Here is a 72,089-nt window from a genome sequence, read left to right on the forward strand (position 1 = left end):
ATTTAGAACTCTTAAAGGTCTGCTGTACACTTGCATGCAGTATACGAAAAATAAACAGTGCAGCTTTCCAGTACAGTGATTTTTATTGTTTTAAATGTTTCACATTTCAGTTTAGGAAAAGATGAGAAATGCAGAGGACAGAATCTGATCAAAATGATTTTACTTCGAGGAAGAGCAGCATTTTAAGCAGGCATTTCAAGGTTGAAGTGATTCTGGTATCAGTTGCTTGGGATTAACACCAGAAGCAAACACTTGTTAAACCCATTGGAGCAGAAAGGCAGAGAGAAATCCACTGACCTAGGGTTCAGTTCATGCCAGAGTGCATTCACTGTGCGTAAGGAAGGTACAGAGCGCAGGGTCTGGGCGTATATTATGCCTCTTTATTATTAACTTAGCAGTGTACTGGTCCCCAGCGCCTGTCTGCAGTGGGTGGCATTCACTGCCCGCTTTCATCTGCTGTTTTGCAACTGAGATGCTTTCAGGACTTGGTCATTTTTAGTACGCCTGTAACTGAGTCTGTATTGAGTAAACTTGTTGAGAGACTTTTAACCTTACTTTATATTGTCTTACTGGAAATTCAGAAGCTTACTTTAAACTGTGTTAATATAGTTGCTATTGTTTGTGTTTTTTTCTTGGAGGTCAGCAGTATCTATTCTGTTCCTGTGAAAGGAAATTAAAATATTCCCTGGGCTACCACAGGCTAACTAGATAGCGAGTTTATTAAAAAAAAAAACAGCTAGGTGACATCTTTTTTTTTTTTTTTTTTTTTTTTAGCAGGAGGGCAAGTGGTGGCTACAGCTTTGATCCCATACAACCCTGCTTCCCTACCAAGCTTCAGCTAATACACCTCAGCAGGAGATAATATTACACTCCTGCTACTGGGGCTGGAGTAATGAGGAAGGAAAGGGTAATGGCTGAGTCATGGTGCCTCACAGGGGATTCACAGGGAGTTGCTCAGAGATGGAGCTAACAACACAGTTTAAGTTATTGTGCCTTTCCTGTACACAACAAGGGAGGTAAAGCTAATTCAAGCAAGGTGAAGATATGCTGTAACCCAACCAAGAGTGTACATGTACATGTCCATACAAAAATTCTTAGAAATAGATTCTCCTTTGTGTGTGCTCTGTCTTACTGAACAATGAGTGGGGAAACAAAGTTTTCACATGCACTTTCATTTGGGGAAATCTTCCCACAACTACAAAAGTTGTTACACTGCATCTGCAGTAGCTACAGTCATTGGAAGCAAAGTGGCTATCAGCGATGCTGGAGTGTCGTCTACAGCAGAGCTTTTGCAAATTAAGAGTCTGATGCTGCATACTGATTGAATGCTGCAAACTACTTCCCCCTTCACTGTCCTTTATTTCTTCTTCTCTCAAGTTGCTGTCAGTAGTAATCCCTCTTCTCATATACTGAGATGGGGAAAATCTCTCTTCAGGGTTTTTCTGGTTGTTTGTTTGCTTTTCAATTAATCTCAGCTAGGGCTGTGTTCAGCTGGCGACATTGGCTCACTATTCACACGTGCAAAATTGCAGACTTGACACGTGCTATGTGCAAAATGTGCTAAGGGGAAGATGCAGACCAAAGGAAAAGAATTTTCTGGAGCAGTGGTCATTTAGGCTTGACATCAGCTCCAAAAAGCTACATGTAGTTGTGTTATTGGATAGTCTTTTTAAAAAGCTGTTCACCTGAATGTGAAAAAATACTGTTCTGTGGACAACTTTAGAAGTTTAAAAAAGTAATTACTAGATGATTTTGTCTAATGATGATGGCACGACTGAGACCTGCAGCAACCAAACAGAACACCTCTTAGTGCCCTGGCATGTACAGGGCTACATATACATATACATGTGAGGAAGAATTAGTGTATGAATTTAACTTAATAAGCTGGATATACAGCATAAATGTATTTGGGGGTACTTTTTATTATTTTGATCTGTTCACATGTGGTCTAGTTTCCCACCTGGGAGCTAAGCTGAATGAGCAAAGCCAGTCTGAATGCTTCAAACATCTGGGAAATGTCCTCTCTTTAAAAACGGTAGCAACTTCACATCTTCGTGTCATTGAAAATGTGACCAGAAATACGCCAATTTAATTCATTGTACTGGAAATACAGCTATTGTTTCAGGATTTAGTTAAATACTAGAGTCCTGCAAAAATTCTTTGGAACCAAAATAAATGGAAGAAAATTTAACTTGGTTTATAATAATCCTAATACTAAATTGTAATACATTCTTCAGAAATTCTATTTAATTTGTCTCATCTGTTAGTTTTATTAACTGCCTCTTAAACGTTTCATTTGGGGGGTGCAAGTAAGAACAGAGCATACAATGAAGTCATCAGCATGAAAGGATTCGCTGATTTTGTATGCGCGTCAGTGCTGTAGGAAGAAAAGTACAGCACGCTGGACTGCAGTAACACTGTGTAATTACTTATTAAGCTAGAAACTTTAATCACATGCTGAACTGCTTTTAATGTTAACAAGCATTAACCATATGAATTGATGCAAACTCAGCTCCAAAGCTGGATCCTCCAGGATGACAGAAAATATGCATGAAAACCTACAGTTATCAGTCACGTGGTTTCGGGTCTGTGTGACTGACAGGCCAGATTGTCTTCTGCATCCCTGGCCACTGCTGCTGATGCTGCTGGAGACCTGAATCTAGATCTAGGCTGTTCTGGGCAAAGAGGAAGCCGTAATCATGCGGGGACTTTTTAGATCTGATGAACACTGAGTGTTCAAAGCTTCAAAAGCTTTGACCGTTCTGCGTTTTGCCCCCTCTTTCTTTCCTGGGTTTTGTTGTTGTTGATTTTTTTAATATATTAAGACCTTTTGCATGAATGGAGATTTCCCCTCGTACTTTAGGATATCAGGAATCAAAAATATCACCTAAAACTGTTCCCAGTACGTGGGGGTTTTTCCCTTTGCAAGCCATTTCAGTTGTTGCCACAGATACATTATAGAACTAGAAATTACCATTTTTACTCACTGGTGAGAGAGAGGGAAGATCATGAAGCAGACTCTGGTTTAGCTGTAGTAGGATGCAGTTAGGGTTGGAATCACATTGCTTAAAAGTATCTTCACCTCTCATTCCTACTTGTGCTTGCCAATAGTTGGTTCTTATCTAAAGACCAAAGAAGCTGATGGAAATATTCTCCCTGTGGTATTTGGCCCCAGATAAGTTTGTGGGCCTGGGCTTTCAGGGTACAAAAACTAGACAAGGAAAAAGTATCTGGTTTTGATTTTCTTCAGGTTTCAGAATTTAGATGCCTTTTTGGAAGTGTTTGGAGGTAAGAAGGCACATAAGCAACTGTGCTGTAAGACTATGGGGTTCCTTGCTCATGGGAAACAAAAAGCTTTACTAAGTCCAGGGAGAATGTGACTGATGAAAAACTGCTCTGAGAAGGTGATAGGGTTATGGCTGTACAAAGCTTCAAAGCAAAAATCACAATTTTATTCAAGAAGATGGTGTCTACAGTCATGGTATGAGCACCTGTAACTGAAAGAGGAAACAGTCCAGTTTGCCTTTCTGTACCTTTTCCCCTCCGTCCCCAGCCCCTTCATTTGTTACATTAGTGGTGGTTACTGATTATTTGATTATCCTCTGTGTGTTTTTCAGGAAAGACAAAACTCACCGATAGCAATTGAAAGCCTCCTGAGACCAAAATCCCAAAGAAAACACTGGATATCATAGAGTTTAATTATAGTAGGATGATCTCAGGTACTGAATCTCATGAAGTTTATGAAATTACTGTGCAGAACTTCATAAAGAATCATGAAAGGTGAAGAAAGACCCCTAAGTAAGAACCAAAACTATTTCAATACAAAATGAAGCCTTTACCATTTTGAACCATTTAATTCCTAGTTGTGTTACACCACTGTTGCTTTCTCCTAACGGCTGAAAGTGGACTCCAGGTCCCAAGCATCTTTACGCCAGGACAGGCTCATGGTCCTAAGCCAGCCAGAATGGTGGGGTTTATGATGTTTGTACATAAACTAGATTTTAAACTGGATTTTAAGTGAGCAGTCTCAAAGGAAGGACTCTAACAACAGACAGATTGAAGGGAAACACTGCCTAAATTTTATCTCAATTTTTAATTAATAAAAGAAAGCCCAAAGGCAAGATAAAATCATTTGGGACACTCAACCAGCTTGATGCATTCTCTTAAATGTCTATGCACCTATTCATAGAACGGAATAATTTGGCTGAGATTATTAAGTGACTACTTTGTGCTTTGAGTGGTGGTGAAACTCACTTATTTCCCGAGTTAGCACTGGAATATGCCTCCGTTGGGTTTGTCACTAGCTTTTTTCCTCATTCCAAAAAGATGGGTAATGCAGTTATCCTGACACATTGGGATACTGACAAGCAACGTCAAATCTCATGATAGCATATAATGACTCTCATTTTCAAACAAGAAAGAGAAATGGTTGTTGTTGCAAAATGTTGTTAGATTTTGTATTAAATCTTGCATAGTAACAGTATAATTATAATGTGTCATCTTTGGCTCAGTAATTTGACAATTCAGTTCTTTTCTTGGGGGGCAGATGGCCTATAACATACCATATTTTTATAATTAGTTTATTCTCTGCAAACTCAGTATGTAATTACTCCCTCATTCATTACTAGTTTCTTTGAAATCTTCCTTTTCAAGAACTAATAAATCCTCCAACACAAGTGAAGCTTAAACCTCTCTTTGTACTGTTCTCCATCCTAAGGAACTTATAATTTTAATACTAAACACCCTGGTTATTTCACGTGCCAGATTACTTTTAAATAAGATTTCAGCATCGCCCTCTGTATGACCCTGGGCCACCTTTCTTTTTCACCCCTCTTTCAGAGAGTAGTGAACTTATTCCTCAAAGAATAGTGAACCTATTCCTACCTGAGAAACATGCCATTTTAAGATGAGGTTTTGTTTGCCAGGATGTTTAGCTACATAAATAAGCAGGGTCTAAAACGCAAAGAGCTATAGGTAGATACATATTATATGTATGAGCTATTCCAGTCTATGATGCGTGAGCGCTGCAGCTCACGGTGCCTGTACAGCAGGAGTCTGTATAAATAAATAAATAAAACCTCATGTGAATTTTTCTGTTAGCATTTGAATTCCTGCTGCAGTGTTTAGTTTGTTTAAATTGTCCTAGGCAGTGACATAATTTTCTGATGATAAAGTTTCTTTCCAAATCCAGAGCCTCCTACGTAGCTGCAGGTGCTTCAAACTCTCTCAGCCGCTCATTTGAGCCCAGCTTAAAGCTCTGCTGCACCCTTTGCTCCCCAGGAACCCCCTCTTTGTTGTGGGGCTTATCTGGGTACTGCCTGTGGCCTGATGCTGATACTCCAGAGTGATTCCCACGCTGAAAGCACAGGCTCAGATTTTTATTTTCCCCTCTATATAAATTGGCTGTCTTAAAAAAAAAAAAGCACAAACCACCAAACTGCAGGGGAATTCTGGCTTTTTCTACCCCTTCTTTCATTTAAGCAAGGTTGTGTTCTGTCTATTTTCAGAATAACAGTGTTATCTTAGGATGTAAACTGTGGCACGGAGGCTGAGATTTTCAAAGCAGCTTAAAGGATTTAGAGACATTTTCCATTCAAATTAAGGATCTTTCTTTCAAAATCCTTTTGAGCAGTCTGACTTGGTGTTTTTTACAGTTGTTCTTTAAACAGCATTTCAATTCAGTTGCTCAGACATTCTTTGTGCTGCCACTTAATGTTTCCCAAAAGGGGGAAGAGGAAAAGGAGTGGGAAAAGCTACGCATTGCCTTTGCTGTTTGTAGCGTCTCACTGCCTGAGCAGTGCTGCTCAAAAGTGCTTTAAAATCCTCCCTGCCCCATGCAAAGCTGATTTCAGGTGTTCTGCATCTAAGCTAGTGGGAGATAGGAAAAAGTTCTCAAGATTTAGGGTGGCAGCCTCATCTCCTGCTGACTAATTTAGTTACTGTCATTATCAGCTGTTGTTCTGCCTATTTCTTAATCCCTTTCCTGCCTGAAATGGGATACTAATTCATGCCACACTGTGCTACATGGGGCTCCTTTTTGCATCGCACCTGTTGATGTTTACATGCCAAAGCACATTACACCAACTGCAATGGCAAGGAAGGTGTAACTGCAAGCAAGTCTGCAAACAGGAGAGGTTCATCGCCGATCCCACAGGAAGCTGCAGTCGGAGCTCGCTGCCTTGCTTGGTACCACAGAGCGATGCTCGCGGACACGGGGACAGAACCCACTCCAGCATGCCCAGGGCAGGGCAGGGTTCGTACGAGTGGCTTGTGTTCCTTAGGAGCCACAGGCGTGTCACTTCTTTCAGCCCTTTTAGAACAACGTGTTTTTTACGCTTTCTCATAGTCCAAGGCAAGAAATGAGGCATTTGTTTTTCATATGAGCCTTGCTTTCTGCTCTGCCTGTACAGTACAAGATCCAGAAAACAGGTATGTTATGGGGAACTGTCCTCTGCACCATAACAGAGGGGCGTATGTGGAATTTCTTGCAAGTGTTCAGTTTCTAAAGGATGACTGGTGGTGAGGTGTATGCCATTAGAAATTCAGATTTTTTAGGTCAGAGTAGCTGTACTATATTGTGTTAGTGGCCTGTTTGGTTCAGAAATTAAATTACTGACACTGACCCATACTAAGAGTTGAAAGAGACTCTATAGAAACCACTTTGGAAAAACCTGCACACAAAAGAAAACATTTTATATTTGCAAAAAACTGTTTGCGCTATGGAACTTGAGCCTTGAAGCATCCTAACTTAGTTGAGATTTTTAAATTTTTTTTCCAATTTTGGCTGTTGGTGTAAGCATTAGCATTACAATTCTATATAACTTTTAATGTTAATTATTTAAGTGTCCAACTTTTTAAAAAATGCATTCTGTATATATTAAAAACAATCACTTTTCTTATTAATGAATGTTGCTGCATTGGGTATTTCAGACTAGCTGAAAACTCAGTCTGAATGATTTTGTCTTCCTTTAGGTCCAAAGGGTGCCTTTATTTCCACTGGGTGCATCCCAGAAGTGACACACCTACCAACGATGCTGTGCCAGCACAGCTTACCTTTGGCAAATGGACAGGGAAACACCGCTACGAAAATAACGTGAGTGTAATTGTGTGTATGGATCCAGTACGCAAATACACAAATCAGATGGAAGGAGTCTGTCCAAAATTGTTCATGCTAAATGGAAAGATGGCCATGAGCCAGATTGAACAGCTACCAGGGAATTATAAAATTAAAAAAGAAGGAAAAAAGGAAGAAGAAAAAAAGGAAGAAAAAAAAAAAGGAATAGTGATGGGCCATGTAGTGTGAAGTCAGCAGGATTGAGTGCTTCTTCCAGAGCATTACCACCCAAAAACATCTAGCAATGTATTTTGCTTTTTCATATATAAAGACTCCCCACTGCAACCTGTAATCTGGTGGTTTGTCTGGCCAGGTAGTGTTCTGCAGAAGTGACAGCTCCTCATAGAGACAACCTTTTAGATGCTGCTGAGTCACAAATAACTTCTCAGGAGCTACTTTCTTACTCACTGCTTCTTGTACAGCAGCTAGGGAATGCACCACTGATCAGGCAGCATCTTTGACATCAACAAAACATTTAAAATTTGTCTAAATGAGGTAAAAACATTGATAATTAAGTTATTCCCACTTGCCTTTTGATGGACTCGGAGTCCCCTGCCTGTGACATCCCAGACACTGGTCTGAGCTTTTCTGAAGCATCTGTGCTGCACCTTCGCTGCCAGCCCAGGCAGTCCCCTCCAAACAGGATTTTTCCCCAAAGGTAAACTTGACCACCCTTGCTGCAATTTCAAACGATGTACCTTTTGTTTGGTTGCCTTGTGTACCATAATTAGTGAATACCTCCTGCACTTCATGCACGATGGCTGTTAATTGTATCCAGGACCTTTAAGAAGTTGTATTTTTATTATGAACCCATTATAAACCCTGCATTAAACCATCATTTTTTTTTGCTTTGACATTTCAGTTTCAGACCATTTCCTCCCAAATTGTAAACATGCAGCTCCATGAGCAGTGCAACTACTGAAGCCTCCTTTTCAATAGATTTATATCTTGTTGGTCAGATTCCCTGGTGTCTGTGATGAGGTAACCTCCTTCTCAGGCTTCTGTTCCACTTAGGGTTGGTCTCTCTCCTTTCTGCCCAGCCTCTACCCCTTCCCCTTGCATGAACTCTTTGTGTCTAAATAGTGTGTCAGGCTGTAGTTTTCCCCTCAGCAAGATCTCTTTCCTCATTGAAGTTTCCTGTACTTGGAGATCGAGTAGACTTGATTTGGCAGCCATGTGCCTCTCGAATATGGATCAGATCAGTCAATAGCTTCTGAAGGTATTAGGAATGGATTAACACATACAGTGTAATGATAAGAAGTCAGAATAGCAATACAACTTCTTTATTTTCTCTCTATATATATTCTTTTTTTTTTTTTTTTTTTTGGGGGGGGGGGGAGGGGGTGGTTCCAAATTTGTTCCATACCCTAAATCTTTGCTTCTCTGATCAAGGTTTGGTAATGCAGTCGTGCACAGTAGCAGTCAAAAGTGCACAGAACAAGTGCACAGAACAAGACACCATCGTAACTGCAGGGGGAAATGTACCAGCCTTGGCCCTTCTTGAAAACTGAATTCAATTATTTATTGATAAAATCCCCTTGACAGTTAATTTGCTTCAGTATTTGGCTTCTTTAGTGCAGTGTAATGTAGTGTCGGATATTGGAAGGAGAAAGAGATATAATGGAATACACTTTCTCTTACTAAACTGCACATCGGGAGAGAGTTCTTTTAATTTATTTTTTTCTTCCATTATGCTGAAGCTTTCTAAAAAGCTGCCAAGTTCATTGTCAGTATCCATTTTAAAAGCCTTATGAAACACAGACAGCTCCTTAAGTTCCTTTCAAATTAATTGTATTATTGAAAAGTTAGCTTTTCAAGTCTTTTCCAGTACTTTCAGGAAGGAAAAGCTGAAAATCAAACAGAAATTTGTGTGCTCACTCGTTCTCTGTGCTTTTAATGGTCAGTACCAACTGTGATCATCAGTGAGACAGTGAATTCAGTGAAATTTATTTCAGCAAATATCTTACAGAATGCCGTATATTATTAAATGGAATTTGTTTCTTTCTCTTCAAAGTTCAGCACATGGAGATTTGTCTCTCATCAGGCCCTTCACTAAAAAGGACAAAGTGATTTGAGGTGTAGCAACCTCTACTAGCAGGAAATTATGGCTAGCTTATCTATAAAGAAAGCTTCATCTTAATTGATACCCATTAGCACCCAATCCAAAGCACACAGAAGTCAATAGAAACTCTTGCATTACTTTATGTGGGCTTTGTGCCCACAGTCCACTCACAGGCTTTTTCTAAGCAGCCTTATTTATTATTGTAGATGTTTGGCTCCGCAAAAATGTTCAATCCTTTTCTGAAACCAGCTAAGCTAAATTATATCTACCTGTTCCTTACACAGTGCTTAAAAACCAGAGTTACAGGATGTTTCTGTATTGTCTTTGATCTCTAAAATTGAACTGACAACCTCTTGGCAATAATCACACTCGTAAGATTTCTGATGCTTCTAGACTTTTACCTGGACGGGAGAAACTGCAGTTTGCTTTCTTGGCCACCTCTGTAAGGATTTAGCTGTATATTTTTTAGACCAAATCTTGGAGAACATTCTGTTGGAATTCAGCACAGGTGCATAAAAGGAGTTTTAACTTGTATGTGTCAGTTTGTTCAACTCATTCAGACATCCCTAACTGCTATAAAATAAATATTGCTTTGTGATCTTCTCAAGAAACCTTGACATTATATTTAGCTTTTGTAGATGATAAGACAAGACAAAACATGAGGCAGTTGGTATATCTGCAAATGCTACACAATTTGCAGTCTTTGCTGAGCAAAACATCCATGTAACCTTTACTAGGTGCTATATTATTATTGGTGTGACCACTCCAAAGGCAAGGTCTGCTGTCATCTCTGATTCCTGTAAAAACAAAGTGTATGAGCTTTACAACATCATTTACTCCGTCCATATTGATTAAGAAATTGTCTAAGAAAAAGAATAACATTCTTACAGTAACAGCGCATTGACAAAGAATTGGACTTTTTCAATTCCTTGCAGCACATAACCTGAAATGTGTGACATTAGATCCAAAGATGGTCTTTACAGCATTTTCTGGAGTAAAGAATAGTACAATACCCTATATTGGATCTCAGAGAAGTTTTGCTGCCATTCCTTTGCTAACAGACTATTGCATGGGCTTATAGGACCTGAAAGTTTTTCTGATGCCTTGTGCTAACAGGGTAGTGGGGAAAGCATACAGGAAAGTGTGGCTGGTCTGTTTCTAAAGAAATATGGATGAGAGGAGGCTATATGCTGCAAGAATCCCTGGTTTGAGTAAACCAAAAAGCATTCCAAAACTACATTCCTTAAAATACATTTAGGGAGAGGAATTTGAAAAGTAGCGTGGTATAAAACAGGAGTAAGGACAAGACAGATTTACAGTTAGGGTAAACTGGCTGAGGGAAATAAAAGTGACTACCCTAATGAGCCATGGATTTCAGCCCGTTGTTTCTATTAGTCATCTTCCGAGACTGGTTTTAAATGAGGGGAAAAATCTTCTGTAGCACCTGCCTGCCCCTCTGCATCGCTTACCATGTGCCTAGGTGAGAAGTCACGTCCCATTCATTCCTAGCTTTTTTGATATGGGCTTTTCTGTTTTCTTCAAGTTTAGACTACTGTCTGTTCCCCTGGCCCCACAGCATCATCGGCTTCCTCGCAGCCAGAGCCAGGCAGAAGCTGCCACAGAGCAGAGCAGACAGCATATTGAGGAAGGGAGCTCCTCGCTTCTGAAGAGCCAGACCTCATACATAATTCATAGTTGCCTTTTCCTCCATGCCTTCGTCTGCCAGTCCAAACAAGACGGCACAACTACCCTGCATCTCCAGTAGTGAATAGCAGTTGGTGACATTGGCCAATTATTTGCACTGCCCCAAAGGGAACTGGGGAAATCATCTTTGGAAGCACACAGATTTTGCTTCCTGTCACCAGGAAGGTTACTTTCTTTAGTCTCTGAAGGCTTTGGTGGATCAATTCTTTTGCATGGGAAAATAGATCAGAAACAATGCCGTCAGGTACACTGTGCACAAGACAGACAGATGGAGACAGTAGTATCTATCTGCTACAGGGAATTGTCAGAGGGGCACAACTCATCACACTGGTTCTTGGAGGGCTTAATTTGCTGCTGGTAAATAATCTATTTTTTATTACCTCACATCCCCAGATTGTCAACATTCTCAGCTTTTTGCCACAGCTAATTAGACAGGCAAAAGCCTTATAGCCTAAAGAACAAGTCTGAGCTAAGCACCTGCCAAAATATCTGACTTTTTTTAAGAACTGGAATGTCAAAGAGTGAAGGGGCTGCAGATCACATTTAAATGCTTTGAGCATCAATAAGATGATTAGACCCATGAGGCAAACGTTCAGAATTTCTCTTAGACTCACCACTGAGAGAAGGCAAGATAAAACTCTGATAGATAAAAACTACTGTGCAATGGTACCAAAGCTAATTATTCTGCTGAACTCTTGGAGAAATCTTGCAGGGATGTGTTGACAGCATGCTCTGTGTGGCCACTTCTGTTCAGGAAAGCAGTATTTAATTGCATATTTGAATGAAGTCTCTTTGTGTAAAGTATAGCTTTCGGAAAATAATTTATCTGAACCAAAACAAAGAATGACCTCGTTGTTAGCCAGGCATGGCAGATTTGGCAGGCAGCAGTGACTTTTTATTCTTTTTTATTGTGTTTTTTGTTTGTTTTTCCCATCTGTTATTTAAAAATCCTGTTTTCAAACAATGAACATAAAAGTTTTTCCGAAGAGCTCTGCACCAAAGACAAAAGTCACTGAATGATGCCCCTGTGTCAGGCTTGTCATGATTAATGCATGCATGCAAATAGCAGCAAAGGTGTCCTTGCAGTCTCTGTGTATCCTCAAGGGACAGACTAGCAGAATGAACATCTCTGTGTCTCTGTGTCCCACTTTCTGGGTGTGCCTGCCCAAGGCTGGCTTTCACGCAGCGTGGTGACTGCCGCCCATGCTGCCGGGAGAACATTGTGGGTTTCCCCACTGCAGGACCAACTTGTTCTTCTAGAGTGGGAGAAGCTGTAGTGACAGTGTATCCATGTATCTATCAAACTGAGGAGCTATACAGCATTCATGCATTTGGAGGAAGAGATAGATGATGATGATGGAGATACTAGAGACTGAAAATGGCTGCCGGCTTCTCCAGACCTAAGTCACTATTTAAATAGGGTGGTGCAACCAAGCTATTGACTGTCTTTGACTTTCCATGGTTACGAGCCCCAGCACCTATTTGTGCCTTTGAAAGTCATCCCAGAATTTGCTGACTTGTGATTTCTCATCAGGGACCCTGGTCTCTCAGTTAAAGTGAATAACCTGGTTTTTCCTCATCTTAACTTTTAATGCAATAACTTTTTGGACTTTCATGTCTCTGATATTGCAGAGGTGGAGACGGAATGGAGTTCAAGCCAGGAAAGTCAAGATATATCATCTGCCTACACTGAACTATAAGCATTCACCAGCTAATGCCGTATATTGTTCAGTGACGTTGATGTTGCTGGAAAAAATCTCTTGGCCTGAAAATAGTAAGGATAAAAAATTGGCAGACTGTGTGGTTTCTTTTCCTGATTGAATACAAGGTGATAAATTCCTTCTGGTTCCATTTATAGGCATAGTCTTGTTTTATATTGATTTACTGTTCTTAAAAAAAATATAAATTCAACTCCAAATAATTTAGGGATACAAGAGAACCCACTCCACTCTTTCAATGGTTTTCGGAGTAGCAAAATTTAAGGTAGCTCTTTCTTACTGTCTTCAACACTGAAGATGTTCTCTCTGCTATGTAACTTCAGTAATTCCCATCTACAGTGATTTGATATATTCTGAAACCAAAAACACCTTGAGACATGGATTAAACCTTCTCTCTTGTATAAAATAACTGTGCTTCAAGCTCAGTCTCCAGTGCAAGACCACCATATTGTTCACAGAGGAATCACTTATGCAGACCTTAGGGTTATAACACCTAGACTGTGCACAGGGAAGCATTTCTGTATCTATATGTACAGTTGATATTTTATGGTAACCCTATTCTGCCACTGCAGAAGTGTCTTTCCCACAGTACATAATTCGGGTACTACTAGGCATTACAGGCTATCTTATCAGTTCGTTTTGTAGGCGACTACGAACTCTCCTGTTGAGGAGGGGAGAGTAGGAGAGCAGCTAGGTGGGAGCCTGGCAACTGGCCAAGGCCAACCCAGCACCCATGGATAACTCTGTCTGCATGGTCACAATTGAGAAGAAAAGTCAAAGTGCTGAAATTTTTCTTTAATTTTCCTAAGTTTAGGGCAGTATCATATGTAGTGCTTTTAGTTACTGTTGTTTGCCTTTCAAAATTCAAGTTGTCTGTTTCCCCCCCCCCTTTCTGTTGCAAGAAAATGAGTGAATTCGCATCGTTATTCTTTTCTATTTGAGTTATTTTGTCGTATTTTCTCTCCTAGGCAGAAATGTCAGTTACAAAATGGCAGAGCTCTACAGCCATGGTCTGGTTTTGCTGTTTGAAGTTTACAGTTCTGCAGAGAAAGCCACGAAGATTCCCAAAACAACGATGCAAAAATGAAGGCAAGCAGTGGACAGACTAAACTGAAATTGGACATTGTATTGTATGTCCATAGCAGGAAAAGGCAGTTAAAATTACAAAAACAAAAGACATTGTAGTCACTCTCAGCCTGCATTTTTCTTAGCTCTGGTTTTAAAAGTCTGGCTAATATCGTTCTTCATTCAAGACAAGGTCTGCTTGAGATTAAGACAATATTGAGTCAGGCATAGTATGTCATGTACAAGTGTCAGCCTTTCCTTTGAGAAGTACATCATGCACATGGACAGTTACGGCAAAGGGTGGGAAAGAATTAGTAGAAACTGCAGCAAGGAGCTGAACTGCTCTTGCTCTTAATGTCTCTCACACATGCACATATACATGTACACAAACACATACATATGCACAACCCCACCCCACCGCACCCCCCCGTTTATATAGATGGTCTTTCATCATAGACTGCTCTGTCAACCTTTTTTTTTTTCTTTTTTAATTAATTAAACATTTCACATATCCAGTGAGAGTTTCTAAGGCAGACCATGGCTTGTTGTGTGATTGACGCTGCTGCACAGCTTCCCCGCGGGTGCTGATGTTTCAGCAGAGGTGTTGCAGTGCTGCCAGGGTGCTTGGATAAAGAGCTCAGCTGTGGGGCTGTGTTCAGATTACATGCAGGGAGCCAAAGCAACAATTTATACACTAGTCTCCTACGCACTTCCACCTTTCCTTGCAGTCAGGTTTAAGCCATCTCAGAAATCCCAGCCTTGGCAGAGAAATCACTCAGTTGTCTGATTCCCCTAGCCTGGAAATGCATTCCCTCTCCACCAAGACTTGAGAGAAATGCATTTGTAATCCACTGCTCCTGTTTATAAGAGCAAAGCTTGCTTTACTTTGCTTGAATTTAAATAACGGTATTTGCACATCCCTGATGAATTTTTTCCACCTGTATTTTTATCCATAATAGACTGTCTCTATACTAGCAGTGGCTGATCAATTGTTTGGGGGTTGTTTGTTTTCAAGGCAATGCATGGGTGATTCTCGATTCTCTCCTGTGGCAGAGCATGCTGTTATCAATATGTTACTTTCTTTTCACAGGGAACGTAGCTTTCAGAAAGCATTTAAAATAAATGGGGTCTGTTTTAATTCAAGAGACAGTTCAGAAACGTGTCTGGTAAACCAACTTCCAAAGCCTCTTCCCCTCTGGAACCGGACAGTGCAAGACCTGCACTTGCAAGGTCTGAGTTTGTTTATCTTTTTATAATTAACAGGAGTTAGTCTTTTAAAGTATCTGCAGCCAGTGAAAGCCAAGAGGCTGGAATGAGTGCTCTCTGTGGTCTCAAAAGAAATGTGTTTGCTTTTCAAGGGGAATAGTGAGATTAGAAAGAGGCATGACTTGGGCTGTCAGGTCTCTAAAGCAAGATCCATGCTGCAGTGGCTGCGCGCTGATGGGGCCAGGAAAGCAGTGCTCACAGAAATGTGAGAGAGCAGTGTGTTTCCTCTCCTTTGAGTTTAGCAGATGCAATGCTGGTGAGAGGTACCTGAACAACAAAGCAGACAGAGGCAAGGGCTCAGCCCAGCAGAAACATTAGCGTCAGAGGTGCCAGTACCACCCCAGAGCAGCAGGGAGAGAGGGCACATGAAGGGCTGGAAAAGCAGCTCACAGTCCAGCATCCCTTCAGTCCTGGGCAGCGCGCATCAAAAAGTTGTGTCCTGCCATGGACCAGAGATGTGACCTCTGGCCACATTCTCTGTATCTCCTTTTCCCCTTCCACATGTAGTTTATTTGCTTTATCTAGACATACAAAGGCTAGCCCTCCATCACTTTGTGCCCTTCCTATTGCAGAGGGGTTTCTGTCTCATTTAGTGACTTCAGGCAGTGCTGAAGTTCAATGAGGAGGAGCAGGGACTCGGCTGGAAATGCCAGCGTGCCTGCCAAACTGTCACCCGAGGTGTTTTCAGATGAGGATGTCTGCAGAAATTGCACTGAGGCTTGGCATCGCCAGGAAAGCTACTCTCTTACATCTATTGCTGACTAATACAGACAGCATAGTCTGTCGCCCCATTAAGAGGCAGCAGCTGTACTGAAAAAAGAGTGGAATTCTTTAGGAGCAACTTTTATTACCAGAAAAGAAACATCTCTTATATAAAGCGTCAGTCTGTCGCTGCAAACTTAACTAATTTTCCTCATACCTCCCCATCCACTTCACTCTGCAGTGGTGCTTCTCCTGCCAGAGGGTGCTGGTGGCAGGGGCTGCTGCCACTGCCATAGAGGTACCTGCCCCGTGCCATAGGTGAGCATCAACGCAGCCCCTCCAGTGGGTCTGCCTGCATCGCTGGTGCCCCCAGGACCACCCGCCACATGGGATAGCTGGGGGGCAGGCACCCGATGCTGTGCCACTGCCTCTCGGCATGTGGAAGGACCCTGCCGTGCACCAAGCAGCAGTGGCAGGTGGCACTGGGTGCCCTCCAAGGCCATCAGCCCAAGTCTGGAGGCCAGTCACTCCAGCTGTGCAAGCAGTTGAAGTTATTCATGGGCACTGCTGAGCTCACGCTGTTGCTGGACTGCTGAAACTCAGTTCACCTTGGAAAAGGGATTTTGTGTCTTGCAGAAGTCTTTAGGGGAGAGTTTTCTGTTGTTTTATGTGGAAGAAGAGGGGATTCCTCCCACCCATCCACAAACACAGCTTGGGATCTCAATGTCAAGCTGTGCTCTTCCTGACTCACACTTCATTACCAATAATAGTTTTCTGAACGAGAGAAATCTTGGAGTTATAGCATTTTCACCATGCAAATGCAATGATCATCATCTCAGTTGTTCTTGCAGATCTAAATCATCCTTGCCTGTCTGGCAACCTACCTCAGTGGCACTAACAGAGCTGAGAAAAAGCAAGCATGAGCCCTTCCTACAGTTATAATTTCAAGAGGGTTGTCTCCTCCAGTCCCAGCTCTATGTGTCTCTAACACAGATTTTTCACACCAAAAAACTCTCCTTTTCACACACCTCTTCACAGATCATCCTACAGACTTCTAGCTTCTTCCTATGCAACTTTTTCCTGATAGTGAATCTGCATTTTACTGGTGGTGTTGGATTCTCAGATTTCCTCCAAGGAACCATCTGGGGCAAAAATACATCTGTTGTTCCTCATTGGCCTTACAGCTGGGAAACCTTCCATGGACAGAGCTGCTGTGCTGCTCTGGAGGTTTCCAGGGGATCGCTGCAGGGCTGGCTGCTCCCGTTTGCCGAGGCTGTCATAGGGAACGGCTGATCCTCAACCTCCGCCCTCCCGCTATGCATTGCAGTGTTACCGTCAGATTTAAAAAAGCAGGGCAAGGTTGCTGGTTCGGGTGGGAGGGAGCGCTGCTTGCTTGTTTGTTTGTTTGGAGGGTGTTTGAAGTTTGTTTGAGCACAGTGATTGGTAAAAACAGGATTACTGTAGATCAAATAAAACCTTGAGGGGGTTGGAGATTTTTTTTTCCTTTTGGAGGGTTTTTTTTCTTCATTCCTAAGAATATATTAGCCTTTAGTTCACAAATAAATCACAGATTCCAGAAAATCTGAATCTCTTGCTTGAGCTTCTAACAGGATATAAATAAATGTATACTTTGCTGCAGCAGTTTGAGGAGTTAAAAAGACATTTCCATGTTGCTAACCCTGATGTCTGTGTTAGATTCTGTATTTACATTAGCACATCCTGAAGTGTGTTTCATTATTTGGGGGAATGCCAACGCTTTTGAAAAAATTAAATATCTCACTCGTATCACCTATTTTAATTTCAGTAATATTCCACCCAAGGGATGTTAAGTTATGTCCCAGCTTTGTGCCCAGTAACAGCATTTTGGCTATTTGCTTGCTTCAAGGCAATACAGGGAATTTCTTGCAGTATCTGACTGGCTTGTAGAGTCCAGTATTGCTGACTTTCCATGTAGGCAGGACAGAACAGAGGTATCCCCCTCTGTTAATACAGATATTTATATTTAGACCTGCGTTTCCTAGTCTTGCTTTGCTTGCGTATTGCCACCAGCACTGCTGGCAGCAGTGGTATAAATGCATTAACTAAAGGGAATACTTAACTCTCCAGATATCATCCATATTCTCAGTGACTAGTGATTTTGGTGATAGGTCTAAAGAAGCCTAACTATTGCAAAGTAAAGTACTGGGAAATGAGTCTTTGGAAATCTTTCAAGTAATTTTTAGGTGGATACTAAAAAATATCTTACCACTCCTGACAAATGCTAGAAATTTTACAGTCTGGTTTTCTGTAGAAATGCTTACTTAATTTCTACAGATGACGTTGTGTGTTCTCCTTTCACTAGAAATGTCTGAGCCTATTGACAGACTTCAACTCAGTCTACCACAGTTAGAAGTCCTAAAAGAAAAAGATAATTAAATTCCGTATATTTCCTTTAAAATAGTCAGTCAGGTGCGGGAGACTAGTGTTTGAGCATTCCCAGTAACAGTCCTAATAACTTCTGAACTCTGCTTTGGCATGAACTTAATGATCCCCTCATATCCTCCCCAGTCTAATGAATTTTATGACAGCTAAAATCCTTAGCATAATTTAGTTGTGGGGTTTATAAAAAAAAAAAGTCATCCAAGAGACACCAGCAAATAACAACCAGGACTTCTCCATTTCTTTTGCTGATCGAACAGATCATCTTTCTTCTCGAGCGCCTGGGGAATTCGGATCCACATTGAGCTGATGAAAAGCAGTCTTTAGCACAGCTCAGAGACGTTCGTCATACTCTTTCAAACAGATCTCTGATTCCACCTCTTAAGTCACTTTGGTTAAATTTGTCTCTGAGAATAAATTTTAAACCCAAATAGTAATTCTTCTAGTTGCTGATACAGTCTGTCTATTTCTTTTCTTCAAAAAATATGCATCCCCAAAGCTTAGATGGAAAGAGAGAAATGCTTAAATAAGTCAAAGATGCCATTTTGGGACTAAACTGTTCTCAACATTTAAGAGGCGAAAATAACTTATTTAACAGATCTATCATCTGTGTTAGAAAAAAAAAAATCACTCTAAGGCATTTACAGGATTATAGTTTTAACCTGTACATTCCTTGTGGCTTTTTTTTTTTTTATCTTTAAATCCTCAGCAACAGTGAAATGGCCTGGAAAAACAGGAGGTAGGAGAGCTTGCCTGGTAATTCTAGGTGCTCGGTTTGTAGGTGGTAAGTTAGCAAATGTGAACCCCATCCAAAATGACTGACACTCGTAGCCTGCACTGCACAAGTATTGACTTTTCTGCAAGACAGGCAAGGGTATATGTACAACATTTGTCATTGTTAGGATAAAAATATGTTAATCTTTAAGCACAGGGTTCCTTTAACCAAAGTTGTCTGTAATACTTAATCAAATGTCACACAAGATAGCTGGAAATACTACTGGTTTTGTCATTCCTAATGAATCTTCCTGCAGTGTCTCTCTTGTTGTTTATGACTGTTTAAGATCAGCTATTGTCTTCATATATTCTGAGACTCTTGACTTCAAGCATATGAAGAAAATATTCTCCAAATCTTGAAACCGAAATCATATTTAACACGAATGCTATTTGCAGCCCAGCTAGCAAAGCTGGGAAATACTCCTGCTGCCCACCCTGAGTGAAGCTCAAACAGCCACCAGATACCGGCTGTGCTGAGAAAGAAATTAGATTCTTTAGAATTCAGACTGGAAATCATCTGAGGACAAGAACGTGTGAATTTTCTTCACTTTATGCATGTTACCTGCAGTCAGCTGGTCTCTGAGGAGCTATAACTCATAGCTAAGTGTTTGCAATATTGTAATACAAATACCAGGCGCAGCTGTGGCGGCACGATGGCCTTTCCCGCACAGCATGGCCCGTTGCAGCAGGGCCGGTGTGGGTGCTGTGCTGGTGGGCACAGAGCTGGGAGGGCTCGGGCTGGGCTGGCAGCCATCCTGCTGAGCTGGGGCTGCTACCACGGTCCCGAAGGAAGGCAAGGAGCGTCCTCACCAGTGAGGCAGTCCAGCAGCCCAAACGCCCCGTGGCCATGAGGCTGTGAGGAGAAGGTGCGGAGGAGGAGGCAGATGGGCAGCACCAGTGTGCCCTACCTTCTCGGCCATGCACAGCTGTGAAAGGAGTTTTGAGGTTCAGCTATTTCCAGTTTTGCTTAATGGATAGTTACCAGTTACTTTTTGCCAGGTTTCTAGTTGAAGGCTTGAGGTATTTGAGCTTCAGGGAATCTAGTGATTTCTCAACCCTACCAAACCCTCTTCCCTATGACCAAGACCTAGAAGAAGTGATAATTCCATGGGCTAGCAAATGGCAAACATGAAAGCTGCTAGGAAAATCCTCCCTGCCAAAAAAAGCTCATGAAGTTTGGGTTTGGGGGGTTTTTTCTCCCCTGTAAGGAACAATCTAGACAATGTGGGATTGCTCCCAAATCTGAAATCAATTTTGCGTATCTTTACTCCTCAACATTTTTTTTTTTCCCCTCCTCTTCTGGGCATCTTCAGAAGGACAATGAACATAGAGAACTGGAAGGAGTGGGTAATTTGTTATAGGTGACTGAAATATGTGAGGAACATTAGATGTACTTAGTAGACAAAGGTCAGAATTAACATTTAGGTATCTGAACACATACATTTAGAGGAAATGGTGTGTTAAACCTGAACCTCTATTAGCAATGATCACAAAATTCAAATAAAACATTTTCATATTAGGAAACGGGATTTTCTTACCAATTTGTTAGATGTTGGCAGTTCTGGTGTCCCCATCTCTTAGAGATAACCTTCAGAGAGAACCCCATTTCTGAAAATGCCAGTCCCAGGTAAGCTTCCAAACTCAAGTGCTTTATTGAGCTGATTTTCAGACACTAGGTCTGAAGCTTTTTATTTTTACTCTGTGAGCAGACCCTGGATCCCTGAAAGGTTTGTGATTCACTTAGAATTAAAATCTTGTCTCTCTCCACACTTTTATTTTCTCAATAACTTTATTTCCTTTTTTCTTTCTTTTTTTTTTTTTTTTTTGTCCCCTCAAAATTAACATAAACAGTACTGTATAAAAGGTAGTCACCCTGGCTGGCAGAAAGCACTCAGAGCTTCATTTTGGTGTCAGGCTATCACTGACCAGGGCAGCCTTTCAGTGTGCTGACCCTAATCCTATAGTCCCCTCAAAAATACATCTACACCTGGCTGTCTGATTTCCATCAAAGATTGGGTTTCTCGGATCTGATTTCTTGGGTTTATTTATTTTGTTCCAGTTCAGCTTTTCAGCACATCACAAACACATTTACAAATACCTTGAATTATGCATTTCCCATGGGATGAAGAATCTTTAGTCTAAACCTTTTACATATTTTTTTTTTTCTTGTATCTTATTCTGGTACTATTTCTCCCCAAATGGAAGGTAGCTGTAAAAGCTAATTTAACACAGCACCATGATACAATCAGTGGTTGCTGGGAAAAGGAAGGCAGGGGTTGCAATGCTGGGGGTTTTGGTGGTTGAGGGGTTGCGATACAATGAGACTTCTATTTTCCTCTGCAATAAACCATAAAGCCCACAATGTATAACCCGCCAGGAATGAATTACCTAATAATTATGTAGGAGCGATCTGTGATTTGTAGGCGCCACCATCTGGGCATAGCGTCTGTTTGCAACCGGAATAAATGGAATAGCGTAAGAGATTACAGACTTTGTCAAGCCTAGCCAAACCTGAAAATTGTTCCTACTAATAAAATAGCAGTTTTCTCTAAAGAAATGTATGTGTGCACAGCCCCCCAACATGCACACTCAGTCTATAAGTGCTTAGAGATGACAAATGCTAGGTAGTAAGGATGGATTAATCTTTTTTCAAAGATTTAATTAAATCCTAGACTGTGGGGACTAAATCCACTAAATCAAGATGGAATTTCTAATCTATTGGCATATCTATTCCAAGCATGCTGGTCTGCACCACAGCTGGTATATCAGCGAGATATGACCTGCTGGCTCCAGGCAGTGTGGAAGCGAAGGCCCATGCAAGGTCATGGGACTGTTGATTCGTCTTCTAGCCTTCTCGGTATTGTGCTCACTGCGGGGGGGTCACCATTATCTGTCCAAGAACAAAACAAGGTTTAGTGGAAACCCTGACCATTCTTGCAAGCTCAGGAGTTTCAGTCATTTTTCTGACGATGAGGAAGGGAAAACCATCCTTTTGTGGTCAAAAGCTGGCTCTTCGTGCACCCAGGGCACAAGTCTTTGCCCCAGTGCCACTGCTCCACAGGAGCAGAGCTTGAACTTCCACGGCTTCAGGTGCAGCAGCCAGGCCAGGTTTCAGCAATTTCCTTCTGAGATACAAGTCTCTTCCACAACGAACTGAAAAGACTAGGTTTGGTTTGCCTTTCTTTTTTTAAACTTTTCAGTGCTTCTTGTGGGGATTCCCTCTGGCAGAAGAGCTCCAGGGCACTGGTGTTTCGCAGTTGTTTCCACAGTTGTGACAAGAACAAAGTAATGGACAGTTTGACCCCAAAGGTAAATCGTGGCAGTTCTGAAGTTGATAAGACCTCCTAATACCTCCACCCTAGATATGTTGCCCCTGCAGACTAATCCAAATTAATAAAATATCTAATGAAATATAAGAAAAACATTAGCTCTTTAAATGAGAATCACTCTGAAAACAGCAGAATCAGTGTGCTGGGACAAAGCAGATCATACACACATGTTGTTGCTGTTCCTTCCCTCCTGCTTTCTTTTCTAAAATTCCTATCGGTCCCATGAGGAGCAGGAGAATAAACCTGTTGTCAGTTTTATTGCAGAGCTGGCTGCCTAAACTGATGTCTCACTGCAACATGGTTATAAAAAGGAAAAAAAGAAAAACTGCCAAAAAGCCTTGCTGATGTAAATGATATTCCTGTTGGAAGACTCTCCAGGAAAGGGCCTCTAAAACAGGAGAAGCCTAATACATACAGCAGTATTTTCAAAACACCGACTTAAAAATTTAAAGCCCTATGGCTTTGTTTTTTCACTGCTGTAAGCTGTAAGAAAAGCTGCAAGAAGAGCTGCCAGGGCTCTGCTCTGAAAGGGATGGAGAGAATGGACCAACACACAGCACAACAGAGTGGTCTGGTGGTGATATTAATTTAAAATCAACCTGCAAGACCATATTTTGGAATATAGCTTGACCTAAAATTATCATTTACGTGTTCGCTTGTACCTTCAGGAAATTGCCATCACTGATGCCCCTGATTGTTAACATCCGATGTACAAGGCTCTTCTCTTTTTTCTCTTGCTAGGGGAGTCGTTTTGATTATATAATTTCTTGTGTCATTCTGATGAGGCAGATTGTTGATACAAGTTGTCCCAAGGTCTGGCAGGATTGCTCAGTTGTAGGCTTTGTGCCCTCTTCCCAGTTAAGTACCACATTCCTTCCCAAATTCAGGTTTGTCGTGTTGTATTTGAGAATGTCAGTACACTTGGAAATTTCATTAAAAATCTTAATGTTATCTTGGGTTTGCATAATTAGGATGGAAATCACATGAGAATATTTTTCCCTGTGACACTGCTTATATTTCTTACTTATAGCCAGGCAGAGAGCAATACTGCTCACTGCAGTCGTGTATGGTGAGCAAAGCTCAGGGAAGTCATGTACATTAAAATGAAAAACCACCAGAGAAAGGTACTGATTTCTGTTTCCAGGGTTCAGTTCGGTTTATTTTGGGACCAACGTACCAAACTGTTCATCTGTTACACTCCTTCCAACTGGCCTTTCACTGATGAGATACCAGGCTTCCCAGAAGGCAGTACGAGGGGTAAGTCATGCTCCCTCATAGCCCGTAATGCCACCCGTGAGCCAGAACACCTGCTTCGGTGCAGTACCAGCTCTTGCCCATTCTTCACTGCCAGTTCTTCCTTCAAAGGGGATCTAATTACTGACTTTCACTGGTCTCGGCTTGAAATTTTAGAAAAAAAAATGTGTAAGGATCCATTTGAGTCCCCTTCTAAAAAAGTTGTGATGTTAAATGAATATTTGTTGGACTATTGATCTGTGCTTGTTCTTAAATACATTGCAGCCTTAATAAATGCCTTTGGTCCATCCCTCAGCTTGTGTAAATTGCCACAGTTCAATGAAGCTAAGCAGATTTACATCATCTGAAGACACAGTCCTTGGCGGGCTGTAGCAGCCTGCTTTTTAAGAATGTGGCACACAGTGTGCCATTTATAGCATTTACAGCTCATCTTATACTGCACATGCAAACCACAGCTGGGCTGTTCTGATCACCAGGTAATTCTTGGTGAAGAAGGGCAGGCACCCTTGCTTTTTGTCATGGTTTTTTGTACTGGTTTGTGTGTTGCTTTGCTCAGCTAATGTGAAATAGCAGAGCAAGGGTGAATTCTGGGGACCCTGCACACCCAACAGCCCTCGTGCCACCGGTGAGGAAGGCTGCCTGTGCTGCCCTTGTGCCTGCTGCTTCTCACCCATGAGCCAACCCCATTTCCAAAGTTATTCAATGTGCAAGTGCTCTCACTTTTATAGGCATTTTATGACTCTTATGTTTGGAACATATAATTTTAATGGGTGGAAACCAAATTAACTCTAAACCCCACTTGACCAGCGCTTCTTGTAAAGACAGTGGAAATTGTTTGCTGCATTCCTGGCTCTCCAAACCATGCTAACCTCTTGGCCTCCAATAGTTGCTATGTGTGATGGGAGTGCAAAAATTAGAGCCATTTAATTCTGCTTTGCTACAACATGCTATTTCATAACAGTTTGGATTTTCATAAAGTGAGGAACTTAGCTAAAAAACTTGGAATACTCTCCCCACAACACCAGTATACATGCACACTGATGGACTGAGGGCTTATCTCCACTTGCAAGCTACTAATTGTGACATCTTGCAATGTAACAGGGATTGTGCTGGGTTATAGAAATTCAAGTAAGACACAAATGCAGACAGACTTTAGATTTTAGGAGACCTTTGTCCATTATTTGGATGTATTCCTCTGCCATTCGAGATAGTCAAAGGGAGCTGGTAATAAATGATCCAATATAAATGTCATAGTCCAGATACCTGCCTTATCCCTGCATGTCTGATCTCTTCTTCCAGCCCTGCTGAATACCGTTACATTCTATGTATTTCTGGATATGCTTTTACCTCTTCCAAAAGTTTTCTGTTAATTAGTTGTAATACAAAAGAAAATGCATTTAAATGTTATATTGGTTTGCTCATGAGGTTCTGCAGCTGTGAGATAACTATATGTTGGTAAACATTATTTGGCATCTCTAAAGTGAAAAAACAGATTAAGATTAGAAAAGACTGTAAAAACATCCTAAAGACTCTTCCTGCATTGTTGGAAAGGCTTGCAATGCACAGTTACTGCAAAAAGATGTGTGGGGAAGGAGGGGGGGTCACGCTTCAGGTCTCCACTAACACTTTCATTGCCATCATAGGATGCATCCCTCTATAGCTTTTCCTCTCTCAGACAGTTTTTCTCTGCTGCCTAGCTTTGAATAGTCCTGATTTCTTTCTAGGCGCACTAATCTTACCCATAATTCAGTTTGGTTACAAGCCAAAATAGCACATTTTGTAGGTGGCTGGGACTCGTGATTTCATAATGCGAATGATGCATCGCTGCTAACTGGCTCTTAAATGATTCTCTCTGTGCAGATGTGAACACATGTGAAGATGCATTACTGTGTGGACTTGCAACATCTGTACCTTGACAACTATTCCTCACTAAATGCCAAGTTGTGGTATTACTTGCGGGCCTGTGGCCCTGCAGTATCAGCGACGTGGTCTTGCTGTCGTTTGGGAGGATACTGGGGTGATACAGGGCAGCTTGGGTTCTTTAGCCCCCATCATAGCATGTAATTCTTTCTAGCTCTGATGTGACATTCAGCTGTGAAGTAGTGGCTACAACACACAAATACCACATACAGGAAAGTGAGTGAAAATTGTACGTGTAGCATTTGGTGAGATGAATGCACAGGAATATCCCTGATCCAAGGATTTGCAGCAGGAATGACAGGGTGCTGTTACACTTTCATTGTTGGTGGCAATTTGCAGGTTTAGGGTTGTTTGTTTTTAAAACAACTTTAATTTTTCATATAGATACTACTACCCTCCCCTGAGCAAGCAAGTAGCAAAATTTCCAGGTCTGCTTATCAGTTCAGTTTAAATGAGCTGAGCCAAACACTCAGACCTTGGTGCAAACATTGCATCTCATTGAGTCAGACAGCTGTAAAGGCAAGTCTGGGTTTAAGGTCTCTCCAGAACTGAAGACTCCTTGTAGCTAATCCTTTGGTCCTTGTCCCCTCTTCACTCTTCTTAGGAGCATTCCCCACTTGAAAGTTTCAGTGCCTTTCACATGAATCAAGCTTTGGGTCTCTGGTGTTGCATACAGACATCTCCCAGGCAACTGGGTAATCCCCATTGGCACCAGTAAAAGACACTTAGTAGAGGAAGGTTTCAGGGGGGTTAAGTGCTTGATTTGGAAACCATTCAGAGAGAATGAAAGTGGAATTTCATGGCATTGTTTTACAGAATTGGTTTTTTTGCTAACACTGTGCTTTAGTTAACACAGATAGCAATACATGCTGACACTGCAGACCTGAAGTTTGAATCTTTTCCAAACTTCTTTACTGACCAAGAGCCTTAAAGGTTTTTGAGAACTACAAAGGAACATCTGGGTAACAGAATTCATTGAACAGAAATCTGTTAGGGCCTCTCCAGGGCTACCTGCACCATGCTTGGTTTCCTGTAATAGATTATCTTAGAGTGGGTTTTGGCTTGCATCTGATACTCTTAGATCTTCCAGCAAAGAGCATCTCTTCTGATCTCAGTTATTGTATTTGTTATAGCTATTTTTCTGTACACTTCCATCACTCACAGGTTACAATTCTAACTGTATTAGAGTACAGACTTTGTGGTGTTTATTACCCAAAATATTCTTTTATATTATATACCTTTGATTCTGGTAGCAGTCCAATGAAGAGTTACCCTTATCTTAATCTCCCCTATTCTACTATGCAGCAACAGGAACCAGAACAACCTGAACTTTCTCATGTGTAAACTTGCATTGGAGTGCGCTTGTTATCCTTTCCAATTTTCAATATTTACTCTGCCAGCTGTTTATTAGAAATATCTTTCATCTTTTTAGAAATTGCTTGCATTGGTATCTTGAAAGGTACAGTATCTATTATTAAATTTCTATCATGATTCTTATGGGAAAAGTCTACTGCTGATCTCTTGCCAGTTGTCTCTGTAGAATTTTCAAGCTATTGATCAACAAGGTTGGGAGTGTCTCAGTTCAAGCTGGTATTGTATTTTCTGGCATCCTCTTTAATCTTTCCAAAATCTCGTCTTATCTCAAATTAGTGTATCTCTTCATGGTGTGTCTTTATTAAAGACATTTGAGTATTTTATTCCAAAGAGCTTTTACTTCAAATGCTTCACCTTTGTACCACCTGTTTCCTACCACCTGGACTAAGTCCTTGACTGACACATCTAGCAACCTGACTCTGGCTTTGGAAACATTGGTACAGACCGACATGTGCTGCTAAACTCAACTGCACGTTGCTACTGTGCTGTTGCTGCTGTGACAGCAGCTAAGGTACTGCAAGATGAAAACCGGGCTTTTTGCTTCAAGCTGTTGTGCTAAGGAAGAACTTCAGTACCACTTCAGTGTCATAAACTGCAAAGAAAAGACAATTTGCAATGCAGCATAAAAGCAAGTAGATGCTTTAATCGTCTCAAGTCTTAGGTTTAAAATACAGACATAAGAGCCCTAAAATGGATGAGTCTATCATTCACCCTTTTGTTCTTAATAAACAGAATTCCTTGCAGCTGTAGGTCTTTCATACCAGACTGGAAAACAAAGCCCTGACCTTTCTGCATATGGAGTTAAAGTTCTCTTCCTGCGTAAAAGCAGTCTTGTGTTAAACCTGGTACATTTGGTCAAAATGCCATGTTGCTCAGTTGTGCGGGACACTACACAACCCCTTTTATTAGTGTGCTGTCTTCCACATGGCGTTCTGAGTTGGCTTCTGTATGTCTTAACTACTGCAACAATGGCAAAAGCATTCATATAGGAAATCCATAATCTTTTCCTTGGGAAATGGCTAGAGTCTATGATGCCTAAACCCACACTTGCATAAGGCATCATCCTTCATATTTTTACTCAGCAGTGTGCTTGCATGTGATAACTCTAAGGCCACCGCTAACTCTAAGCCATTCCACATGGCGGGTGGGTGGGTGGTGGTGGTGGTGCTTTTGGGATGATTTTAAGAGCATCCTCAAAACTAAACAAGTTCAAATAGTCTCCTACATATTGTCCATTATTGAGAGATCCAGACCGATAACCCAAAAAGAGCAACTAGAATTCTTCTGGTGTATTGTGGTTTTAGTGATTAGCCTGGTAGAAAATTCCCCTAACACCATTTGTGTTTCCACAAATGTAGACAACCATCACCTTCTCCAGTTGCTCATGGCCAACATACCTTTGTATATTCTCAACTTAAGATGTCCTTAATGTCCTTATCCTTAAAAGGGTAAACTATCAACTTAAGGGCTTGTTAGCCTCAATTCCACTTCTGTTTGGTTTGATTACACCAATGAAACTGGCATCTTCATGTTCTAAGAGACATATGTATCATCATGAAGTTTGTTGCAAACTTCTGCTTCATATTTTTTCTGGAAAAAAAAATTCATCTATGCAAGGTCCCACTTCCTTGGTACATATTAGGCCTTCTCTGACTCCTTTGCTGCCAGCTTGAGAGGAAAGCACTGTATTACTGCAGCTGAGCTTCCCCTAAATATCTTGGAATATGGATAGTCCAGGAAAGAAAGAAAGAACCCAAGACCTTGCAGTCTTGGCATGTTGTGCTGCTGGGCCTGCATTGGAAACTTTTGCAAGGCTGCGAGTATCAAGTTTAATACCAGCACTGGCAAGCAACTTAGCATAATGCTGTCCCTGGCAGCTCCAACTGAACTGGCAAGTTGGTGTCCAATGACTATGAACAAGGTACAAGACTTTCCCAGGGAATCAATATCTGCGGTGGGGCAGCAGCTACAGAGAGCAACAGGACGGTCTCCCTGGGACCCAAGAGCACCCAGAACTGATGGAGATCACGTTAGAGGGAAACTTCGCTCCTTTTCTTGTACACATAAGCTACTCTTTAGCATTTGGACTGTATGTGTCTTCAGGACAACCCTCTACGCGTGTGTGTGCATGTGTGTGTGTGCTAGTGTCCCACTGGTGTGAAACTGGTACCATACTAGCTGTATGGAGTAAAGAAAACTTACCACCTCACCTCTTAAAGGAAATTTAGTTACTGATTTATTTCACAGGGAATGAGGAAAGCAAGACCACAACCTACCAAAAGGGAAAGATATATGTAAGCTACTAGGTCAATATATGAAGCCTGTAAAGACTTTTTTTGATTTTTTCATAAAACTGAAATTAGCTGAAAGCATTTGAAGGTAATACATAAAACAAGGTGGCACAGCTGCCAAGACCAAATTCTCTGCTGATTTACAGGATTATGCTTCATAGTTATGGGAATAAGCTTTGGGACGGATGTAGGAAGAATGAAGAGGGGAGAACCCACCATTTCTCTGAAGTATGTCTTTCCCACATGGTTTCTTGCTCAAAGCTTGTGCTATGACCTGTATTTATGTGAAAGTCTGGTGAGTAGCTAGCTCCACTGGCACATTCTACAAATTAAATGTTGGGGCTATGACAAATCCAAGCACAAATGGAAATGTGAAAGACAGAGCTTTAGCTATCTGTAGGGTAATGCTACCATCTAAATAATCTCAGGAATTGTATGTGAACTTGGATGTGAAAAACAGAAATGCTGACAGATGCTTAAGCAGGAAAGAAATGCTAAAATACATTTTGTATGGGTATAATGTGGGGAAAAGGCAATGAGAGGTTACTTTGTTATCTGAGACACTATGAACTGTTAGCAGATTTCTTCCACCTCATGACTAACACTGGATTAAAGTAAATTTTCATTTAGTAAATGAAAGGAGTGCATGCTGCTCGATGCTCCTTGAGCAGGTATCTGCAAAGAATGGGGAGAAAAACTCCTCAAGCTGGGCTACATGTTCACTTTCTAAAGTTCAGGACTGGGAGGGGGGCAGAGGGTGGGGAGCACTGTTGGGAGAAAGCTTTCTGCTGGAGAGAGAAATATTGAACTTCTTCAAGAGGGACAAGAGGAGTTACTTAATGATGTAGCTGCTGCCTAGGTATTCATAATCTGAACCTTTCCTCTGTGCACACAGAATAAGGCACCTCTTAGGCATGAGCATGCTGACTCTTTATTGACCCTGCTTTGAGTGGAAGGTTGGATTAGATGACCTCTTATGGTCCCTTCCAACCTGAATTATTCTGTGACTCTATCTATCTGCTTTTTTTTCCAAAGCTTGCAGCAGTTGTCAGCATTCCTGACAAACCACACTAATGTAATAAAAACTGAACACTTTCCTAGATGGTTTATTGAATGCCCAGGAAGGCACAATTATTTAAACATGTACAAAATTATGCTGGACAGAAAAACATTCTAGTTAGAAGTTAATGCGAAAGCAGAGATATAAAAATTAAAAAATAAATAAATAAAAAAGAACAGCTCCCCCCCCGGCCCCGAAAAAACCAACACATAAAAGTACAACATAGAGATAGGGAGAGAAGGGAAGTAACAATTTGGTGGCCACAAAGATCAGACGCCGACTGTGTCTGGATAGTCACGTTATGGTTAGTGAATAATGTTTGATGGCACTTGAAAGTGGAAGAGGTTTTGAACGGGTCCAAGGAACTCCCAGAGCCTTTTGAAGCCAGAGACAGACATAATGAGTTTCTGCATGTGTTCACTATTAAGCTGGTTTTGTTGCGAGATAAATCAAAGTTAGAGGAAAAAAAACCTTTAAGCCCCTAGAGTTACAATGTTGCAGCTGCAATAATGTCTTCATTCATTCAGATATAGGGTGCCCACTGCATCTTCAAGGGAGGTGGTGGAAGACCACTAAAATGGTAGCAGAGAACATCAGTCAAGGTATTTGTATAGCTGTGTGGTAGCTGGTAAAGCCAATCTCATACACTAGAAGTTTTTGGATGTTGGTTTGTGGTTTTTTTTAACAGTGTCTTTTAGGAATCAAGACATGGCCTGCAGGATCACTGTCCTCCAGTGCACCAGGCTGCTTTTTCCAGAAGTCCCTGGAGTATTTCTGATTGCTTTCCTGTGGATCCTGAAACAGAGTTTACCAAAGGTTTCCGTGTCCTCACTCACTGGAATGCAAAAGAGGGTAGGTCTCAGCTGATGGAGTCGGGGGATGAGGCGGGAGGCAGTCACTGAGGAGCTTTGTCCTGACACAGCCGATCCCTCACTTTGCCTGCTTATTAAATCAGACTTGGCCACACTATGCTACGTGGTGGTGCTTTCCCCTGTGGTGATGCAGCGTCCAGCTGCCTGCAGCATCACAGCGTGGTGCAAGGGAGCAGGGCCCATCTGCTTTGTGCATGCAGATCAGGGGCTGCTTTTTGCAGTTCTTTGAACAGTCTGCATTCAGTCTGTCAGCTAGTTTAGTACCTGGCTCCTTCCCCAGCGTCTCCACAAGCCCATGCTATTAGCTAACTAGTCCTTAAAGCAGAGAGGAATTCATTTTCTGGAACCAAGCAGCACCTTGCCTTCACATAAGTCTGTGAAGGCATTTGAGGAGGGCCAGCTGCATGATGGCACTGAGTGACCCTTTGTGCTGGACATGGGCTTGGAGGGTTAAGTCTGTGTTGCGGATGGCTCGGTCTCTGTCCCAGGATGTGGAATTCTTTGCACGTGTACAAATGATGGAATGGGAATGTTTCTGTTCATCTACAAATCCAAATTTCTCGTTAAAATTGGTCATTAGTGAAATTAGTGAAAGTATCTATTAATACGTGCATTATCATTTGCAAATCTGCTGCAGGCCTACCAGTTCCAGAATCAATTTAGATGGCCATTTCTGTGGCTTTGGCTATGTAATACACATGGCTGAGTTAATTCACATTAAGCATTAAACCCCTTACAATTCTTGCACTTTTTAACAAGTGTTAGCAATGCATAGAGGATTTTTTTTTTTAATTTCAAGTTTATGAGCTCATTTTGGCTTATTCCAATTTTATATTTAAAACAATTTTCTTCTTTAACGTGTTTTTGAGGATAATCTGTTATTGAGAACACTAACGACCTTGGATATTAAGTTCTCACTTTTATTTCCCTGCGGCTGCTTGCTGTATCAAAATGGAGGAGGTACAGGGCAATGTTGGCAGCTCTTATGCCTTTTTCCTTCGAATGGACTGATACCTAATGCATTTTCCTTTAGATTGTTTTGTTTTCAGTAGTGTTCTTAAAATTTCATTCCTGTCTCATCCCATGAATGATAAATTATGTCCTCTGTGTGGGTTTTACTATTTGTTTCCATTTCTTGCAACTCCCACGTATAAGCGAATTTTGATGCATATTGTGCTAATATTATGATTGCTGCTGGCTGTGCTGTCTCTGTATCAGGTAACCTTATTGATCTTTATTTCACCTCAACTACCAGCAGTTTTGCTGCACCTGACCTAATTTCAACCACTGAAAATGCTCTAAAATATTGATATGAGCAGAGAGGTTATTTTTCTTTAACCATGACAATAAAAATAAGTCTAGCATTATCCTAGGAAGATCCAGAGTCTGATAGTTTCATGTAACCGTCTAAGCGGTACAGAGGAACTGAGAAATTGCATTTTCTCCAGTGGATGTTTCTGGTCTTGAGGGACCCAATATTTTCAGAGGAGAGAATAAGCACTTTATGAATGCATAAACACACACTTGCACGGGTGTCTTGAGGACAATCCCAGATACAGGCAGACAAATATAGATTCCTGAAGGCCCAGAAAACATTCAGTTTATATAAGAAATTTCTCCTAAATCTCTGTTTAAAGAATGTGCGGAAGCTTGGTAACGAAGTAAAACTCTTTCTTCAGCAGCACCTGTAACGACTTTTTTAAAATGCCGAAAGGTTTACTGGCCATTTTTTTTAAATACTTATTTTTTTAAAAACGGCACCCCCTCCCCCCTCCAATTTACTGCATTTGTTGGCCCTGAGCACTGCCTGAACTATGAGGGCTGTATATTGATCACACCAGTCTCTGTTTGCATTATTTAGCTCTTGAAGAGCATCTGCTGAGCATCCATCAGTATGGGTGTGTGCCACCACCATATGGACAGCCAACTGCTGGTGGAGCCAGGGAGGTGCCGTTATGCTCCCATATATTCCCATACAACAATGCCATTAACATCTGGCGTACCATGGCACACACGTATTTTTGTGGTACAATAACAACAGATTATTCATTCCTAACTACGATGAAGATCCTTAATGGGAGTGACAGTACTGACTCAAAATGAAGTTAGGGAAAGTGTTACTGCAACTGTCTAGCTGTGTGGAGCATTGCATGTGAAGGTCACGTACTGGAATTTTGTTCCTCCTATGAGTGCACAAGCATCCTTTGGATTATTTGAACAGTCCTAATACTGCCTTCTGCTTCTGGCCAAGACACAGGAAGGCCGTGACCGCAGGAAAGGTTTTTTCAGAATCAGAAGGTAGGATTAATATCACAGTAGCTTGGTACTTCAAGGAGTGCTGGTCTGCGTGTCATTGATGTAACTGTGAATATATTGTCCACAAAAAAAAAAAAAAAAAAGGTAATTGTCTTTGAAATTCAGTAATATTTTGGCTTGTATCGTGCCTTACTCCTATAATGCCCGAAGGTCGAATTAGGTGTTGAGTGGTCACATTGGCTAGTGTCTGTTAGAAATGATTTGCTTTCTGTTTGATGACCATACTTCCTGCTCTCCAACTATGGGAGGCCGGCAGGCAGGATCATGTGGTTCCTTTGTTTATGCTGTGCGCCCCTCTCTGCAGCCCTGAAGTTGCTCTATGCTTTCCGTTCACTCTTATGTGTTTTGCTGGATTTGGGTTTAAATCTGAACCCTTCACACTCTGGCAGCATGAGGTTACAGAAATGTTTCAGATTTTCTTGGAATGTGTTTCTGGCTTACAGAAATTTGCTGACAATTTTTTCCTTATCCCCAAGTAGCTTCACAGTGATCAGAGGACCATTTGTCTCTCTGAAGTTCCTGAGGGCTCCTGTTTTGAACTTATCGTTCATTCTTTATCACTAGGTAGCTGCCAAGGCACGTGAAATAGCTCTCTCGCACATAGATTTGCCAAGGAATCTCCTGGTAACATACCAAACGTGGTTTTTTTACACTCCGTAGTATGTGATTTATGGAAGAACCCCTGCCAAGAGAATACACCGCTGCAGACTGTCAGAAAATGCTATTCAGATGTAACTAAGTGTTTTCTGTTGGGATTCAGCCATGTAGTTCAAGTAGGTAAGTTCATTCATTTCCCTAAAAGAATTCCATTTTAACTAAAACTTGTTACATGAACTCAAATAGCAGAAGAAATTAAGGTTTATTTCATATAAGTTACTGAATAGATATCAAAAGGGGAAGACCAGCTTTGAAAGCATTTGTCATACATGCTGCACCCATTCAGACTTTTAAAAAAATGGATAGATATCCAAAGTAGCCTAGTTCCCAGAGAGAATGCTTCGTTTTCTCAAGATCTGGCTGCTTTATGCAGGCAACTCCATAAGACTTCAGACCCAGCTTTTAAAATGTATCTGGGACTGGACTCCTTTTAATGTCAGCTGGATGCAGACACTACAATGCCTGCTGAGAAGCTGGGTATCAGCTCCCCTGAAGGTCTGTTCTCAGCTTCAGTACTGAGCGTTTCTGATGCAGGGTTGCACGGGTCGGCCTGTAGTCAACCATCACATAAGCAGAGTTCACTGCAGGCCGATTTAGGATTGATTTTGCACTGAAGGGAAGAGAAACTACGATGCAGGAAACTCTGCCTTCTTCACTTTAGGATAGGCAGACGAAGGAAAATGCAGTAGAAAAAAATTACTCATTCCTGCATGGCTCCTTGCACACTGAACCATAAGTGCAAGGATCAGTAGTGGGATATTTAACTACCAGAGCTTGGTTGTACCCCAAAAGATTGTTTACAGTGAGCAGAGCACCCTCCTCATCTAGTAGGAGGGAAATACAGGCAGAAATATGATTTCCAGCTAGTGCAGAGAAGCCATTCAAACTTGACAAATCTTGATATTCTTCTGGTGCTCTGAGGGTCATTTTCTGTCAAAGTCAGATTTAAATGCCCCAAAGTGCACTAGCTCACTCTCTTGACACCAGGGTCAATTCAGAGTAGGAGGCTCCTCTAAGCATGAGTAAAGGACGTGTGAATCCAGACATAATCTGCTTTAATAACTGGCATAAATGAGCTTTGTTATAGCTTGTTTCTTTATAAATACTTCTAGTTTGTAGTTGCAGAAAAATATTTCCTACCAGCTGCTTTAGATGTGGAGGAACATGGATATACGCATCCATTAGCTTTGTCTCTTGGTGTGACATTAAAGTGAGTCAGGGAGAGGAAAGGCAGAGGAGATGCAGAGTAGACAGTCTGGTTTCTCTCTGTAGCCATGAATTACTGTGGAAATAAAAGGCCAGTGTGGGAACCCTATGCCCTGTATTTTTTTAATCCCATAACTATAAACTCCTTGATAAAGACGATTTGTATGCTGTTGTTGACTCTTATTTGTGATCAGATTGGTGGAGGCAGCATGCAGGTTTGAATCTGGTTATAATTCATTCCTGTAAAAGAAAAACCTAGAGTACTAAACCTTCTCACCTGAAGACTTAAGGCTGCTCATCTGGTCTGAATAAATTAGAATTTAAAACAAAACCTCCAGGGAGGTTTTCCCAAATATAAAGACAACAGCCATTGCTCTGGTGCCTGGAGGGCAGCAGCCCCGTCCGTATAAATGGCAGCTACAAATGGGAGATACCTGAGGAAGCAAATGTAGAAGTCTTTGATATCTTCTAATCTGCAAATAGGTTAATTTTTGAAAAGCTCTTGGCTTATTTACAGGTATTTTGTCACAGGTAAGCCATATGTCAGAAGAGGTCTTTCCAAAAGACCTCTTCTTCTCAGGCTGCCTCAGGTGTGGGACACCTTTCTGCGGATACTCTCATCTCATCTGAATGTACTGCCAGCATCCACACCCCCTCCAGCGCAGCCCAGGGACTCCCGCTGAATTACTTATCAACTGGCGCTTCGACCAGGAAGTTTGCATTTCCTCCCGAGCCTCCAATTCCTGCAGTCGTTGCCAAAATCCTGTCAGAGAGTCTGGACAAGGTCATGACTGCAATTCCTCTGTGGCTGGCGAAACCACACTTCTCAGCTCATTGGTAGACTCCTTACTTGTCTTTAGGAAGGTTATCATCTCAGGGAATCGCTGCTATCAAAAAGATTATTCTTAAAAGCTGTGGAGTTACTTATTCAGTCTGTCAAGCCTCGTTACATTAGAAGACTCCATGACAGAATATCTAAGAAATTTATCTTTTTGTTCATGGAAGGAAATGATGGTCCCACTAAGGAAACTGCAAATTTAATTATACAGTAGATTTCCTCACAGACAAAATTTCCAAGGACCTCAGTATGTCAGCACTTGCTTTCAAATCTTAATCCTCAAGCACTGACTTTGGTTTTCACTTCCTAAAATACTTCAAGCGACACTGTTCATCCCAAGCAGTTCTCTAGGTCCCAGGTCTGCACCCCTAATTCACTCTGAATTGTATTTACTTCCCAAGGAGGCCAGGGGATTCCTCACTTTATGTAAAGTTGGTAGAAGTGCTCCCTTAATTGCTGCTTTAAATTCTTTATTAAGCATTATCGGTTCCTGTTGAGCCGAGAGACCCATGTGCTATTCCTGGAGCTGCCGCTGACTCGCTGTGTGTCTACAGATAAGTCGCTCAGCTGCTTGGTGCCTCACCTCCCTCATCCCAAAATAGCGGCACTTTCCCTTTGCAAGCACTTTCCATCTGTGGCGCGTGCTGGAGTCAAGGGAAAAACTTCACAAGGTCGCTGTCATTGTTCCCCTTTTGCAAAGGAGAAACTGAGGCAGGCCAGAGTGTTGGCTTGCCCCAGCACTAGCAGCTCCACTCCGGCCTCATCATCCCACGCCACTTCGCCACTCGCTAGGCCAGCTGCCTCCCTGAATTATGCCTTAGTCGGTAATTGTTGTGCTCAGGTTGGGATTCACCACTAAATCTCCTTTCTTTGTGTATGAGACTGATTTTTGCGATATCCAAGCAGACACTTTTTGAATAGCTGAATTGTTAGAAAGAAATTCCTGACAGGTTTGAAAAAGAGCTCCTTTGGACAGCAATTGCAAAGCTTAAGCTAATGACCTCCCGGTTGTATTTGCCTGTTCCTTTGTCTCTAGAGAGGTCTAGATTTTTCTCTTGGCTCACAATAATTATTAACAGATCTTTTTCAATTTAGGAGAGAAAGATTTAGTCCCTGTATTGGTAATTCTGGCCTTTCAGAGAAAGCCAGTACAAACAACACTGTGTCCTGGCCCAAATCCATTCTGCATTATTAGGGTGGCATTGATTTGAGATCTCACTCCATTAAAATCTGAAGTCTAAAGCAGTTCCTGCTACAAATGGGGTCTCTCAAGGTTTATACATTAGTTTAGCCCTCAGTGTTGCCAGATGGTCAAAAACTAGAATGTGTCACAAATGTTACTCATGCCCTTCACAAAATGACACTTTCAAATCGGTCTCCATTTCCATCCATTTACTGTAAGGTGCTACTTCCCCTATGTAAATACACAGTGATTCATTACTCCACCAACAGAAGAAAACATATTTTGTTGAAACGTATGAGTAGGTTGCTCAGATTTTCTTTTCTAGGCAAATGAATAAACATTTTCCTGTCTGCTAGCTGTTTGGGGGTTTTTTCAAGTCACTTGCATGCTTATTAGCCTGTCCCTTTCCAGTGTATCAGAAGAGAAAGGTAGAGAGGAAACCCCCAGTTCCTTCCTTAGCGGGGTAGTCAGACGGGGGTGGTCTCCATTCAGGAGAGCACCTGCATCCTCCTCTGCCCCAGCTCCCTCGAGAGTCTCCACAAGGCTCAGTGCTGCTGAATAAGCATATGAGTAGAGCTCATTTACTTTTTACACTATGAAATTCAGGTCTGGAATTGACCTAAAATTAATTGGAGCTGAGTGGACTCCACGGCATATCGTAATACCTTTCTTTTATTATTTTTTTGCTTTCCCTGAAGTGTTTTCCCACTGGCACCATTGCTACCATGATCCTCCCCAGCACTCTTCTCCAGGACAAGTGAGTCCTCTATGCTGACCAAAGCAACCTTAATGCTGGTCTCACACTTATTCCTGTCAGATTCCCTCGTTTCCCCTCAAGCCAGAGATCCTAATTGTTGAGGAAAGCTATAAGAGGAGGGATATGTTTGCTACCTCTTCCCCACATATAGCTCCTATAACCTCTGTGTTGATGAGATCTGGCCTTAATGCAGACAGACACGTTGTCAAGTTCCCCAAAATTTCAGCCCTCCAAAATGTGGAGAAGCTGTAATTCTGGGTAAGTCTGTGTGTACGTGTGTTGTTTTGTTTCTTTTAAAACACCATTGTATGCTGTATGGTACGTGATGAAGCAAGAAATTCCTGAGCTTTCACTGTGTCTAGCTCATTGATTTTTAAGAGTCTGGGAGTTTGGAGCCTCTGGAAGCAGCTTGACACGTAATGTGAAACCTGCAAATCTTGCCAATTGCCACGGAAAGGTGAGAGAGGTGAAAAAAATCATTTTACACTGTAGACTTTGGCTCATTTTTTGACACTGAGAAAACAACTTTTGCCAGCAAAAGCAAAACCCGCAGAGCACAGGGTGGGGAACAGAAAGCCAAATAGATAGAGTTGCACTAGCTGCAGTCCCAGGACCAATCGTGTGTACCCTGTGTGCCCCTCACCGCAGCGAGGGCAGCCAAATTTTCTCATGCAGACCCCAATTGCTTCTCAAACCTCAGCAAGATTTTATTTGCAGATGAAGTCTTTGAGACAAGAAGGTGATAAGGGCTTTCAAAGCCCAACACACTGCAAGGACAAGTGCACGACATTTCAGTGGCTGTAGCTCAGTATGGTTTCATTCAATTCAGAACTAACCTAATATCTTCTTTAACAGCTATGTGATGAGCTGCTTCAGTTTTTGAAATTCCTCAAGCAAGATGCAATTGCAATTCTATAATCATCCTGCCACAGTGACCATATTATTCTTTAACTCCTACTTTCAGCATTATCCCAGTGTCAACTTTTGACTCCTACTAACAGACTAGTATCTTGCTGTAGCTTCAATGATCTTAAGGACTTAGGTAGGACAAGGTTTGTAAGTAGCGATGATAACTTTCATTAGACGAACTGGTATAGCTGAAAAAAATTAGACAAGCTTTTCGGTGCACAGATAAACAAATGCATACGTTACACTAATAAACCCATCTCCCTAAGGAACTCAAAGCACTCTACAGAGACGAGTGAGGTGACTCAGCCATTTCTGGTTGATTTGTTCACCCCATCAAAATGCATGGAAAACTTTGCCTCTTACTTCACCAGGACCAAATTTCAGCTGCTGTGCGGTAAAGTATAGCTCCGTTTCCTATCTCACTGCAGCGCCAGGGAAGAGGAGCAGGATAGCATCTCTTGCTTGCAGGGTGACTCCTCTGACAGTACATAAAGAGGGGAAAGGAACACCAGTTCCAAGGGAGTTTATTTTATTGCATCTAAGATGAAAAATGGAAGACAAGCAGGGGAGAGGGAACTGAAAATCAAGACCTAAAACAAAAAATCTGTGAGAAAAATATGCTCCTTTCTGTGAAAAGCCAGGAGGTTCTTAAGCCTATATATTGACATTCGTTTTGAGTAACAGTTGGCCATTATTAACTGGTCCCTGGGTTTGTACGGAAATGGTGTCATTTGAGTGACCTGTGTTCTCTGTACTTGTCTTTGTTCCTTGTCCTATTTGCGATGTTCTTCCATGTATCTGCTTTTAACAACTTGAGATCCTTGGGGCAGGGCATTCAATGGGTCACACTGATACTTTGAGTGAGTTTCAGTAGCAGCTTCCCCTGTCAGTGGTCTCACTGAAACTAGCTAGGCTATTACTGATGCTATTCAAGTAAAGAGATCATTGCAACTCACAGCCAAATGACTGTGGAGCATTTAAATACCACTGAAGAATAAAAAATTCTAAGCAATAATATTATTTCTAAGAGCAAACTAATGCTGAGTATCCTTTAATGCTGTCGTCCTCAGCTAGGACTCCTGGATATGTGTGTGCCATGTGAGCTAAAATGTTCAAAAGCCTTGAGAAAACCCCTCTAGAAAACTGCAGTTGCACATATGCCAGACCTAACCATTCACATCCTAACTCAAAATCCACTGAACAGATCATCTTGAGACATCTTTTGTTTTTCCTTCCTCAATAAGGGCAATAAATCAAGCTAAGTTAAAAATTTTATAGCTACAGCTGGTTTTGACTTATGCAAATGCAACATTTCAATCACAACATATGGAAAAGCATATTTTTTCCCTTCCCTCACATAACTCAAAAATCACTATCCTGATTTTTCTGAAGCTCTTCAGAAATTATTATCTTTAGGTGGAAGCTACAGGCAGGAAATATCACCCAGTAGGAGTTTGTTCAATTGAAAGACCGCTGAGCAAATGAGGAAGATGGAATTGGAGATTTTAACTACTATTTGTTTGCTGGCAAGAATTGTAACCAGTAAATATTTATATGATACCTCAATTTCAAATTATGATAATTTATTACCTGGCTTTCTCTCTAAAAGAGCGTGCTTGAAAAAGTTGCAGTAGATCAGTTAGAGTTTCATTATTTTTCTAGCTCCTCTGTTGCTCGTTGTACTTAAATCTGCTTTGTGATGTGATTTCTTTGTTGCAGGCTCAATTCAAAACCACGCAAACTGAATTGCTTCCTGATGGGAGTAAGTTGTCATTATCTCCTCTTTTGGTTTTGAAGCATCAGCACATCAGAGCACCTGGGAGCACCAGTGGCAAGTGAGGGTTTGAATTGTCCTCACCTGCCCGCTACCGCAGGCCAGGCAGCCGCACAACCGGCTAATGGAGTGCTGGGGATGCAAGAAAGCAAAGGACAGTACGGATCCAAAGCTTGCTTAACTCCACAGCTTTTTTGTCTCCTCTCTCTTATTATTGAATTATTCCGGAGTCGTTCTGGAGGAAAGAACCCCACAGCTCTGAAACACATCCAATTACAGGCGGACTAAGCCAGAATAAACACGTGATTCCTGAGAACCTCCTCTACCGATGAAGCACAGCACCCAGCCCTGGTCACCGCTGCCTCCCCACGCAGGGGTGGATGGGGGTGGCAGGAGCAGGTGGCGAGGGACAGGCAGGACAGAGCGTGCAAAAATCCCAAGCCTGGCCACCGCCACCTTGCAGCACACATGGTGGAGGCCCTGCCGCTGCAGCCCTTGCAAGAGCACCGCTCCCTTGGCAGCTTGCTTTACGAAGGGGAAATAGACAGGACAGGGCCATTTCTGTAATTATAATGATACACTTTATCGTTCCTTTGCAATCCAACATAAATCCCTATGTGCCATGCCAGAAAAAGTAGCCCTTTCTGTGGAAGCCTCCTGGCAGCAAGCAAAGGGTTGGTGTTTACGCTGGGGGTGGTGGAGAAGCCAGCTTTGGGAGGAGTGTGTGAGGAGAGGAGGGCAGGAGGGCAGTAAAACATGTGCCCCATTAAAAGGTTAAGCACAACGCAGAAAGCCAACCCCTGCTTTGCTCCTTCACCTACTTGTTTCAGGATTTCAGAGAGTCACCCACGTTTTGTAGAGGAATGGAGGCAGAGGGTTGATCAGCATTGATAATATGCATCTGTGGCCTTGCCACGAAGGCAGTGGGTTGATAGACATGGACAATGTGCAGCTGTAGCTCATTTACACTAAGTAGTTAAATAGCCCTGAGGAGTGTGGGAGGGGGAGTTCATGAGGAGGAGTGGTGTGGTCTGACCTCTGGAGGAAGGAGAAACAGCACGGACAGTAAAATCTGACCAACGCTGAAAGCCTTGTTGCAGCCTACTAGTTTGTGCTACAACAGGGTTTCACAACAATGCATCTTCTAGGAAGCCATGGATCTCCAGCTTGGGCAAGAGTAAGTAAGGGAATGTTTTGGTGTCTGCTGTAAGTAAAGGCTCTTTGTTTGTTTATAAAAATTAAATACTTGTGTGAGATGCACACACCTGATTTAGGCTTGGGGGTGACTGTGTCTGCCCCACACTGGCAGGGTGCAGGGGATCCAGTCCCTGTCTGGGATGTCCCCATCCATATGCTGGCTGCAGGCCCTCTGTGAGGGGACATGGGTGCCCCCGCGCAGGGCCCAGCCCCTCGGCCAGGCTGCGGCTGCCCCGGCACAAGGTGTTTATTGAAGGGCAAGATGGCGCCCAGCTGTGAGGTACCAAGCGTGGCAGCCAGCCCTGCGGGCCAGGCAGGAGCAGGGGGCGGGAGGTGCTGGAGGGGGAGCTGGAGCGGAGACTCCTGGCAGCCCAGGGGAGGCCATGGTGGAGCAGGGGCAGGGTGAGGAGCGAGGGGTGGCAGAGGAGCCGTTACAGGCTCACCAAAGCCCCCGTGCCCATCCCTCTGTGCTGTGCAGGCTGGGGGAGACAGGAGTGAAGGAATGAGGCTGGGAAGAAGGGTTTATGTCTTTGTTTCTCATTATCCAACTTTTTTGATTGGTAACAAATTAAATTAGTTTTCCCCAAGCTGAGTCTTGTTTGCCCATGACAGTAATTGGTAAGTGATTTCTGTTCTTTGCAAGTGACCTCATCCCATGAGCTTTTCCATCTTATTTTCTCCCCTCGGAGGAGGAGAGCGAGAGAGCGGCTGGGTGGGTGCCTGGCAGCCAGCGAGGTCAGCCCAGCACACTGCCCTTTCCCCCTGCCTCTAGGCAGAGTCCAGCTGGGCTCCAGGCCCAGGTAAAGGACTAATGGCTTGTGTCACACCCTGAAGAGCTACAGTTGTGAATGCAAACCATGTGCTTACAAGGTTGATGGTACAGGTTAGAGGATAAACTGCAACTCAGGTTTCTTCTACATGCCTCAAGTGTAATGCACAACCAGACTGTGGGACTGCTTTCCTGAGGCTGCCATTTGTCAATGGGTTCAAATGGAATTTCAACACGCACATAAAAGGTACGGATATTACTGCATATTAACTACTGTAGTCTGAAGGCAATTGCTGGCTCAGAAAATGCTGAAACACTGGGAGGTAGAAGCGAGCAGCACAGTCCAAAAGGGGGATAGCATGCAAGGGAGACTGCTCGGGACCTGCTTGCCCTTGCAGCCTGCCTTCAGCACCACTTGGCGACCAGTGCTGGTGGCAGGCTGCTGAGCTAGACAGGCTTTTGGTCCCGCAGTTTTATAGCTGATCTTGCAGTCTGGTATTGAACAGAAAGGTTTTCTACACATTTTTTTACACCCCTCCACTTGAAGCAACAGGATTTAGTCCCTCTGAGTTTTGAGAGTCTTTTATTTCTTGCTCATAATAATGCAAGACTCCTATTTGGGACCTGGAATTCTAAAACATTATCTTCAGAAAAAAGCAGTATTTCTTATTGTCCAAATGGCAAAACCTATAAAATGAGAGATATATGGATCTCCCTTTCCTTGCTAGCATAAGTCAAGGGCTCATGCAGCCCTACCGATATATGTCTGCGTTTACAACAGCGTGGCCTACAGGCACATGAGACCTTGCAGTGCTGTACAGGTACGTGTCTGCCAGCCCCCACTACCCCCTGTCAGCCATCAGCGCTCTGTCCGAAAGGCTGCCACCACGGGAGTGCCTGCTGCTCTGCCACGCGTCCGCTCCAGGTAGGCGTCTGTGCCGCTGTCAGCGTGAACCCTGGCTGGCTGCTCATTCGCCCCTCTCCTCTCTTTTCTTGTCAGCTTCGGAAATTGTCATGGCTGGGACCAAAGAGTTCTGTCTTCATGGCTATTGCCTGGCTGTTGTTTAACTAAGCCAGCGTTAAATCATCCCTTTCTCCCCTCACATTATTTCTTTCTATTATATGTCACAGGAATGTGTACATATGACTCGCATACCCCAGCCATGTTTCCCTCTTTGCCACAGGCCTGTGGAATTAGCTGCTTGCAGAGGAGCTGATCTGAAAGACCAGCTGATGCTCAGATGGAGCCAACAGACCATGTCTGCAGGGGGGTGGCAGCTTGCACATCCTCCTTCCCCACCACACACCCCGCTGGTGCTGAAGTGCTGGTGCCAGAGCCCATCCCCAGTCCATGTGTATCTGGTTGCAGTTTGCCGTTGTACGGTATAGAAGAAAAAAGACTCACCTTTTTGCCTTTCTGTTTTTCCCTTTTTCTTTGCTCCCTTTTAAGAGAGGGCAGAATTTTCCCCAAAATAGTAATATCTAGCTTTTCATGTAAGAGAACAGCTGTATTAACTTGACTTATGAGTATCTTTACTGACAGATTTATCCTTTGCATCATAAAATGCCTATTTGGGCTTTAAAAAATGCACTGACTGCTTCTTTGAAGCTTGCAGCAATAGGCCATTCTCATTTGAAAGACATATTATTACCCCAAAACTAAACATATTATTTTACACGTCCCAGCTACCCTGATCCTTTGTGCCTGAGGGCCACTGAGCGAAAGGTGTCATTTGGAGCACACAGCAGAGAAAACTCAGTTATGTAGAGATTATGTTTCTCTGCTCCTTCTGTTCCAGAATGCTGTATTCGTATCTCTCACCAGGAAGCTGCTGGGTTTTTCCTATCTGATGGCTAAGTTGTATCTGTGTATATGGTATTGTTATTTTTGGCAGGCACATACTTCACATTCTTAGCATGAAGAACGAGAGCTGGCAGCCGATCGCATTAACTAACCCCTCATGTTTTGTTTTTTGCCATAAGCCAAGTCCTCGGGGAAGGCGTGTGTCAGGGTGATGCATCGCAAGGTGGCGGGGGAAGCATCCAGGCGGTGTGCGGAGCCGGGCAGCCCCGAGCAGAGCGGGCTGCGGGGCCGAGGGGTGCCAGGAGAGCGGTGGAGGGTGGGACAGGGCTGGGCAGGCTTGGGCAAAGGCAAGGCTTGGCTGAAGCTTTGTGCTGCCTGACGGCCAAATGCTTGGCCAGAGTGCTGGGGAGGTGTGTGGTCAATGCGGTATTTACCTTAATCCTGCACCCCGCTGCCACCAGAGCACTGGCACTGCCAGCATGGGGGGCACCACACAGGCACCCCCAGAATCCGGCAGACTTTCAGCACAAGTGGTACGCAGACCGTGGATCCTTACAGCCATAGAAGGGAGGGAATGGGGTCCAACACCCTCCGGCTCCAGGCCAGAGTTAGAGGAGAGATGTTGCCAGTGAACTGCTCCTGCCTAATGAACTGCTCCTTTTCTCTGCAGCAGCAGATAAGAGCAATTAAACACTAGATAGCAGATTAATGATTACTGCAAAATCATGCTAACTCATGGTGACAAATCTGTATAAATATTCACCACGGTGGTAGGCGAGGGTGTTCAGGCAGTGATGTACCCTCTGTGTGGCAAATCATTCAAAGATGATGCAAAGAGAGAGCGTCTGGTGCTTGTCAGATTCATTAATTATCACTGCAGATGAAATGGGAGGAAAGACCGGCTTAGGTACATAACACTGCATTTGCCAAAGGTTGTTTTGGGCCCAGCTGCCACCCAGAAAACAAGGCAGGCTCTGGATGTGGAATTTCCACCTTGGGAGGATGCCGGCTTTGCGGTGTGGTGGCTTGCAGCCGTGGAATAGCAGTTTATCTTAGAGCTGGCTTTAGTCTTTGTCTTTTTATTGGAAATTATAAGGAGAGTTATACGATGACACATTATACCCCTGACCTCTGGCTCTCACTTTCCCTGCTGTTCACCTCTTGCTTGCTGTTCATGGAGCCAGCAAGCTGGACTAAGTGGATTTGGGGTCTGAAGCCATCTAAGAATGCCCATTAATAAAGAATGGAATGAAAAAGACACACTTTCTATCACTTATATTGAAGTGCTGGCTAAATTATCTTTCTGGTTTTTAAAGGACTCTGACACACAGCCCTAGTAGTGTTTGAGATATCCAAAGGATGAGACATCACCTGTGTTATAATTTGTATAAACAGGCTTCATCATTGTGTTTTTAGTATTGCATGCAAAGTGTCTACAGACTACTGGCAAGGTAGAGAAAGGAATATGATAACTGGCCTGGACTGAAGATCTGTATTTCTGCTCTGAAATCCATTTGATCAGTAGATTTTACGAAGCAGCTGTATTCAGAGGATGCTGGATTCTGTGCCTGAAAGAGTGTTTTGCTAGTATCTTCGAGAACCTCATGTGAAGCATGGGTAAGACGCTTAATAGATTGCTCTAATATGGTTAAAATCTTCAAAAATAATTCAAGGATTTTAGCTGAGTTCATGTCTGAAAAGTCACTACGAAGTATAACAATGTCCTAGTGTGCAAGAGATGGATGTTCAGCACCCTCTGCCACACCGGCTGCTGGAACATCTCTTGGGGTGGACAGGGTAGCCAAAACATATGAAGTGCTATTTGGAAATCTCACTTTATTCTAATCAGAAACTTAACCAATGGCTCATCACCAATCACACAAGACAGCTGGGTTTGAACTGATGGCATGTACACCTTACAGAATATTTCATATATCTGTATTCACATATATGTATATAACAGGGAATTTAATTAGATTTATTTCATAACATCAGCTATGTCCCTCATCAAAGGCATTTAAGTCTTTGTAATTCCTTCAATAGTCTTTGGATCTGATCTGTGATGAGTACAACCCTGAAAACAGACAGTCCTTGAATAGTAGCTGATAATAAGTACTTGAAAACACGATTGTGCCTCAGAATGAATCATTAAATCCTAGAAAACGCATCTGTCACTGTAGCATTTAAACTCTGCTCTCCCCACCCTCTTACCCACCCTCCCATTTGCACTAATTAGTGCAGGATGAGCTGCTGCCTAAAAATTAAGAATCCCAGAATATTTGATTGATTTTAGTTCCTGTAAATACCACGCCTGAGGAGTCAGTAGTAAAGACCCACGCAACCACAGCTCGTGCAGGGACTGCATTTATGGTGCCCCCCAGGTTAGGGATGCTGGAGGCAGGGTGGCAGTGCTGCCAGGGTCGGGGGGGACTGGGCGGCTGGCCTTGCTGGAGCCAGCCCCCTCTGGTCCTCCTCCCGCTCCCCTGAGCTGCCACAGCTCTCGCTGTCCTCACACCGTAGGTGAGCCTTCGGACAACTGCGTCTCACCTGAAGTCACCCGAGGGGCCAGTTAGTTGAGCAATAATGGCCTCCTGGATATACGAGGTGTTTCAGTGTGCAGTAACTTTTCAAACCCCGCTTTTGAGGATGCAGAAGTTGCCAAGGATTATGAAGTTTTACTCTTAAAAGTGACATAATGTGGAATCATGCTTATTGCACCCCAGTGACTCTCTCCTAAATGTGCTCAGCTGGTATATAAAGATGTGAGTTCTTTTCACTCATCAGCTCTGAAAATTTACCTTGGATTCCTGCTTTGTCATCCATAATCTGTTTTTAAAGGCTCCGCTGGGCAAGTCGTTACCGGGAGCCTTATCCGGGAGCACAGTGCACATAAAGCACTGCGGCCCCTCGAGGGCTGCTCAGTGCTCCCCCCAGCAGCCGCCGCAGAACCATTTGCACCTCTCTCCTTGACAGTAAAAGTCCCAAAATGCCTGATGCTTTCCCGCTGTGCATGCCTCAGCTGCCTGCGTTTGTCACACCCCAGCACTTACCTGGGAGTTGCAATAGTTGTAATTAGGGAGCGCTTTCCCAGCTCTGTGCACCACCCAGCCCGCACAGTGGGAATGCAAGCATGCCTGCGGGTGAGCATGGGTGAGGAGGATGGCATTAGCCCCATCTAGTCCTCCTTTCTGGTGGAGTAAATGGACCCCAGAACCCTGTTGTTGACAGAACCGCAAGCAGAGGTAACAGCAGACATGTTTGGCAAATCACTCCACCGTGTAGGGGAGCTGAGCACCTGCTTGCAGCTTCTCAGGGCCAAGAGCAGGAGAATTCAGAGAGATGGGCGCAGCAGAAATGCCACACAAATTGGGCTTGTTCTTGTATTTGTATTTGTTAAGGCATTTGATTCAAGCTCTGTGCAGACCTAACTGCAACAAAGTCAATGAAGTGAAGAATTTGGCTATTTTATTTCATTTAAATTCTTGTCAGAGCTTTTTGCTTGCCGCCTCAACTTCCCCTCTCCCTTTGCTGGGACAGCTGCTTAGCTAGGCTGACAAGGTGTGGGGCTAAGAGGGCAGGCCCAATTACCGGCTCTGTGATCAGTTCTTCCATCCTAAAATCCCACATGCTTCTAAATTAATTTAGAATAGACTCAATCATAGTCATTTACGAGGACTGCTGCTGGGCGCTGCAAGGAGCAATGTGCTGGAATGGATTCTCATGCTTTGTAATGCTGCGTAAGTTTGCCGTGCTGTTCTCCATGGGAATAAAAAGCTGGAATTTAGACCTGATGTGGCTAAATGCTAAATATGTGTATCTATTTAGACTGAAGTATACCTCGTAAGACCGTCGTGAAGTCTGAGGGCTAATACTAGACAAGGTCATGAAAGAACTGCTTCATTTTCATGTATCTATGCCTAGGGAGCAGAAGGCAAAACACGCAGAGGAATATGTCTTGTAGCACAGCAGCTTCTCAAAAGTCCTTACTCATACCTCCATTTCCCTAAGCTGCAACTGCCCACAAAGCCAAACCATCCACCGCTCAGGTTGTCCTTGCTCCTTCTCGTGTTAGACCACTGTCTTCAGCAAGCCTAAGGCTGAATGCCCACTTGTGTGCTCTGATTGCAAATGCCTTGTGCTTTGCTCTGTAAAAGAGAAGTGCCCTCTTCAGATTAATCTTTAAGAAGCCATGCTTTCTTCTTTATATCCTCCTCTAAGTATCACTTCTGCTCTGCCATGTTCAGCCAAGTTGACAAGCTTGGGCCTCTCCTGTGATATGGAACAATTCCTAAATAGAAACATCTCCCCTGTGGAATTGTATGGTCTCCTTGCCGCATCCCTTATTATTCTATTTCTCTGCTGCCTTTTAATCCTTCAGGATCTTTCATTTCATGACATGTATGATTTCAACAGTAAACAATCTCTTTTTTTTTTTTTCCTTTGTTTTTAGACCTAATTGATGGCAAAGGTTTAGTTCAGGATATGGAACTTTTCTGGACATCAACCAGCACGAAACAGGTGCATTGCAATCACTTTTTCATCTTAATAATTCTAATGTAATTTCTATTTTTACATCCACCAGGTAGCTACTGAAGTAAGGAAAAATTTTTCACCTTTTATTAAGCAGAAAGATTGTTAAGTGGTCTTAAGTAAGGCAGGCTATACCATTACCACAAGGAAATCTTTCTTTCCTCTTGGTCCTGACTCCTCACCTCACACTGAGTGTTCGGTGGGCTGCAGTCAGTGACCTGCAGGCTGCCGCGGTGGTGCCCAGCAATGTTTTAGGTCCTCGGCAGTCGGTGCACACAAGGAATCAGCATTACCTCAGATGTATGCACATGTATATATGGACAGTGAAGCCAGGCTCAGGTTTTAGGGCTTCTCTCTTATAAGCTCTAATGACTTCAAAGAATTTGCATCCACTTGGCTAAAAAAACGGCTAAGGGTGAGTGAATGAATGTAAATTAGGTGAGTCCTCATCCTGTATTTCTTTATCTGAGGAGCAGTTTATAAATTCAAGGTAAGTATATCTTTCCACCAGCTTTGCACAATTCTGCTCTCTCAGGGTGAATAAATTTTTTTGATGGGTGAGTTAAAACATCATTATTTTTTTCATTATCATTGTCATCGGTATAAATGGCAGAGGTGTAGGGTTTTTGCCCAAGCTTTTAAATTTTCATGACAATTTTACTAAGCTGTTTTATACGTTATTAAGCACACCTGTGATTTGTTTCAACCTATACCTTAATGTGATGTTTTAAGTGAATGTTCCTGGAAGAGGATAAAGGGAGCCTGTACCCAGGGGACACAGCTGTGGCCTGGGGCTTCTCTGCTGCTGGGTACCAGCGCTGGCGCCCACAGACAGGGATGGCCAAGGTGCCTGAGAGTGCATTTGTTCTTTCACTGAGTTTTCTTTCGAGATTCTTTTGAAAAGCCCAGCCTAAGGGATTAACAATGTTGATCATTCTTGGGAATCCGGACACCTGTTTTACTAAGGCTCAAAAGCCATGGTTTTGTGAAAACAGGATCTGTGCAGGTTTCTGCTGAGAAAAAAAAATAAATAAAAAAAGGCTGCAGATTGAAGCCCTTGTTTACCCAAACACAAGAATAATTCTTTCTTGTGGCCATTTCTAGAAACCGAGGTCGATGCTTGTACTTATTTTCTGAGCAAGACTTTCCACTGTGGTTTCACAGACAGCTGCTTTTTGTAAACCATTCACAGAGAGCAGGGCCACCAGGATTCCAGCACAACTCACACGGTAACATCTGACTGGGAGGAGCTGAATGGGGCCCTACTCCCGGGTAAATGTTCTATTTTCATGGTATTATACTGTTGCCAGTAGTATTGGCCATATTTTTTGGTAAAATACTGATTTCTGCAATGAAATTTGCCTGACCAAATCCTAAACTGTGCAGTTCTCTTGTCAGTTGACAACAGCCCCAGATCTGCCTCTCATAATTGGTGTAAGTCCACACTTTCCAAAACCTGGGTCAGTGCTAAGTCTGTAACTAATGTACATGGGACTTTGCAGGTGTCTAATTTTTTCTTGTGGGCAAAGAAAACTCTCTGCCAATAAATTTAGATCGCTGCTTTCCCAAATGTTTCTCCCTAACTTGGGGGGCACCATAAATGCAGTCCCTGCATAAGCCATGTTTGCATGGGCCTTTACCACTGACTCCTCAGGCATGGTGTTTACAGGAACTAAAATCAATCAAATATTCTAGGATTCTTGATTTTTTAGGCAGCAGCTCATCCTGCACTAAAAAAAAATCACTTTTTCTTTTAACTACTGTCATGTAAAAAAAATGTTGTCTTGCATGTACAATTTACTGCTCTCTTCCCTCCTCACCAGCCCTCAGATTTCATGTAAAGGACCAAATTCTGAGCATTTTTCCCAATTCTTGTGAAGTTAATGGGAGTTTTTCCTGCCAAACAACTTCCTGAAATGTCCAGGGACTTCACGATTAGATTTGACTAGCCTTCCAAGGGCAGGATAATGCAGCATGCTAGAGGCAGGTGCTTGCCTCCTAGTCTAACTGGACGCGTTTCCAGTCTGTGTAGAATCTTCCCCTTACTTACCCCAAGGACTGTTCAATATCCACCACATTTCTCTTCCTTTCCCCACGTATTTCTGTACTAGGCACTCAACATGTGTGTTACTGTTTCTTTACAAAAGTGCCAGTTATCTATCAGACTATTCCCCTCCCCTTCACCTCAATAATTTCTTGTTTTTCTGATAAGACATTTCAGGCAGAAAGGTTTTTTCCTCTTCTTTTATGCTGTACGCTATAGTGTGTCCGCCAGGCCCTTCAGATCTAAAGCACACCATTAGAAAAACCTAACACTCCATATCCCAAATGGGTCACTTCCCAAGTCTAGTGCTGAAATCCTTTTAGCTAATACTGTTCAGGTGACTTAGTACTAAATTATATTTTAGAAAGATATGGTCTGCCCTTTACTTTTTCATGGGGCTACCATTCAGTCAATTTTAAAGCTGTAATTCTTTTTCAGGGTTGCCATGGAAACAAGTTAGTGTTCCACTGCTGCCTTGTGAAAACGAGAAGAGTGCTCATATATCATTTTACTGCTCCTGGGTCGTTATGCAGTGTTGCTGTTCTGGGCTTCTCCTCTCCTACGCATGCATTAGCAGGGGCAGAGCTGCATGCTGTGTTAGCTCTTCTAGCACCATGAGGCAATTAGTTCAACTGAAGAAATATTTAAAGTGTGAACGCTCCATTCATTCCTTGCTCCTGGTGCTGTGTAGCACCAGTCTTAATATATCCTGGTTTGGGGATTCTTGGCCTTTGAAGCACAGCTTTCCTGAAACCCAGGCTTCATCGCCTGTAGTGAAAGGATCGTACTTCATGTCAAGGTTGCACCTGCACATGCGATATTGAGGTTTATACTGATCCTTAGGAGGTATACATACACTTAGCATAAACAATATGCCTTACCGATAGTTATAAGCACATCAGCAGAAGACAGGCTCTAAGCCATTGTGGTAAATAACCTGTTGACCTAGTTGGCCATTATAGCAGCAGCTCAGAGAGCGATCAAAATCAGCAGTGTTTCCTTAAACTCTCAGAATTGCTTTGGCTGTGCTTTGAACAAGAAGCTTTACCAAACCCAAAACATAGCAAAGAAAACCCTTTCAAGTATCTCCACTGACTATCTTTGAGTCATGTATGCAGCCTGTATGTAGTATGAGTCATATCTGTAGCCTGTAGATACATTTTGGAAAGATGTCTATAAATAATGTGCATATAATATTAATTATGTAATCCTGATATTCCATTTATGTTCTTATACCCTGCCTAACACCACTGCAATTAAATACTTTAAGTGGTGTGGTTAACACCCATCATATCATGTTTTTTATAACTTTTTCTCAGAAAAAAATTGTTCAGGGGTATATTTTAGACTTTGAAAATACTTTTTTAAAAATATACTACTATAAATTTTTGTTGGGGAAGGCAGGGTCAAAAAAAAGGCTGTGGTGGTTTTAGAGTTCCTGCCACAGAGCTGATATTTCTTGAAGATTGGTCTTTTCTCAGAAAACATCCAATAAGATATTTAATTAAAATCTTTCTTATGTATTACTGAAACTCTGTTACCATTTAAGATCATAAAAAATTATTTGGGGTGCAGCTGTGATGTTACTCCTTTGCTCCTGTCGGTTAGGACTGTAATTAAGGTAAGCGTAGGGTTTATTTATAGGGGAAGGTGTCACATTTAGAGACCAGGCTTCAAAGCACTATTGAATGCAGACAACAAACACCGCCAATAATGCTCTTCCCTGTGCCCCCGAGGTGAAGCACCATCAACAAGAGGCATTAAGATTTTATCCTATCATCTTATCATTAAGTTGATGGCTTTCATTTCACTGATTAATGCTGATCAGATGTGAGGCACCTCTGTTAAACACTGCTTTAGCAAAAGTGATCTCACTGCTACTGCAAACAGTACTTAACGAATTAAAGGCATGGTGTATGGTGTGGAAGAGGGACATACGTGTGCTACAGCACAACAGCAAAGCTCTACCAAGTAAGCGTGTGGCTCAAATGAGGACAGTGGTCCTTGATCTTTTCTATTTAATTTTGGATGTCCCTTAGATCTATAGCTTGCTTCTTGTAACACACAGAGAATTAGGGTCAAGGAAATTTTTCTCCTGGAAAACATTTTTTCAGTTTCAGCTGTTTACTCTTGTACCTAAAATCTATTTGGAATTTTTCAGCAGTAGTTGTGCATCCACATGTGCCCAAGCAGCCTACCTACCTTCTTGTCATCAGGGGTGTGCTCAGTCAGACAGCAGCGTTCTGTCAGGCTGTGTTACACCCTTATACCGGCCAGACCAGGACCAGTTTCACTGCTTAGGTACAGTCACCAACACCTACACCACTGCTCTCCTACCAAGAGCTAGACAACAGCCCTGGGGCAGTGTGTATCCGACTGCTTTGCCTGCAGCATGCAGCTGGGTGGTTGCTCCACCTGCACTGTGGGGCATGAGCTCTAGAAGAGGGGGTAACAGTCTCGGGTTAAGAAGTGGGCCTGGATGTCATGATTATTTCTCTTTTCTGAACACCTTCCTTCAGATCTGGTGACCTCAATCACCATGATTCCTCAGCGTACCAGCACCTGTATCAGCTCAGAGACAGTGGCAGACGGGAGCGAAGCACAGGGCCAGGTGCTTCACTGAAGTACATCGTCTCAGTTTCTTTATCTGTCCAGTGATATCCAACAAGATGCTGCAAAGGTTAAGACAACTTGGAAGGGACCTTGACTTCACCAAACACAAGATGCTACCCACTCGAAAACTGCTGTTCTTCAGCATTAAGTGCTAAATATATCCAAAATGCTCTTACAGCAATGTGCAATATCCATGGCTCTGACGCAACCACTCCTCAGGTACCATGGGCTGTATGTTTGGTAAATAATGATGTAGGAGCTTGTGTAAGGTGAACAGGCTGATGGCTGTGTCATATAGGTGCTGTAGTGTTAGATTTTGTTAAACGTTTTAGTGTTGTCCAAGTGGGTCTTGGACCCGAGAAGGTAGAGCGTGCGAAACAGCTGAGCGGCGCGTGAGATTGGAACAGGGCACTGCCAGTCTGTCTGAGCTGTGAAACAAAGTTTGCCTGTTTCTAGGAGTAAACTTGACCCTTATAGAAAGTGACTACCTCCATTTTACAATTGCAATGTACTAATAGCAACTCTTGGTACAACCTGCAGGGCTGGAAATAATGAGGGAACTGAATACAATACTCCCAGGGCATGGGCTTAAAGTGATAACTATTCAAGCGTAGCCTTTGACTAATGCAGTTGCTCTTGCACATCAAATAATGTCAGAAATGCCACACTTCATAAGAAAGGGCTATAAAACTTCATTGTGATCCTTCAGCCCAGAAATCCATGCTCAAAGGACTAAATCTGCTGTATTACATACAGGGAAATGGACACAGGACTGAAAGATATTCCAGGTCACCTGTGTTACATTTAAAATCTGTTCTACCTGGTCAGTGTTTTTACAATACCACGGCCACACACATTGCTTTTTTTATCTCTACAGTTTTGTTTCTGCAATACTATATTAGCCAGATAAGGCTACTGGAGGGCAGCCAATGGAGTGATACTTAGAGAACAGCATGGATGCCTCTCAAAGCATTTTGAATCTCTTGCTCCAAGCAAGCCATCTTGCAGCAGTGAGTCTGATCCATCATGAGTTTAGCCATGCTGGCAGCCGGGATAGCAGCAGCTGAGGAAAATGCAAACACAAGCATTTTCTGCCCAGCAAAGGAATAGGGCGTCGGAATGAGTCCTCAGCGCTGACTCTTGTAAAGGGAAAAAAACTGCTTTTGTTGTGCTTTCTGGGACAATTCCTGTGATAATGATGGTGTAACAGAAGCAGTCATTCAAAGGAAAAAGAATCCATTTCAAGCATGGGCACAAGTAGCATGTATGTTTGTCTGGTATTTGAGCATCTAGCATGAAGTCCCTCACAGAAAACAGAGCAGTGACTCCTGGTGCCGGTGGATGGAGGCAGGTGCTTTGGAAGGCACGTTGGCCAGCCAGGGAGTTTAACGAGTTTAAATTCACTTAGACTGCAAGATGATGGTTTTTTTTCTTTTATGAAAAACTATTCTGGTCTCTCTTTGTTTTGTTTTGTTCATAGCTGCTCATTGGTATTATAAAACCATTTATGACTGATAGTCCAGGTAAATGAATTCTCATGTTTACCAAAACTCAAAGGTGCCTACCAGTCTAAAATAAAGATTTTTACATTTTTTTTTTATTTCATTAAGTTCAGACAAGCTGTTGTTTGCAAGTTTGCTGCCACTGCAAAAGCAGCACTTCCCTAAATGATGGTAGAGCACATTTAGTGCTAATCTGGCAGGCGGGCACCCTGCCTGCTTTAACCTGCAGTCCTTACTCTGCACAAAGCTCCTCTCCTGTGCCCATACAGCACCAGCCTAATGGGACCTCAGCCCAGGTGAGCTCTGCTGTAGTAAGAAAAAACATTCCTTGAGACTATATCTGCTTCCTTTCATAGTTTTCCAGAACTACAATACCATTTCCTACAGTTTGCCAGCAGCTGCATCGCATCTTAAATGTCCATTTTTCTCTACATGTGAAATAGGCAAGTTCTTATTCTACCTTAATGCCTGACTTTTGTTGACTTGTTAGTGCCTTTTGTCCTGTTTATACAATGCATCCAATTCAACAACAGGCTAGGTAGTTAGGTCAAAAATGTTTATTTACAATGACCCTGCAAGGATGTTTTGCAGTAACCTAAAAAACCAAAGAAACCTGTTTTCTCCTCTCTGCAGGTTGTTGTCTAATGCAAACAATCCTTAACCTCTTCTTCCCTCCCCAAATAGGTAACCACATTTGGCGGCAGTTCTGGCTCCTGCTACCCTCAGTAAACACCATGGCTTACTAAATCACTGTTGCTGAAAGCATTTCCCAGATCTATTCATGCTCCATTGGATGCAGGCAGAGGGTTCCCCTGCTTGTGTCTGAAGAGAGTCTTCTGCTTGCCTCTGCTTGCTGCCACAGTGAGATGTCAAAGCCACACCACCTGTGTCTCACCTATTGCTTATCTGATCTCACGGAGATGGGGATTCTTGCTGCTACTCACAGGAGCGGGCGATGAGCAGGCCCTCACCCAGCACTGCCACTGATTGCCCAGGGCAGAGCTGGTCCCTGGGCCTTGCTGGCACAAGCCCCAGCTCTGCCCTTCAGTGGGGTTTGCCAGCTCCAGATGTCCCAGGAACTGTGCTGGTGCTGCAGGACTGGTGGCACGCAGATACAGTGTGGCCTGATGTGCTTTAATTCAGGGCACTTGTTCTAAGTACAAGCAAAACGTGAAAAAATCCATCAGTGTGTGGGGTTTTTTCTTCTTTTTTTTTTTTGACAAAATAAGGCCATGTTTCAATGCTGCTTTTTTTAAAAAAAATAGCTATTTGTTGCAAAATAAGCATTTCACAAGAGTAATTTAAAGTGATTCCAAAAGAGAAAAAAAAATCCCTTTTAGAATCTAATCATATCATTCCATTCTCAAACTGGACGTTCACAAGTGCTGTCAGACCTTCCACCCTCCCCTGCATCCTACTCTGGGCGTGAAATTCCAGCAGATATTACACAGCATTTTGCAAGACATTTTCCATGTGACTGTCCCCTGGCAACATAACAGGTCCAGCTTTCTCTATCCGTCCCCATCCAGCCCCAGGAGAGGGACAAGGCTCTGCCTGGGAGGTTGGGGCCAGCTGCAAGGAACTGCCACCCAGTACCTGTAGGGATCCAACGGGTGTCAGAGGTTTGTTGGAGTCCAGATCTTGTTTTCACCTTTCACTCTGCATATGCTTTTTCCTGGACAATATTCAAAACTGAGGCAATCATTTGCTCTCATATTTATTACCCTTGGCTCTTTTCTGTTATATAAACCAGCTAATTTTCAAAGTCATCTTCTGATATATACAGAGATACAAGCTGGGCACAAAAATGTTCTGGGCATCATTTCAAAGCAGTGGCAAGGCTTCTTGATGGCAGCAAAGGCAGCCTCTCTCGTTCTTCCATCTTGCAGTACCCATCAGTTTGTTTTGCTATATAATACAAAGGAAAACTTATTTTACCACTAATGCTTCCTATCAATCAGTAGCAAATGGAGTACAAAACCAACAGCCCTTTCAAGGGTGTTCTCTGAATCCTGAAGATGGGCAGTGCAGTGGCTAAAATTCATGCTCATCCAACACTTGCTGGAGTTTACCCTAGACCGTTGCTACAGAAACAGGGCTCTGCTTATAGCACCAGAAGGTATATATACACAGAAGGTGTGTGTGTAAATATAAAAAAAACTTGTACATTTTTCTGAATGAAATAAAACCAAATGCTCCATAAGAGCTGAAAGCAGAAATCTCATTTCAAACTTTCTCTTTAGGGTAGTGGGTTAAAACCATCTAGATGGTCACATCCTGTGTATTGATGCACTTTTTCATCTGAAGAGCTGCTGAGCTACAAATAAGGGTCTAAAGCTCCGGGTTTTTTTATTATTGCCAGTTTCTTTTATTGTTGTTGTTGCCTTGGCATGTATGAGGTATCACCACAGAGCAGGGTCCCACCAGGGAGAATTGCTTTGCAAGCACAGGCAGCGCTATAACCAGCGTGACTCAGGTGCTGAATTTCCAAGACAGCAGAAAACTGCCACCAAGAATGTGGAGTCAGCCCAGCAGAGGAAACAGAGTAAAAGAGAAAACAAAACCTTCATCTCAAAGGACCATGTTTTGCAATATTAACTCTTAAAAACCCGGTAAGGGAAAGACTTAGGAACATGATTGACTAGAAGGCTGCAGCCAAAGCTGCTTTCAAACCATTCAGTGTTGGCCAGTGGCTGGAAAAATAACATTCATATGGCCTATGAAAACAGAAACTATGCAGTAGAAAACACTTTATTTGCCATGTGATTCTTTTTTTCCGTCGATTCTTTATATACCATCAAATACGTATGGTTTTGTAAAAAATTAGTACACGTCTATACAGTCGTTTAGATTAAAATGTCTCATTTTAAGCAAAAAAAAATACTTCAGACTGTTACTGGACTGAGAGCAGTCATTAAGCATTATACATTGATAGCTTATTGTTCACTTACGTGATAATTTTACTTCCAATTATATCTGGGTAATGAATAAAGACAGTTAAGACTTTAACCTATTTTCAGAAACCAGAGTTCTATCAACATGCAGTTATTTATGCTAATGAAAATAATGATCTTTTTATAGTACTTGTCACTGAAATGGAATGATGTCCTGCCAACTGTGCATGTTTGCCAGTGGCTACAAATTAATCAGCTAAACTGGAGTGGTAATTGGAGTAAAGACAAGTCAAGGGGCAGCAAGGCCAGCTCTGACAGAAAAGCTTTTGAAGATGAATACCCTGTTCAGCACACAAAACAAAAGAACTTGTTTATATAATGCTGTTGTTTAATTAAATCTAAGCAGCTGTTTCATCAAGAGGTCTCTGAAGATAAATGTGGAAGGTGATGGGCAGGGGAATCAAAACGTGATGATGATTGTGTTAGACCAGATTACACTGTACATTTACCTCACACCTCCCTAATGAAATGATTTCATAGAGCTCCTGATTATAAACTGCAGACAGACACCTGGGTGCACCCTGGCACTGAGTACTTTCAAGGACCACAATTGGAGAGCCTGGCTTCAGAGATCAGCGTTTAACTGAGCACCTACAAAGCTTTGCCTCGGTGGTCCACCTGTGACCGCCCATGGCAGACATCCCTGTGTACAGACACGGAGCAGAGAGGTGACATCCTCAATATCCCCCCTTGGTTCGTTTTGGCTCCCTGTTGCAAACTGCAGGGATGAAACATGGGCCTTGCTTTGCTCAAACAGGCTTTTTTTCAACCTTCCTTTTTCCGCTGCCTGAACTTCTTGCCACCTTCTCTGCTGAAGTTCTTTATTTTACCTTGTAGGCACAACTAGTAATTGCTTTGAGCAAGACTAAGGAGTGGTCTGTGCTGGACATCTCTTTCCCATCGGGGTGGTCTCTCCTGACAGCTGCAGAACCATGGCTGAGGAGCAGCTTGCAGAGACTCATGATGCTCCCATAACATACTGCAGAAGAGGGATGGGTGAAACCCTCTGAAGGACATTCTCTGCAGGCTGAAAAGCCTTTCTGTTCTGCTTGCTGATGATCCATTCCAGGAGGTTCTTCATGTTTCCTGCCCCCCGTCCCACCCTGAGCTTGTGCCAAGAGCTAAAGCAATTATATGGGGGGTTGTTCCTTATCTGAGGATGCAGAAGCTGTGGTTTGTTGGGTAGGAATAAGCAGCCATGGATAGGAGCCTGGAAATGTCATGAGAATAGTAGGAAATTGATATGCATATGACATATTAAAACACACTTTTAATCTCCACAGTTGCAAAGGAAAAACTGGTAAAACATGAGACATCTACTGTAAGGACTCAGAAACCAGAAGGCAGAGAAAAAAACATGCCAGACCTTCACCTTCCCCAAGGTGACTTCCTGACATTCTGCATTAACTTTGCATTAACACAAAATTTAGAATCTTGCCCACAAAGGACATTGGGATCTGGGTGCTGAAGGCTTCCCTGGGTTTTGGTTCAGTCTGCTGCAGCTCAGCTCCTGTCGGTAGCTGCGTACTCCCTGCCCTGAGAGGCACGGCTGGCAAGGAGCTTTGCTGGCCCACCGGTTCGTATGTGCTCTGACACGTCACACGTATTTAGTAAATATTTTGAAAGGAGTTTTCATAGGCCCATTAGCAAAGAAGGCACATTTTATTGAAGGGTCTGTTTTTGAAATTACGAGATCCTTAAGCATTTTTGCAATATAAATAATAGCAATTAAAAACTGGCACTGTTGAAGAAGTTTTCACAAGGATTTTAATTTCACCCAGAAAATGATCTTTCATATCATTCAAAGCACGTTATGGGAGTATTTCATTTGGACTTCCTTCTTTTATTTTTTTTCACACTCAAAGAATATTTCCTCAATGATATGTGGAAGTTTTTTACTTAAAAATGAAAAAAAAAATTCCAGATTTTAATTTTCCAGTAAAATGTATTACAAATAATTCTCCTACTGCAGATCATGTAGCCATTTGCCTCTGACAAACACAAAACGCTTGCATGATGAGAAACTTCTCCTATCACAAACTCAATAGGATCTTTGTCATTCATTCTTATTTAAGAACTTTCTATAGCCCTTGTAAGAGCTGCCGCTGCTGTGCGTTGTTAAAGGCAGAGCCCACATTGCATCCCAGAAGACACCGCAAGCCATTCCCTTGTGACTACCTTTCTTTCTTTAATAGGTCAACAATTCTGATCTGCGCTGGATGGGGACAGGAGAATGGAGCTTACTAGTGCTATTTAAAGAATGTTTAACACGCTATTGACAAGTCACTTTTCATCAGAGATCATCAGGTGTCTTTGTGCTGTTAGAACCCAAATCCTATTTCTCTTGCCATACACCTCCACTTCCAGTCTAAGAGGGTGTTTTGTGATCCTTCAATTCAATTGCCTTTCCTCAGTGGCTCAGGATGGAGAATGGCAGGTCTCCTGGAGCCCCGTGCTCGGCAGCTGCAGGTGTCGTTCTGCTGTCCTTTGTGGCAATGAAGGTGAACTTCTGTAGGATCAGGCCTTATTTGAGTAAAGCACTGTACCGTATCATATTAAATTGGCACCCCTGACTGCTGCTATGAGCTTGGCCCTGTGGAGTTTTCAACAAAATGTGAGTAATTATTTTAGAAGGTGTATAAAGACCTTATTCAAGGCACATGCTCATTAAGCTCTTTCAGTCGTCATTAACATCAACCCCTAAAGGACAACAATGGTGATAATGCGATATGGGGCTGAAAACTGTAGCATTTAATAAGAGAGCACAGTGGAGTGATTTAAAAGCACTAAGCCTCTCCCACAGCCTTCTGCCAGGAGAACGTGAATGCTCAGCATTAGTTAATGATTCTTATATTACAGTTGGACTAATCTGGAAGCTTGGTATTTAATTGGAATGAACTTAGCATTCCAGATTGACTTTACGGTGATACACAAGAATGAGTAGTCATTCCAGATCAAAATTAAGAGGCAAGGTGAAAGATGGTCTGTGTTTCAAAGAGCAGAGCAAGCCACCACCACGTGAGGGGCTGCAGCTGCAGAGGGGCTGGGCAGCAGCTCTGCACGTGCAGGCATGGGGGAAGGCTCACCCAGCAGCTTCAGCACGGAGCTGGAAAGGTGACTACACGTGGAGGACTGACCTGCTCCTCTTTGCTCTTCACCACAGCAGAACAGGTCACTTTTAACAGGCTGTTCTAGATTTTCACTGCAGTAACTGGGAACAGATTCAGTCGTTCAGCCTCCTGCATCATGGCTCACGATGTGAGCTCTCAAAGACCAGTATGAGGTCCTGGACCTTTTTCTTCTTCCAGTTTGGAATGGAAGTCTCTCAGCTTGGTCATCTCTGTCTTTCCAGCAAGGCATCAGGGCTGCAATATCCTCTGGCCCAACCTGTTCTTACCCACATGACCCACCACATTCAGAAGAAAGCAGGGTAATTCTTCCCTGACACGGAATTTGTGATGAGTAAAACCCACTGAAGGCTCATCGATGACATGTGTATGTCAGAGGAAAAGCAAAACACACACATGCTTCATTTGTGTGTGGTCCTGCAACCAGAACAGCCCATCGCAGCGCCCACAGCCTAAGCCCCCTGCCCCTCACCCCTGCCCTCCCCCCCCCGGCCCTGAGCAGCAGCAGCGGGCACAGCCTGCAGCCCCAAAGCCTGGCAGCCTCCTGCAGGGACACAGGAAAGGCAGGTTGATTCCTGCACTCGCAGCCGGGACTCCTCACTTGCCAAATGCACCCAACAGACCCACCAAGCACCCAAACCCCCACTGGCCCAGCTGCTCGAAGGACAGTCCCCACGCAAGCACCTTGTTAGCTCGGTAAGACCCCCAGGACCCGTGCCCCTGCGAAGGAGAGATGCTCCCGCTGTGCGAGGGCTGATCCCCCAGCCCATGGGAGTGCTGTGTGTAACGAGCCCTAACGAACACTAACTGCCCGTCAGCCACATCTGCACCACAGGCTTCACCATCACAAGAAAGGCAGAGGCCAAGGCTCGCTGGGTATTGCAAGTTAACAAAAGCCTGGAAATATTTTATAGAAAAATGAGGAGGGAATAGGGGAGACAGAGGAAGACCGTTAGAAGTAGTTGATAGCTGAGGGGAATATGCAAACCAGGGTATCAAGCCCGGTGCAGGTGTTGCTCCTGCAGTGCTGTCCTCCCTGCCCAGCACCGACCAGGATCCTGCAGACACCGGCACCTGCAGGCTGGGGAGCAGCAGCACAGCAGCTCTGTGCTCACAGGGTCACGCTCGCTGTCCCTCACCCTCACTGCCCCTCTTGCCCGCCGCCCCTCGCCCACTGCTTCTCGCCCGCTGCCACCTTCTCTCCCACCTGGATCAGCAGCAAAGCCCCTCCCGGGCATGACAAAGCGGTGGCTGCTAGTGAGCACCCACCCTGAAGCAAGGGAGTGGACTAATAACAAAGGTGGGAAGAAACGGGTTTCCTCAGCTCTAGCAGTGCTGGGAAGCCTTTTTCGTGTGATTGACAGGCTTCACCCACCGGCCCCTACTGGAGCCCAGTTGGAAACCCAGGGCTGTTCCTCACCTCTCTCCCCAGCCTCAGCCCCCACCCCATCCAGGCTGTGCACAAAGCCACTACTCAAGTGAAAAAGCCACCTGGGGGTGCCAGGGGCGGGCTGGCAGGAACTATGCCAAGATTAAATTCAGTAATGGGAAGGCCACGCAGTGAGGGCTAGGAGTGGAACCGATGGGTCTCCACCCATCGGGCTACTCCAAGGTTAGCTTCTCGGGTTATGTTTGCTCCGGTGTATCTTTAATATCCCTCTTCCTCTCTGATACAAATCATTGATTCCTGCTGGAGTACTCAGCTCCTGTAAGATTTTAGAGCAGAGCTGAAGGCTACAAGGTTACTGAACAACAAGAAGAACCTGCTTTATTGCCAAGCATTTAATATCCTGTTTCCAGCAGTGGAAGCTTAGAGGGAAAGTATGGTGTGATCCTTCTCCCAGAATAGCCACTGTGCCTCTAGCACAAAGAAGGTGAGGAGAGGGGGTAGGTTCAGAGCCATCAGAGACATTCTTCTCATATTAGTCCCTTTTTCAAATAAATCTGCACCTGAAAAGCCACTCACAAACAAGGCCAAAACTGCTTTCACAGTCATGTCCATCACTCCCAGTCTTACCACTTGCTCACGTCTGGCATACATCCAGTATTGGAGAGTAAGTGCGATAAGACAAAGAACTGGTCTCAGAGTTCTCCACAAAATGCCTAAAAATTTGGACCACTGTAAAAAAAAAAAAAAATAATTATATTGTGTGAAACAAGAGGGTTTGGGTTTGGTTTTTTTCCAACTGATGCTGCTTTCCTACATTTTGCTTATATTTTTTGTTAAGCTCTGCTCAAAGATGGAATTTTTTCATAAAGAAATTACTTCTTGTCACCTGCAGAACATTCTGTCTAGCTTTCAGCAAAGTATTTTGCTTGTGACCTTCAAAACAGAGGTCATGTTGTCAAAAAATTATTTTAAACCTTTTACTTCTAGGATACATGCAGGTTTCTAATATGGAAAATGGTGTATATTACATATTCTCACAGTTAGCCAGTAGCTTCACACTGCATACCATCATTACTGCAAAATCTGTTGTGATCAGAGTGGTTTAGGACAGGGCATATTTATGGCATATTTATTTAATAGATCTAGCAATTTGAGCTTTCTGCTGGTGAAGTATAAAATTGACAGTGGCAAAAGCTCTCAAAAAAATGCCAAAGATATGAAGGATAGCGAATGCTAAAATTATTCAGGAAATAACTATATTTATTTTAATTCCATTTTAACAATAATGAAATTTACAAGAAAAAAAAAGTAAACATTTAAGCCTATTTAGGAAATAAGTATTTGATTGATCAGTGGCATGACTTGAAGGAACAACAGACTCTGTGGTTTGTAAGGGTCTGAGTGCCTTTGTTAGAGCTACATGAGTAATAAACATTTAACGACAACTGGGGAGTAGGTTTTGTAATACCACGCATTTGCAGCAGCTCATGGTCCCTATAGCTCATGTCATGGCACGATGCCTCTCAGGGTACTGCTGCTTTGCTGCTTGCACCTTCCACCCTTTACACGCTGAAGTCCCCTGCTGGGCTCTGCCCCCAGTGCCCAGTGCGGGGTCCCTGGGCAGCTGCATCCCCCAGCCGCTGCTCCCCATCCTGCAGCAGCCATGTGTCCAGGCTGGCACTGGCCCCATCACCACCTGCACACGGCTCTGGGACGCCTCAGAAGTCCACAGGCTTGTGCTTGTCATAATCATCCCCCAAGTTATTTCCTCACGTGTAGGGATCGGATGGATGTGGCTCTGGTTCAACAAGGTGTTTAACCATCTGCTGAACTAATCAGTTCCTTCCTTCAGCTGGAATTTGCAGACTGTGATGCAGATAAAACAGCCTGAGCATTCATCGCCCCCCACAACAACTAATGTCAAACCTTTCCCAAGCAGACAACTTGCCAACTTCAAAATGAGTTCTGTGTCACCTCCGGGGTGGCTGTGTGGTCAGCGGAGAAGTCCCACGTAGTACAGCTCTCGGCAGCTCCGCCACTCCTTTGGCTGAAGCTGCGGGCTGTGCTTTTAGCTCTGGAAAGCTGCAGTTCGGTTTCGGCTGCTCGTCACTGCACCAGAATCACAACCCCGCGGCTCACTGCATCTCTATGGACTCCTCTACACTCAACTTCTGCTCAGCTGGAATTTTTTTTCTATAGGGGAAAAAAAAAGGCTTACATTGAATTGCATCTCAACTGATACTCAAAACAAAGATATGCATGTCATTTGTTGTAGCTAACAGCTAAAGGTTTTATTATTAAAAATATTTCCAGCTTACCATTTTCCATTCTCAAGGTGTTCGTTTATGGACAGGCCATTATGTACTATATTTAGCAGTAAAAGTGAATTTGAAAAAAATTACATTTTAAAGTAAAATGTGGTAAAATGTATTTACCTAGAGAAACATTTATGTAGCTGTAGATCAATAGGCAAGGGAGAACATAACATATCAGGGTGTGCTTCTGTCTATGAAAAGGTATGCAGGAGTAAAAAAAACCAGTGCTGAATAATATATATATGTATACATAGAAATCCAAGGAACAAAGACATTCAGGTTGAAACCTATGCAGATATTTTTGCTTACATTTACATTGTATTCAGAAAAGATTATTAAAAAAAGAAAACTCAAGAGACACAGGTGCATGAGTATATGCATGCCTGCATGTGGGACTGATAGCAAAATGTCACAAATCAACTTTGCCCTAAAGAAAGATCCTCACGTATTTAATGCTGAATGGTTTTCATTGCCCTTTGTTGAAGGCATCTTTTTCTGGTTATAAAACTGTTTTAGCCATCCCAGTCACTAACAAGTGTCTATAAAATGGGGACAGTGTTTCTCCTGTTAACACTCTGAAGCCTATACAGGCAGCTGCCACTGAGAAAGATGTTCTGTGAGAGCTAGGTTCAGACATCAGATATTTTCTTGGAGCCTAAGCTCCTCTAAAATCAGATCATACTGTATGTTTTAACATTAGGACTCAGTTCGACCCTGAGGCTGAAAGCACTAGAAACCCATGAAAAAATTGGAGACAACTGTTACAGATGCTCTTTGGTGAACAAATTACCAAGCTGTACCCTAGGTGAGCAACCCTGATCCATCTCTGTGTGCGGCGGGGGAGCAGCGGTTAGAACAGCTAACTGGTTAGAACAGCTAGCAGTTAAACTGATGAGTCCTGAAGACTGCGCCACGCAAATAACCATGTATCTGTATAGCTCCAGTGAACTGAGTTAAATTATTGACATGTGTGGTTGCAAGAAGGTGTGTGACTAATGCCCAGGAAATGGCAAAACTCAGTAAAACCATGCCTGCCGTGGCTCCCCAATGCTAACCGCTCAGGGCTAGTATTTCAGACAGCAGCAGAAGCCTTGAAAGTCTTACATAATTCTGCAAACAATATTAGCTGCTTTCCAAGCTTTCCACATACGGAGGGAAACGACCCTGGCTCGGGGGTAGGACATCCATAAAACACTCACCTCAGCATGGGCAGCACGTCCAGCAATCCTCCTCCTGGGGCAGGCAGGGGCACGGCCAACTCAGAGTTTTAGCCAGTTGGGCACTTTTTTAGTTTGGTGTATTCTTGGGTGCCTCTGTTTTACAGGCCCACGTTCAAAGAAAGCAGATTTTTCAGAAAACGAGCCATTACCTTCCATTGCCAGTGAGTAAATAAATAACACTTTCAAAATTGCTACTGGTTTGCCATCAAAGTCTCTGTTCGTTTCCAAGGACTTGAGTCCTTCGAGCTTGGACTTTCTTGCAATTCTCCCAGCAAACACACAACAAAACCACCACACTGCAGCTTGTGTGAGCTCTGGGTACACCAGTGAACTTCTGAGCGTGCCACAGGCTAGAGACCTGTATGTATGGCTGCAAATCCATTTCCTCACCTTTGAGGCCCCTAAATACAATGAGCACCAGCTGGAAATGCAATGCCTGACTCAGACATTCACTTTTTGCTAGTGACATGGGAAAAAAAATCACCTTGTTTGGTCCATTTTTGCAAGGTAAACTAATATAACAAAAAAAGCAAAGCAAAACAAAAAAACCAGTTTCCCTTGGGTTGTAAATATTCCTGGCCAAAGAGCACAAGGAACTCCATGCCATGCATAATGTCCCAGTAAACTGTTCAATTACAGATAATAAATAATAACAGATAATAAAAAAATCACATATAAACCTATATTGACTACAGAAATATTCATATGTTGCCATGCTTAAATGGAGCTTAGTACAACTTGCTGTAGCAGATGAACAATCCTTAGAGAGCTTTAGGGACTGTTGGGTACTAGAAGGTCAGGCTTCTTTTAGATCTGGACATCCTAATTTAATTCCAGCTAATGCCTGACATATGAATAATTCATTAGTATTTCTCAGTTTGGAACTAAACTTCTCAGAGAATTTAGGAAGTGTGAATGTTGCTGCAGTAAACATATGCTGATTATTTTTTTAGAAGCTAGAAAATGAGGTTACTCCCAAAAAAGTGGGTAAAATAATTAAAATGTAAATTGAAATAAATTATTCACACTACTAAATTTAAATAAATGACTCGAACACCTAAACTCAATTAAGGCATGTTGTTAGTTAGAATACTCGGTATTGTATAGCAGATGTACAAAGCCAAGAACTGGCACCAAAAAAGTGTTCAATGTGCATGAATGTTTTATAGGTAACAGAGTGTATACCCTAAGGGCCTTGAATATTACATTAAATTATACATTTCTAATAAAGAAAATATAAATGAATATGGAACAAATGTCGACTTTGAGCTTAAAACACCAAATACTTCTTTCAAGAGTGAGCTTTCCATTGCATAACAGTTGCAATATTATCTTGTTTAATGGCTTAAACACTGTTGTCAGCTAAATAGCTGTGTGTGTATGCACGAGAAGGCATAAGTGCCATTGGCAACTGTTGTGTAGTGTTATGGAAACCATTCTAAAATAAGACCACATTTACTGTCACTTCAAACTCTTTTAAAATTTTAATAGAAATAACATATTCAGCAGAGAAGACTTATTAATTTGCTGTAACTCTTTTCTGTTTTTTTACGGCTCACTTGCAATCACAAAAGCAAGCGACTGTCAAAACCTAGCTATTGGGATGGAATATTCCTATCTCTACAATAGGTGCCTAGTGTCAGGAGCAGGGCTGAGGGGGAGGAATCTGGCAAGCAGTCAGCGGATTTTCTTTGCCACGGTTTTATAAAATACGGTATCATATGTTGAAAGATTGCATATATATAGTATTTAAGCCTACAGCCTAAGTTCCAAAATAGAAAGAATTTCTTTTTTTGGATGAGGAGGGGAAGGAGCAGCTATAAAGAAGGCTGGTTAATGTATTTGGCATGCCATGCCATCAGTCATATTTGGATGCACAGCCTGACTTCAGACTATATGTGGCTGGGAAGCTACAGCTGTGCAGAGCAAGCAGGCGAAGGCCCCGCTGTCAGTACCCGCTCCGGCTCCAACACCAGCACCATCCTGCACTCACACAGCGCTCACACAGCCCTGGGCCACGCTGGGACTCATGGCCACTGTTAAAGACAGCTGGAGCCACAGCACACCGTCACAAAGCCGGTGTTCCTTCAACCAGGTGGGCTGGAAGCACTGGTGATGTGAGCACAGAAATGCCACGTCACAGCAGACTGCACAACTGGGACAGCCATGGTGGAGTTACTGAGCGGTCCCTGCGCAAAAGACTTCGCCTGTGCTGGCTGTTCTGCTCGTTCCCATCACTGCTCGGCTGCTGAAGGTACACATGTAAATACTCTCAGAGACAGAGGAGATGCACTAGGAAAGAACTTCTGAAAGATATTTTTTCTCTCTAATCAGGTTTGAGGTTAAGATGTAAGCCAGTTTTGGTCCTCTGCAAAGCAACAGAACAGATAATGAACTCGGCCTTAATTGGATCCGTTAACCACCTAGTGAAACCATTGCACATTAACCATTTTCAATTACAGCAGCTATGAGTAAAGATCCAAACACAAGTGCAAGTGAGGAAAACAGTGTACAGACATTTTAGTCCAGGGAATCAAAACTAAATAGGGGTATTGTTTTGAGAGCATAACGTTGAGTTGTAAGGAGAGGGAGCAGTGGGGAATATCAGCTTGTTCTCTGCTTTGAACTGAACCAGCAAACAGCCTGAACCTGCTCCATGCAGACACAAACACTGAAAGCAACTTATTCCCTCAGCCAGCAGCTGAGCGAACAGGAATGCTGCAAAGAAACTTGCAAAACGCAGCCTATTAAGAAGCCAGGCTCTGATCCCTTGCCTCCAACATCAGCACAGGTCTGAAGCCAGCCCAGCACAGAATTCACTGGGGAGAGCTTCCCCCAATGCCAGGCACCTTCGGGGCAGAGCCCACAGGGTCTGAGCAATTCCTTCGTCAGTCCGACAGACCCCATCAGACGGGTGATAAGAAGAGGGTTAATGCTCTTCGCCTTGGCAGAGGACATCTCACAGCTGCCTGTCCTCATTTCAGGGTCTGCCAGGGAACCCTGCCATGGGGAAGGAGGGGGGAGAGGGAATTTGTGCCTGGGCCCAGCTGGAGTGAGTTGCCATATCCCACAGGGAGCTATAAAACTCCTCTGGTGAGGCTGGCATTTCTCCTGGTTTAGCTCAGCAGCCAGGTCTTTCCTGTAGGAAAGATGAGGAATCTTTACCAGAAAGGAAGACTACTTCAGCATCAGGAGTAAATGCATGTTTTAAGTGTGATTTTTGCTTTTCTTTGAAGTGTTCTTGAATTAAGAGAAAATACCTATACCAAGGACCAGTCCTGGCTTCATTATTGACATTGGGTGGTAACAATTCAAGTGATGTTGCTATTTGCAAACAAAACAAAGTTTGAACCAGTGCCTTACACGGTGGTGCCTTAAAAAAGTTGGCTTTATAAAGCTAAAACCCATTTTGAACAAAATCAACTAGAAGATGGAAATAAGGCAGAAAATGTGAGAGTTCTGTAGGAATTACTTAAGAATATCTTATTTCAAGAGGAGAAAAAAGGTTGTCCTGTGTAAAAACATAACAGAATAAGCTCAGCATAATAAATCAAGAACTTCTGCAGCAGGAGCAAAATGAATTCAGCCATAAATGTAAGTCCTACCAATAAGGAGGAAAAAGACAAATTCAATAATAAAAGATGATAGGTAATTGATGAGAAAAACAAAAAGATGTGGCTGAGAACACTATTAAGGGAACAGTTTTAGCAAAACATTTCTGGAGTGGGGAAAAAAACCCAACAAACCCAACTTGAAACAGACCAATAGGTCTGTTCCCAAACAAAAACAATAGATACTTCTTTTCTATTTAGTAACCATGCAAGAGAATTCAATAAAGATGTCTGTTCTGTACTGGGAAGAAAGGATGATGTATTTGTTATTTGATGATGGTAATATACTTTCTATTCCTACTGTAACTAAAGAGGATATTAATCAACAGCTACTGTAGTTAGACATACTTAAATCAGAAGTTCTGGGTAATTTGCACTGAGGAATTTTAAAGCAGCTGGCTGAGGAGCTTTTTTTGGCACCTAATGTTGATTTTTCAGAAACCCGTAAACACAGGATAATTCCAGAAAACTTCAAGAATGCTAGCTCCTTGTTAGTTCATTAAAAAGTAAGGGCAAGGTGGCTGAGATTGCAGAGGTTGTCAGGCTGACATCACTATGGGAAAACAAAGGAAAAGCTCACATTTAATTCAATTAAGAGAGACTGTAAGGTGCATGCCACTGTTAATGTTGATCAACAAAGTACAGAAAATATATCTTCTCAAAGTAACTTTAATCTTCTAAAGTTATTAACCTGGTTGATATAGGAAGAGCATTTAGTAAATACACTTAGGCTTCAGTAAAACGTTGCTATACAGCTGACAAAATAAAACTATGAACTTAGAAAGTTTAGAAAAAAATAAATCTTTAGGTGTATTAAAAGGTCAAACAGAATAGAAAGGTACACAGTAACTTGGCTATAGAGTAAGTAACTGGAAAGGTAAAAGGCACCAGAAAGCAGGAACCTCTGCTAGACAAGGAAATCTATAGCAGAACCCAAGTTGCTTGAACTTTAAGCCACTCAGATTGTGTATAGTCCAGACATATATTTCAAGTTGCTAAGAGTGAGGCTTCCTAAGCAGAGGAACAATGTAATGAAGGTTGTGATAGTTTTCATCACTAGCAATCTTTATATTAAAGGTGGATATTTTTTCCGTCTGAGGCTATAGTTCCACTATCAATACTGGAAGTTAATAAAGCAAACAAACTATTTCAAGCCCAGCAGGAAACGCAGTTTATTCCTGTGGCTCTGGATGCTCTGTTGGGTTACAACATGTATATTACACTTGGAGTTCCTCACCTCTGCTAGCTTTCCTTTAATTGCTTTTTTTCCATCAGGTAGCATTGACTTTTGCAATAGTATCCTAAAAAGTTTATTTATAATGTACTAAAAGATGCAATCTTTGTAGCCACATTTACAGTAGCATCATTTTGGGTGATGAAAATGCAGTGCTCCAAGCTTTGTGAGAGGTGCTTTACTTGGCTTGGGGTTTTTTACTTGAACTTAAATGGAATTATCTTACTTGTTTTAAATCAAAGAACAGTGGAAGTAGAACTGAGTAATTCGATTGCTCATGCAGAAGCTACTCACACCATCTCCTAGAAATTAATATTCTTCAATGTTAGGGCATACAAATTTCAGCCAGCCATACAAAATCAAACCCCTTTCCCAGGTGAATTTCACTTTCTCAGTCTGTGACTCTTAAGTAGTAAACAGATGCTGAGTATATGAGCTTTAGGGACAAATCAGCTGACCTTTAATGATTCTTTAAGTCCTTCCTTCATTTTCCATCAATAGCATATTTATTGATCACAGAGCTGGCTGGTGCTGAATTCCTCTGGAGAAATTCAGTATCAGAAAGGCTAAGAAAAATCTTTAAAGTGCATAGCTTAATTCTCTGGTCTGTTGTCATCAAAATTGAACCTCTGAAACTGCACTTTACTAAATAAAAAGGAGTCTTGTCCCTTGACTCTAACATCTTGGTATTGCCACTTTGGTTTCCAAAGTAAAATCTTCCCTTCTTTTTAAACCTACTTACAGGCAGATGACTCAGCGTGACTCTCCAAACTCACCTCTGTTTGGGAGCTAGGGTGCATCAGTTCTTCAGGAAATTTCACTGGAGACTAATCTGTGAATTATGTCATCTGAGAAGACTTCAGTGGAAATGTCACCGCTGTGATGCCTTACATCTGCATAAGCTTCCCGTGAAGACAGCTGCCAAATGAAAGAAATAACGAATGAGAAATATCTTAAATTTTTCCCTCCAATTACTTGGTCCATCTGCATGCATGTCAGGTATAATGTTATACCATTATTGCAGAAGAATTGGTTGGTACTCACAAAATAGTTTGAGAGCCCTCCGGCAGTAATCACTGTTTTAGGAACGAGCTGAGAAGCAGTCGCAAATTAAAGTGAAAGCCTGCTGACCCTGACCTGTCATGCTCTACATATCATTTTGGTGTATAAATACTGTGAAAGGCAATCAACCAACACACTCACATTGCAACGCAG

This window comes from Falco cherrug, chromosome 4 (genome assembly GCF_023634085.1).
Source record: "Falco cherrug isolate bFalChe1 chromosome 4, bFalChe1.pri, whole genome shotgun sequence".
Classification (NCBI taxonomy): domain Eukaryota; kingdom Metazoa; phylum Chordata; class Aves; order Falconiformes; family Falconidae; genus Falco; species Falco cherrug.